Source organism: Gracilinanus agilis, chromosome 2 (assembly GCF_016433145.1).
Source record: "Gracilinanus agilis isolate LMUSP501 chromosome 2, AgileGrace, whole genome shotgun sequence".
Lineage (NCBI taxonomy): Eukaryota > Metazoa > Chordata > Mammalia > Didelphimorphia > Didelphidae > Gracilinanus > Gracilinanus agilis.
The window spans coordinates 154,391,998-154,464,086 of NC_058131.1; the positions used below are offsets into that span (position 1 = coordinate 154,391,998).

General features: G+C 36.8%; 1 protein-coding gene across 1 annotated transcript; it reads right to left on the bottom strand.

Annotated features, from left to right (window-relative positions):
• Positions 1-22,686: 22,686 nt before the first annotated feature.
• Positions 22,687-52,823, bottom strand: LOC123233405 (serine/threonine-protein kinase PDIK1L-like). Its single transcript, XM_044659520.1, has 3 exons — positions 52,278-52,823; positions 25,376-25,592; positions 22,687-22,928 (listed from the first exon to the last, which is right to left on the bottom strand). The coding sequence occupies exons 1-3, from the start codon at positions 52,821-52,823 to the stop codon at positions 22,687-22,689; spliced, it is 1,005 nt and encodes a 334-aa protein (XP_044515455.1).
• Between the last annotated feature and the right edge of the window lie 19,266 nt (positions 52,824-72,089).

Sequence of the window (72,089 nt, forward strand, 5' to 3'; positions counted from 1 at the left end):
ACTGTGCTGAAAAGAATAATGAACTGGAGGAATTCCATGTGAACTGGAAAGACCTCCAGGAATTGATGCAGAATGAAAGGAGCAGAGCAAGGAGAACGTTGTATATAGAGTTTGATACCCTGTGGCAGCACAATAGAACGTAGCAGACTTCTCTACTAGTAGCAATGCAATGATCCAGGGCAATTCTGAGAGACTTATAAGAAAGAATGCTATCTACACCCAGAGAAAGAAATGTAGGAGTAGAAATGCAGAAGAAAAACATATGATTAATCACATGGTTCAGTGGGGATATGATTGAGGATGTTGACTTTAAATGATAACCCTATTGCAAATATTAGTAAGATGGAAATAGGTTTTGAACCTATGTAAAACCCAGTGGAACTGCTCATTGGCTCAGGGAAGGGTTAGAGAGGAGGGAAGGGAAATAACATCAATCATGTAACCATGGAGAAATATTCTTAATTAATTAATTAAATTTTTTAAAAATTAAAATTTTTTTATAATTTAATAATGTATTTCAGTATAAGTGTAGCTAGGTGGCACAGTGGACAGAGCACTGCACTTGGAATTGAGAAGACTTACCTTCATGTGTTCAAATCCAGCCTCACACACTTACTAACTGTCATCCTGAGGCAAGTAACTTCACTCTATTTACCTCCATTTCCTAATCTATAAAATGAGCTGAAGAAGGAAATGACAAACCATTTTTTTCTTCCCCAAGGAAAACCCAAATGAGGTCATAAAGATTTGGACATGACTAAAATGACTCAAAATAATTTTTTAAAATTTTTTATTTTTTCCAGATTATTTATTGATACAAATCTTAATAATTGCTTTCTGACATTTTTTAATCTATGTTCTCTCCCTCTCTCCTGCCCTTTCTCTTCCTTGAGATGGCAGGTAATAAAATTTGTACATATGTTATCATGAAATACATTTCCACATTCATCATGTTGTGAAAGAAGACACATATCACTTAAACTAGAGAAAAATTCATGAAGGAAATAAAGTGAAACAGTAACAGCAATAATGTACAATGATCAACTGTGAATGACTTAACTATTTTTAGCAATGCAAGTGTTAAAAGGGAGAAAGGAACAACCCCTGAATGGTGGTATAATGCTTAGTTTTTGTGTTAGTGAACTAACCCCCAAGGGAGCTCTCTGTTTCTGAGCTAGAGGCATGAGTAAAGTAAAAGTCTGAAACAGTTTAAGAACATCACAGGAAGGAGAAATGATGGTTGATTAGGCAAATTTTGTGAGACCTAATCCCTGGATGTTCTTCTTGAGTCAAATTCCTTGCTTGAGGAATATCAAAGCCTTTCAACCTAGGACTTTGCTTAATGCCTGGATCTGATAGAGACCTTCCTCCCGCACCCACCAACCATCTTTCTTTCAACTCAAGATCTATCTGACTGCTAATTTGTAAACAACAACTATTTATTTGGGATAGGATATCAAGGGTAAGATTAGGGAAGAGGTCAAACAGGAGTTCCCTATGCTAAAATCACAGAGAGATAAAAGATCCTTTCAGCTTTGGCCAACAGCTGAGAGGACCAGCCTGGAAGCTGTCAGTCTTCTTGATTCCCTTATGCTGCCTAATGTAATCTAGTATTAAAGAAATACAAATGTCTTTAGGTATGGCTGGCACAGAGAGAGATGTTTCTGTCTTCAGGGCTGACACAGCCTGCCCTTCACAGTAAACCCTCTTAGGCAGCTGTATATTCTAGTCAGTTCACACAGTCTTCAGATACAGAGAAAAAGGATCAAATCACAGTCAATGTTGGCATTGGAAAAGATCGGGAAATCCTCGGGAAATGGTGGGTTTTCAATCCTGACGTGGGATTTGGAGCTGTGTTCAGTCCAAGGCTCAGAACTGAACTTCCAGTCAGAGACAGTTGCTCCTAGAATTCCCTGCCCCCAACCTTCCAACTGCCCCTGGCTATCACTCTTGCTTCATCAGCATTCCATTTCCACTCTGTGTCAAAACCTTTCTTTCACAAGGATCCAAAACAACTCCAAAAGACTCATGACCCAAAAAAAGCCATCTAAGAACAACAAATTTCTATTGTTTTTTTATTAATACTATGTATTTTATTTTTTGCATTTAAAAACATTCTACCTTCCCTATGATCCAGCCATATAATGGCTGGGTTTGTACTCCAAAGAGATAATAAGGAAAATAATTGTACCAAAATATTTATAGTCACACTCTTTGTGGTGACAAAATTGGAAAATAATGGGGTGTCCATCAATTGGAGAATGGCTGAACAAATTGTGGTATCTGATGGTGATGGAATACTATTGTGCTGAAAGGAATGATGAACTGGAAGATTTCTATGTGAACTGGAAAGATCTCCAGGAACTGATGCAGAGTAAATTGAGCAGAACCAGTAGAATATTGTACAGAAGAACTGAAACAGTGGGGCACAATCAAATGTAACAGACTTTTCTACTAGTAACAATGCAATGACCCAGGATGACATGGAGGATGACATGGAGAAAGAATGCTATCCACATCCAGAAAAATAACTGTGGGAGTAGAAATGCAGTAGAAAAACATATGATTGATCACATGGTTCAATGGGGATATGATTGGGGTTTTGGCTTTAAAAGATCACTCTATTGCAAATATGAATAATATGAAAATAGGTTTTGAACAATGATACATGTATAACCCAGTGGAATTGCTTGTCAGCTCAGGGAGAGGAGAGGGAAGGGGGTGGGAAAAATCATAAATCATATAACCATGGGAAATTTAATTACTTAATTTTGAAAAAACATTCTGAAAAGGGGTTCATTGACTTCAGACTGGAAAGTGATCCATGACACCCACCAAAAAGGATTAAGAACCCCTGATCTAAACAGAAAGCAGGAACAAAAATTCAGAAATTGACTCATGTCAGATTTCTGGTAATCTCTTGGAACAGAGAACAGACCGGAATAAATCTCATACCCAGATCAAGAAATTTTTACTCAAGTTGGAAAGATATGACACAATCATTAAAAGATAACTAACTACATAAGAAAGGACATATGAGATACGTACCAAAGGAGCAATACTGGTTCATAAGAGGAAATGATTACCATGAGCCATGATGGATGGATGAAAGTGATAGATAGATAGAATGTGAAAAGGAATGCAACAGCATTAAGTAGAAAATACTTGGATCCAGTAGGCGGAGAGAACAAGTAAGCTAGAACTGAAGATTCATGGAGAGGTATATGGCGAGAGTTAATATTGGAAATGAAAGTCCATTCAAACTTGATTTCAGTTAAGCAGCTATAAGTAATAGAAAGTTATTTAGAGTAAAAGTAGACCAAAATACTCAGAAGAGAGAGTTATTGCATATTATTCACCAAGAACTTCTGAAACTCTCTATCTTGATGATTTCAAGTTATATCAACTATAATTTGAATTAAGGGGAAAGAATTCATTCAGCCTGTAATCTAACTATATTTTTCCTATTTAAAAGATTAAGGATTAGTTTAGATTTAACTTTTTAAAACTTGATTAAATTAATAAGTCTTTTTCAATATCCTTACTATTTTTAGAACCATTACTAGCTTCTTATATTCTAATCAACTAATTTAAAAAATATGTCTTATTTTCTTCCTCTTTTTGTTTATGATAAAGGATGGCCTTCTAGGTGGAAGAAGAGAGAGGGGATATAGGGGGAAATGTAAATAATAACAAACAAAATAAATGAAAAAAATTGTTTAAAAAGATAACAACTGCTAAAACTGTGTATACCTATAAATAAGTTAACACAAGATCATAGATTTAGAGCTAAAAGTGACTTGAGAGGTTATCTAATTTAGAAATGAGGAAATTGATATCTAGAGATGTTAAATGTCTTGCCCAAGTGACCATAGATAATAAAGTAAAAGAACTGGAACCTAACTTCAAACTGAAAATTCAAGATTCTTTCTACTGTCCTTTGCTACCTGCCATGATGATCTAGCAAGGACCTCTTTATGTGCAGTATTTTCATGGATTAAAAATCTTCCCCTTCAGTTAACTGGAGACTCCCTTAGTCATAAGATCAGGTCCCTAGCTTTATAGCCTAACTAAAGTAGAATGGCTTTCATTTCATCATTTAAAATAACAAGTCACTAGAGAAAAATGTTAAGAAAAAAAAAGACCTAAAATGCCAATTTATTTTACACTTATTTCATGTTATTGTAACACTTCCAAGAAAGCATGGTTTACATAGCCAAGGCAAAATGACACAAACTGCGTGCAAAAATGTCTGGACAGGATGAAAAAACAGGTTTCTCAATTTTTTCCTTGCCTGTAATGAATCTACCCATGCATTGTAAATACTAAACAGGATGGAGACTCTCTAGAGACTTAGTCGCACTAACAGAAATAAAACCCTATTTCATTATTGAAGCAAGGAAAGATGCTTTGAGCTTTGGGAATAGTTGTTGATTACTGTTGGGAACTTTTGTTGCTCTTTGAGTTACTTCTAAGAGCCAAGAATTAACTAATTCAGGATCACAGTTGGTTTAGTGATAGCTGAAATATTTTTCCTACTACTAAAAACCAAGAACAAAATGGAATTGGATTTTGACAGTTTTAATGTAACTAGTAGTCTCATTTAGCTTGAATCATGAGTCATACCATTATGAAAACAGTACTCAGACTGAAGATAATGGGTACATTGGTACAACCTTCAGGTTATTTGAGTCTACAGCCCACAGCATTTTCCTCAAGTCCAACTTCTCATACAAAGGACTAATATTTCTAACACTAATATTAAAGAGGCTAGATAGGAGGGGCAGTGGATAGAGTGCAGGGTTTGGAGTCAAGAAGACTCATCTTTCTGAATTCAAATCTGGCCTAAAACATTCAGACATCCTGGGTAAGTCACTTCGTCCTGTTTGTCTCAGTTTCCTCATCTATAAAATGAACTGGAAAAGGAAGTAGCAAACCACTCTAGAATCTTTGCCAAGAAAATTGGATATGAGTAAAAACAACTGAGCAACTATAACAACAACAATATTAGAGATCAGAGATAGTGAAGTAGGATAACTTAATTTAGAGCTAAAAAAGATGATCTCCATTCTAATCCAGTTTTTGCCATTCAGGTATAAGGCTACCCGATTAGACCAATGCATTAAAAGAAAACGAATTCATTTGGATTGAGGTTGTGTATTAATTTCACAAACATTGAGAATAAACACACATTTTAAGGAAAAAAACCTAAATTCTCAAATTCCTGCTGAGTAGGCTAAATTCCTTTACTTGGGAAACATCCAGAAAATGATTACCAAATCTGTCCCAGCTTACTAGAACACTTAGCCTATTGTTTAGAAACAACAGAGCTGAACAATATTTGCTCACTATGAGAATATGCAGGAATGAGAAGAAAAAGAAAATGGGAAGATATTAATAAATTAATAAGTATAGATGTCCCTTCCACATCACAGCTTCCTCTACTATGGTTTCAATATATTGTGGGTCAGCATAAGAAATTAAATGGGATGGGGGGGGGGAGTTTTACAGAAGCTGCAGATGACACAAAGGCCAGCAGATAACACAGAAAAAGCTTAGAAACTCAGAAATGCATAAGATATAGGTATAGTATTTGTTTTATATTTTGCATTTCTTTTTCATACAGTATTTTTACTTAATAATGACTTACATATAGCCTATGACCAAATCCTTAAGCCAATTTCACAATAAGGTAAAATGTAAATACCCCATGAATGAAGAAGAAAAAATTCAGACTTCTTCTCTGATACAAAAGGAGGGTCAAAAAATTCTATGTGGATTTTCCAGACCATGGAGGCCCTGAGTCTCAATTTCCTCAATGGAGAAGGGATACCTATAATTGATGTAATTGATAACACATAAGCACATCATAACATTCCAGTGTAAAAACTTAAATATATATATATATATATATATACATATATATATATATGAGATGACACATAAGACATACACATTTACACAAACTGATATATAAATGAATAGTGATAGCTAGAGGCATCAGAGTCTTATTCTCTAAAAAGGCAAGAACAGCTGATCAAGTAGTAGGATTAAGAGTTTGTCAAAACACAGAATTTGATTTGCTATTTCAAATGAGGGGCCAAGAAATATACAGAGTAACATGGAATGGTAAAATGAGCTGAGATCTAGTCTCACAGTTTAGCGGATAGCTTGACTGTTGGTAAAGCACTCAATCTCTCTGAATCTTATTTTTCTCTACAAAACAGATGATAATACTGCTTGTCCCTACTATCTCACAGAATTGATGCAAAGATTGAAAGAATGGATATCAAAGCCCTTTGTGAACTGTGAAGTACCACAAACAGGAATTTTCTTTTAAAAGAAGTCCTTGGTAAGTTAGAACTCATAGTCAAATCTCCACTAAAGAGGCAGGAGAGACTCATCCAAACAGAAACATGCTTACTCATGTTAGATCAGACCAATCTACCTTAGGAAATGGAATAATGACTCTTGAGGTCCTTAGGACTAATGACCCCCTTAGAGCAGCTAATTTTAATTAGTGTTTTAATTAGCACATCAATTCAGAGAAATATCCAGTGGGACTAAAATGTAGCAATTCAGAACCAATGAAATCAGTATTCAGAAAAAATAAATATATTCAAGGCAACAGTTGCAATGCCAGACAGAAACCAGGTAAACCCTTACAAATACAGAATATCATTTCATATAATTTACAAAGTAGGGTATAATTTATTTTACTTAATGTGAATTCAGCTTTGAAGAATCTGTGGTCTGTTAAACTAAAATAATGTAACAATGTTACCCAGTTCAGATTAAAAACACTTTTACCTTCTATTCATATAATATTTCATACTTTTTAGAATCTTCACATCTGTAATATCCCATTTGATCTTTGTTTGACCTAAATAAGGTAAGTAATCCTCATTTTGCAAAGAAGGAAACAGCTCCCCAGAAAGTAACTTCTTGCTAATGTCGTTAAAATTTTAAAATGCCAGAGACAGAACTAGAACCAATGTTTCCTTACTTTATATAGTGTCCAGAGTCCTTTCTATTAAACCATGAAGAAAGAAGGCAAGTATAGTCCAGATTCAGGGGATGCCCAGGCATTTCAAAAATTCCTATGTCCCAAGAGTAGTTACAAACTAGGGATAAAAGGAAGGGTCAACAAGCAGGTAGATCATGGTATTCTGAAAGCTCTGCCAAAGTTTTCCCATCCGGAAAAATACTGCTATGATTTCGAAAAACATCTATTCGACACATACAGCTAGGTTGCACAGAGGATACCAAGCCTGTAGTTAAGAGGACCTGTGTTCAAATTTGGCCTCACACATTTTCCAGTTGTGTGACTCTGGGCAAGTCACTTAATCCTATTTGCCTGGCTTTTGCTCTTCTGTCTTAGAGTTGATACTAAGACAGAAAGCAAAAGTTTGTTTTGTTTTTTAAATACATAAGATTTCCTCAGGGTCCTATCTGACTGTGACATGGAGATGAATGTAGGTTCTTGAAGACTGGAGTAACAAAGCAAGAGGTAAGGCAGGTTCTACTTTGCTATAAAAAAGGTTCTGAGGATAACCCACCACAAAACACTGAGTCACCTGGGTCAAGAACCACTCTAGCAAGAACAGAGGCTCATCACCAGTATGTTGACAACTAACCAAGGAATTTTTTGTCCATGACAATTCATGAAAAAAAGAAAATTTGCAAATGGCTCAGCCCTGTGCAGTCAGTCTCCTTCTACTTCCACAGCAGGAGTAATAGAGTGGTAAAGGGAACAGAAGATGCTAAGATTTTTCAGTTCTTATACCATCTGTCAACCTTAACTTTCATACCAATAAATTCAAATACCATTCAAAGGACTGAAACACATATATGTTGATATTCTCTCAATAAACTCAGAAGAAAAGAAAAAATTACAATTGGATAGAGAGATGGCTCCCAGGTTCTGTGAAGAAGTAAAGAAGTTGGTGAAATTGATTTCATCATGCACTTATAGGCAATAAATACTATATCATGAAAACACTTGGTCTTCATATTTCATGATGCCCATGATGAGAGTAAATGTAAAGATCTCCTTCAAGATTGTTGCAGCTTATGCATCAACATATTACAGAGGAAGAAGAGTTAGAGAAAATTCTGTGAAGAACATCCAATCCAAATCAAAGGATGTTTGGCACCTCAGTGACTTCAAGAAAAAGGTGAGCATGGAAATGGATGATGAAAAAAAATTGGAAAAGAGAGACCAGATTTTGAAAACAAAAAGGTTTTGTAGATTACTACAGAGCCTCGTGCCTATATATCATTGATTATTTTCTTCCCAAATAATTTTGGAAAGCCCTAGTCATGGTAAGCACCAAATATCACTATAAAAAATTGAAATGGGTTGTACCATAATAGACAGGAAACTACTGATCATTGTTATGGAAATGATATCAGATTTAACTGTCTCTGTACAGTTGACCCATTAATGAGTTAGAGTAGACCATAGGTTAAAATAATCATCAAGTCAGAAAACTGAGAAGAGAATGTAAACAACTACAATAATTTCAATCTGAACTATTAAAATAAGCCACAGATACTCAAAGGAGGAAATAGAAATGAGCAAAGACAATGACTTTGATTAACATCACTTGCTGAAAAGTTTAACCTACATAAAACAGTCACTACAATGAAGCAGCCAAAAGAGTCTAAATCCCAGTATAGCCAGCAGACGCTTGATCTCCTTGCCAAGAAGAGATATAGCAGCCAAGAGAAACACTGGTTTAGAAAATGAATTCATTTTCATAACACTAGGAAGGAGGGTGGTAGACTCCCCACAGCAAGACTTCACAAACTAGAAAAAACAAGGTTAAAGAAAGATCATCATGAGACCCAAATGAACCACTTCACCTTAAAAACATTCTTAAATGGAACTGGAGTGAGAACAGCAAATAGACATAAATAGGAACCAATTTGTAGATGGTTATATGGATATCTATTTTCATTATCAGTGACAGAGCATTTGGATCATAATTCCTCAGACTCTGATGTACTATGGCACTTAGGATGATGTAGAAGTAGCACTCAGAAAGAATACTTGGCCAAATTGCTTATCAACCCTAAACCCTGAGAAGATCTGTGCTAGAGGCTATTCATCCTTCATTTTGGAAGAGAACCAATGACATCATGGGGGTGGTGTCTTGAAAGAACTGAGAAATCATTTGGTAGAATCTCTCAAGGAGGCAAAGATATCAAAAGAATGGGTAAAAAAAATCTGAGATTATACCAGTACCCAAAAAAGTCAACTGAAAGTTCATCAGTAACTGCCAACTCATATTGGGCTGGTTTCTAATATTTAAAATTTTTTTCTATATGAACACAACTACAAAACACTTTCCAAACAATTAAAACTAGATCTAAACAACTGGAAAAACACTGATTGCTCATGGGTAGGACAAGCTAACATGATAAAAATGACCATTCTACCCAAATTAATTTATCTTTTTAGTGCCATACCTATCAAACTACCAAAAAACTTTTTACTGAATTAGAAAAACTATAACAAAGTTCATTTGGAAGAACAAAAGATCAAGAATATCAAGGGAAATAATGAAAAAAAAAGTGAAGGAAGGTGGCCCAGCAGTACCAGATCTTAAACTGTACTATAAAGCAGAGGTCATCAAAACAATATGGTACTGGCTAAGAGACAGAAGGGTGGATCAGTGGAATAGACTTAGGGTAAGTGAAGTCAGCAAGACAGTGTACTATAAACCCAAAGAGCCCAACTTTTGGAACAAAAATCCACTATTTGACAAAAACTGTTGGGAAAATTGGAAAACAACATGGGAGAGATTAGGTTTAGATCAACATCTCACACCCTACACCAAGATAAATTCAGAATGGGTGAATGACTTGAATATAAAGAAGGAAACTACAAGAAAATTAGGTGAACATAGAATAGTATACCTGTCAGATCTATGGGAAAGGGAAAATGTTAAAACCAAGCAAGAGTTAGAAAAAAATTACAAAATGTAAAATAAATAATTTTGATTATATTACATTAAAAAGGTTTTGTACAAACAAAAACAATGCAACCAAAATCAGAAGGGAAACAACAGACTGGGAAAAAATCTTTATAACAAAAAATTCTGACAGAGGTTTAATTACTCAACTATACAAGGAGCTAAATCAATTGTATAAAAAAATCAAGCTATTCCCCAATTGATAAATGGGCAAGGGACTTGAATAGGCAATTTTCAGATAAAGAAATCAAAACTATCAATAAGCACATGAGAAAGTTTTCTAGATCTCTAATAATTAGAGAAATGCAAATCAAAACAACTCTGAGGTACCACCTCATACTAACAGACTGGCTAAAATGATAGCAGGGGAGTAATAAATGTTGGAGGGGATGTGTTAAAATTGGGACATTAATGCACTGCTGGTGGAGTTGTGAACTGATCCAACCATTCTGGATGGCAATTTGGAACTATACCCAAAGAGCTCTAAAAGACTCCCTGCCCTTTGATCCAGCCATAGCATTGCTGGGTTTGTACTCCAAAGAGATCATAGATAAACAGACTTGTACAAAAAATATTTATAGCTGCGCTTTTTGTAGTGGCAAAAAAACTGGAAAACGAAGGGATGCCCTTCAATTGGGGAGTGGCTGAACAAATTGTGGTATATGCTGGTGATGGAATACTATTGTGCTCAAAGGAATAATAAACTGGAGGAATTCCATGTGAACTGGAAAGACTTCCAGGAATTGATGCAGAGTGAAAGGAGCAGAACCAGGAGAACATTGTACACAGAGACCAATACACTGTGGTAAAATCGAATGTAATGAACTTCTGTACTAGCAGCAATGCAATGACCCAGGACAATTCTGAAGGATTTATGGAAAAGAATGCTACACACATTCAGAGAAAGAACTGCAAGAGTGCAAACACAGAAGAAAAACAACTGCTTGAACGCATGGGTTGATGTGGACATGGTTGGTGATGTGACACTAAACAACCACACAAATGCAACTATCAATAATATGTAAATAAGTCTTGATTGATCACACATGTTAAAACCAGTGGAAATGCGTGTTGGATATGGGGGGGTGGCAAAGGGGGGTGAAGGGGAAAGTAAAAACAAGCATCATGTAACCATGGAAAATTTTTCTAAAAAAATAAAATATTAAAAAATTTTTTTCTGAAGTGTTCAATGTTTGAAGATATCCTTGATAAAAATATGAGAAAGGTACTGGCAGGCAAATGATTCTCTACCACGAACTACTACATTACAGTAACGTAATTGGTGGAAAGGTTCAGAGAATCGAAATTATTTCTGTGTTTACTGTTTGTTGGTTACAAAAAAGCATATGAATTGGTAGAGACAAATGCAGCTTGAGAGGCTTTCCATCAATAAGAAGTCTTTCATGTGTATGTTAAGATCATACAATACTTGATAAATATAATCATAAAGGTAACTCTCTTCAATGACCCTCTAATTAATAATGTCAAGTGAAGCAAAGAGGTAAATGCTCATCAAAGGTATTTGCCATGCCCATGGATGGCATCTTGTACAAAGACTATGTGGAAAATGAATTCCTCATAGATGTTTATAATACTGTGATGAATACATTAAACACAAGAACATTACAAAGCCTTTTCAGTGGGACCCATGATTACTCAAAAAAAAGTCAATGTGATAATTCATATAGTAAAAACTAAGTTGATACAAAATGCCAATGATTCCTATTATGTTATACTATTGGATGGCCAATTCATCAAACCAGTATACTCATACATATATCTGGGACAGGTACAGCACACTAATGGACAATAAATTGGGCATGGAATTGAATAAGGAAGAAAACAGGCTAGACTGCATTTAAGAAACAGCACAGTGCTTTTTAGCAATCCCAGAGTAAAGATGTTTCTTCAACATAAATGATTTTCTATCTATTCGGTATGGTTATAAATCTTGGAACACAACTATCTTTAAAGAATCAAAGTTGTAGATGACTCCATCTTCAGGAATACCACTTAAAATAGATTGATTTGATGGCAATGCAGTGAAGTCAAAATTGTGAAGTTTTTCTTTTACTTCTAAATTCTTTATCAAGGAGAATAATCTTTGAACAAGAAAGGAAAAAACAAAAGATAACTGATGGAGATCTGAAACTCAAAATAAGTGAGAACATAACCTCAATGGGTTCTACTTATCAGGCCTACAAAGATTATACTTTAGGCTAGTGATGGGCAAACTATGGCCCACGGGTCAGATGCAGGGACCGCCTGAAATGTTCTATCTGGCCTCACAACATTATTCCTAATCTGGCAAATACAATGAGTAGGATACAATACAATGAAACTTCGAAAGAGTTGCCTTAGAAACAGAGTGACAGATGAGCATTTCCTTTTCTTTGGCCCCCTCTTTAAAAAATTTGCCCACCACTGCCTTAGGGTACTGAAAGAATTTGTGAACATGATTGCTAAGTCAGTAATTTTTAAAAAATTAGGAAAAACTGAGAATATTCTTCAGGATTACAGGTAAGCAAATATCCCAGTTTTCCAAAAAATGGTTGAGGTCCTCAAATAAGTTGGTTAGCTTAATTTCAATTCCTGGTAATATTCTATAATGTGTTTTTAAAGGAATGGTTTGTGAACATTTATGAAGAAAAACTTTGTTCAGTAACAGGTAGATTGGCTATCTTAGGAACATGTCACACTGATAATGAAGCATATCTCCTGCCCCTTTGACAGAGAAGTGGTAAAATAGTGGTGCGGAATGAAGCTTAAATTTTCAGAGTCTCACTGTGTTGATTTGTTCTATGTGACAATAGTCCAAGGGAGACCTTCAAAAGAAGAAATGAGTTAACGGATAGTAATAGAGATGTGAAAACATTTTCAAAGGAAAGAGAATCAGTAAGACATTTAAGAATACACAAAATATATAGCTGCGCTTTTTGTGGTGGCAAAAAACTGGAAAATGAGGGTATGCCCTTCAATCGGGGAATGGCTGAACAAATTGTAGTATATGCTGGTGATGGAATACTATTGTGCTAAAAGGAATAATAAACTGGAGGAATTCCATGTGAACTGGAAAGACCTCCAGGAATTGATGCAGAGCGAAAGGAGCAGAGCCAAAAGAACATTGTACACAGAGACCAATACACTGTGGTAAAATTGAATGTAATGGACTTCTGTACTGGCAGCAATGCAATGACCCAGGACAATTCTGAGGGACTTATGGAAAAGAATGCTACCCACATTCAGAGGAAGAACTACAGGAGTGGAAACACAGAAGAAAAATAACTGCTTGAACACATGGGTTGAGGCAGACAGGATTGGGGATGTAGACTCGAAACTATCACACCAATGCAACTATCAACCATTTGGAAATAGGTCTTGATCAATGACACATGTTAAAACCAGTGGAAATATGCCTTAGCCATGGAGGGGGGGAGCTCAGGGGGTGAAGGGGAAAGTAAGATCATGAATTATGTAACCATGTTAACGTTTCTAAAAAATAAAAATTAATAAATGTTTTAAAAAAGAATACACAAAAGATAAAGAAATCTGAAATAAACAGGACAATTCTGTTAACACTTTGTTAAATTTAATATATACTTTTAAAATGTACATAGCAAAGGTTCCCAATTTCATATACTATCTTTTTTTGTTCTTTGCATATTCAAATGTTTGCATCTGATGATGTATTAAATTCATAATTTAAAAGAAAAAATTAAAGAATATGTCATAGGCCAATATGATAGTAAAGGAAAATAATAAATGCTGTAGGGGATGTAGCAAAATTGAGACAGTAATACATTGCTGGTGGAGTTGTGAATTGATCCAACCATTCTGGAAGGTGAAATAGGTAACTGCCTTCACAGTATAACACAAGGGTCAGACACACAACCAGGACACACCCACACACTTACAAGTGACAGGATACACAGGATAACTGAGAACCTACCCAAGGGATGTGTAAGTTGAGTAAAACCACACTGGTTGGTGAATGACAGTTGGCAGTTTACTGGTCAGCCTAGCCAGGGGAAAGACAAGGGTTGAAGGTTATATTTCTGTGGGTGATCTTTTGGGTTTGGAGGAAGGCACAGGAAGTAAAGGAAAACTGTTTATTAAAGCTTAGGGGTTAGGTACTGAGGGAATGGACAGACTAAACTAATTTCTAATGGGTAAGCTCAGGGCTGCTGGGACAAAACTAAACTAGCTCTAAGTTCAGGCTGACAGGTCCAGCCTGTAAGGTCAGAAGGGAATGTGAGTCTCACTGCAGGAGTCCACTTCTGTTCCAGCAATGTTCACAGCTTTCCCGGATCCACAGCAATTAATCCACAAATAAATGAAGACGGGGAGCTGAACCAGCTTGAAGGTTCACCCTTCAGAGGTAAGATCAATGCTCAAGCCTGAACTTCCTCACAGGATAGATGACTTCTTGTAAGTGACAAATCCACTTTCCTGTGCTCTTCACTGGAGATAGTTAAACAAGCATCTAACTGCTTTTAGCCATATTGGAGTCTCTCTTCAGGATTAGTCTTCCTTCCTAGCCACTATTCCATCATTAGAACCTTCAGGTCTTGCCTGACAGCCTGGATGCTATCTTACTTAAATGTCTAAAATCTTAAGTTTATAAATTTGCCTACAACAAAGGTAATTTGGAATTATGCCCAAAGGGCTTTAAAAGAATGTATATCCTTTGATCTAGAAATATCACTACTGGGTTTGTATCCCAAAGAGAATTTTTTAAGTGGGAAAGGTTCTATTTGTACAAAAATATTCATAGTTGTGCTTTTTGTGGTGGCAAAAAAAATTGGAAAATGAGGGGATGTCCCTCAGTTGGGGAATGGCTTAACAAATTGTGGTATATGATGGTGATGGAATACTATTGTGATATAAAGAATGATGAACTGCTTAATTTCTATAAGACTTGGAAAGACCTACATGAACTGATGGGGAGCGAATATGAGCAGAACCAGGAGAACATTCGACACAGTAACTGAAACATTGTGGGACAATCAAATTTAGTTGACTTTGCCACTAAAAGCAATGCAATGATCCAGGACAACTCTGAGGGACTTATGAGAAAGAACACTATTCACATCTAGAGAAAGATTTGTGAGAGTAGAAATCCAGAAGAAAACATATGATTTATCACTTGTTTGTATGGGTATATGATTTGGGATTTTGGTTTTAAAAGATTACTCTATTACAAAAATGAATAATATGGAAATGGGATTTGAATGATAATATATATATATTCAGGGAGAGGGAAGGGAAGCAGGGAGGGAGACAACAAGAATCATGTAACCATGGGAAAAATATTTAAAATAAAATTTAAAAAATAAAGAATATGGCACAGCAGGCTAATTTTATTGCCCCTTTGACAGAGTTAGTAGACTAGTTAGAAGTAGCATAGTGTAACATAGCCAGGAAGAACAGATCCAAGTTGTGCCTTTTAAACATGCTAGCTGTCTGACCCTGGAGCACTCAACCTCTCAGTGTTCCAGGCAATTCTGTAAGATAACTATAAATGTCTTTAAATGCCAGTCTGCACTAATAGGATTTCCTCAGCAGGAAATCAATGAGATCAACAGTCCAATACAAAATACAAAATACAAACAAGATTAGTATATCAAAAGGATGCCATGCACAGGACACATATCTAAATCTCTCAAAGCACTACATTTCTGGTCAGCTAAAGACTGCTTCACATACCATCCAGGCATCCATGAGAACATTATAGTCTATATAGTGTGAGCATCTTGCTATCTTCTCTATGGTCTCATGTGTTCTCCCCTTCTTTCTACTTATTGCCTTTACTTTGGAAATGATAATCAAATCAATACCATCATGGCTACTTGAAAAGGCATAATTATTTATTGCCTTGTAGTTCCCCTAACAATCCCGTGACTTCCCAGTCCAAAACTTCCTTCCCTGGTTATCATTGGTCTATATGTAAGGATATATATATATATTTATCAAAACTTAAACTGCTCTCCAAAATTACCAATGATCTCTTAATTGCCAAATCCAACGGCCTTGTTTCAGTACTCATCCTTCTTCACATCTCTAGCATATGACACCCTCTCCTCTTGGGTGTTCATAACTCTACTTGCTCTTAGTTATTCTCCTTCCTGTCGGATCACTCCTTCTAAGATTCCTTAGCTAAATCAATATGCCTCCTGACTGTAGATATAACTCCAAAGCTCTGTCCTGGGTCTTTTTGTCTTCTCTCAGTGATTTCATCAGCTCTTTTGGATTTAATTATCATATCTATGCAGATGATTCCTAGATCTACATCTCCAGCCCTGATCTTTCTGCAGAACTACAGTACTGCACCACCAACTGCTATTAGACATTTCCAATTGAGTGTCTCACTCAACATATCCAAAACCAAACTCACCATCTTCCCCTGTCCCCAAACTTTCCTGATATTATCAAGGACACCTTCTAGTCACACAGGTTCTCAACTTCAGTGTCATTTTCAACTTCTTATTTATTACTCAACCCACATATCTGACCAGTTATCATCTTGTTTCTATCTCCACCAAATCTCTCCCATCCATTCCCATTTCTCCATTCCCATAGTTTCCACCTTATTTCAGGCCTTCATCACTTCTTGCCTAGACTACTATAACAATCTCCTATTTGATCTCTTTGCTTCAAATTTCTCTCTGTTTCAATCATTCACATAGGTTCCAAAGGGATTTTACTTAAAATTCTTCTTTTTTGTTATTCTGAACCTAACAAACATCAACACAAACATTTCTATACAAAAGAATTTAAAAAAGGATTATACATGAAACTATTCAACTATCTTTGTTACCTAAAATTTTTTAAATTCATTTCAAAGACATTCTGCTTGTCCCTGTCTCAGTGATTTTTCTAAAGCATAGTTCTGACTATGTTATTCCTTTGCTCAGTAAACTCCAGTAGCTGCCTATCACCACTAGAACCAAATACAAACCTATTTGCCATTCAAAGCTTTTTCACAACCCTATCCCAGTTTACTTTATTAGCCTTATTATTTATTATTCCCTTTCTAATTCTCTACAGTCTAGTGAAACCATTTTTTTACTGATTCTCATACATGACACTGTATCATTTGTCTCCATGTTTTTGCACTTTCCTGCCCTTCAGATCTCTAATATACTTACTCCCTACCTATCTCCATTTCTTAAAATATCTGGTTTCCTTCAAGTACCATCTTCTACTTGAAGACTTTTCTAAGCCCTATGTCTACACATCCTTATGTTTATATATGAGTGTATTTGCCCATTTTCTCCATCCATAGCATACAAGCTCCTTGAGGACAGAAGCTGTTTCACCTTATGGTTTTGTATCCCCATTTCCTAACACATATAGCCTGGCACATAATAAGCATTTAACAAATGTATGTTAATTGAATGATCTTCTAGTTAAAATGTAAGCAAAATACCTGAGAGTATGACTTATTCACTTCTGCATTTCTATTTTCAGTTCCTATCACAGTGCCTGGTACAACGTAGGTTCTTTATAAATGTTTGTTAAAGGAATTGCTCTGCTTGAATCAGAGGGCATAAATAGTATCAACAGGAAGAAAATGCAAGAGGCAAATTTCAGTTTCACATAAAAGAAAACTTCTCAATAGTCAAAGTTGTTCAAATCTGAGTAAGTCCCCTTAGGACAGAGTGGGGTTTTCAAATGAAGCTACTTGTTAGAGATGTAGAGGAGATTCTTATTTAGGGACAGATGAGGCTAGATGTCATTTGAGGTCCCTTCTAACTCTAATCCCATGATTCAGTGAACGAAAACTCTCAATCTAGAAAGAGAACCTCTAACTCCCATATGCATTAACCTTCTCTACAAACATGGTCTCAGAACTCAAGTTTACTCTTTCCAAGGGCAGCTGGAAAGTATTGATACAATGGGAAGCCTTGGGGAAGAAGGGGAGAGTTTTTCCTTGAGAGGAAAATAAGAAAGTTTGGTTTAAGAATATTTGTCATTTGCAGATGTAAAGGGATGCTGTCTGAGAGTGCTCTCATTTCAAGAATTCAGTCAATTTCTTCTTATGATGTGGTTCTTCTATTTTCACAGATTTAATTTAATCTTTAGTATGGCAACTCTCCTCTTTCCAAACTCACCCACTTCACATCCTTTCTCTTGTCTCTGCCCCCTCACCAAGAGAAAGCTGATGAAACATTGAAATAATTTCTCCATCATATACCAGGTTGTAAAGCTCTCTACCTCTTAGACTCTTAGAAAGATTGAGGGAACAGTCACAATTAGAAGTAGGAGGAATGAAAGGAAATACAGTGGGGGAGTTTAGAAAGAGGTGAATTTTTAGTACAGAAGATCACCATTTTCATCACAATTCATTTCTGGTAACTGTATCATAAAGCTTATCTTTTTAAGCAGACTGCCCCCCCCCTTCCTCTGGAGGAACAATGTTATGATTGAGAATTGTGTTTCCTTGTGTCTTTATTCCTCTTCAGGGTGAACTGCTGACTCATGCCCACAAGATTTTCACTACTGTGCCATAGAAATAGAAAACTCTTTAGTCCTGGGAGCTCACTTTATCTCTGGGCTACTGGCAGCTAGGAGGTACAGTGAACACTGGACCTGAAGTCAGGAAAGTTCAAATCTGACCTCAGACACTTGTTTTCACTATCTGTCCTTGAGCAAGTCATTTAACTTGTATCTGCCACAGTTTCCTCAACTGGGGATAATGGAGGAGAAAATAATAACACTTACCTTACCTCCCAGGGTTGTTGTGAAGATCCAAATGAGATAATAATTGTAAAGCATTTAGCACAGTTCCTAGCATATCTAGAGAAGCACTATATAAATGTTAGCTATTATTGTTACTTTTTCACATTGGAAGTACCCTCAGCCAATGAGGTCTCTCTAATTTGCTGGTTCTTCTCAGACTTCTGTTTTAAGAAGTGGGCCCAGGCCAGCCAAGTCTTCATTCTTCTCCAAGCTGCATAGCTGACCCATCTCCATAGGCCTTTCATTGTCAGGCCCCATCACCACCTTCCCTACCTTTATAGCCCTCCATTTATATATAGTTTTATAAAGTTAGAATATAAGCTTCTTGAGGGCAGGGATTGTCTTTCTTTCTGCTTATGTTTATGTTCTCATCACTTAACACAGTACTTAGCATATAATAAGCATTTAATAAATGGTTGGTGGCTCACTAACTGATTGAACTCATTGTCAATAAATGTTAGTTATGACCTGAGGGTTCTAAAAGCAAAGATGCACCTATAAATCTCTATAAATGATTTAAAATAGGAAAGTTTTCTCCTACAAAATAGGCATAAATGCACTGCAGAAATTGATTATACAAGGGGCTGCCTCTAATGTTCTATATAGCACATCAATCCTTTAATTCTTCTAGGAACTATGATTTTATTGGCATAGATACTCCCTTCCACAGAAAACAACTCTGTATGATTAGTAGATGGCCTAAGAGATTTCTGTGGCCAAGAAATTCATCATCCTGGTGAAGCGTCCTTGCTCACTTAGCCAGACAGGTTCTTGGATGACAAAAATATCATCTACCACTGGACACATTTGTTGTTATTCAGTCTCAGTTATGTCTGACTCCATTTGGGGCTTGTTTGTCTGCTAAAAATAATGAAATGGTTAGCCATTTCCTTCTCCAAGTTATTTTACAGATGAAGAAACTGAGGCAAACACGATTAAGTGTCTTGCCTAGGGTCGCACAACTAGTAAGTATCTGAGGCCAGATTTAAACCAAGGTTACCTCTCCACCACAATGAGACATCAGAGTAGGACTCGGTCAACATAATAACAATAGGAGGCATTCATACAGTGTTTTCAGGTTTGCAAGGTACTTCATATACTTTGTCTTACTTGATTTTCACTAATAACCACAGCCTTTTACAGATTTTTGAAAACTGAGGCTCATAGACAAAATTTAAACACAGGTCTCTTCTGATTTGAAAGCCAGTGTTCTTTCCATTCCCCTATGTGGCCTCTCTAACACAATCATATGGGACCTTTGCATGTGCTGGTGTGCTGTGCCTTTTACCACAGTCTATTCTCTGAGAGGAAACACAATAAACAACAACAAAATACACTTGTTAAATGCTTGCTGTATACATATTACAGTACTTGATGCTAAAGTTACGAAGATGAAAATAGAAGGTTCCCTGATCCCAAAGACCTTAACATCTAACAGTTAATTCTACAAATAAAAAGCATTCTTCCTAGTCCTATTGATTCACACTCAGGTGCAATGGTTTTCAGCCTTTTTGAAAGAAAGAGTTGTTTTTAATTTCTCTAAAAACCCAAGGTGCCTCAGTGAATATGGCAGGTGAGAGGACTGAAAATAACAAAGCCTCCAGGGAAATCAGAGCTACCAATGGCACCTCCAGAAATACTGGGAATCCTGGCAAATCTCAGAGTGGTTGGGGAAATTTTTCAGCAGAAACTGACTTGGAAATCAATTCAATAAGCACTTATTAAAAGCCTACTGTGTGTCAGAAAAAAGAGGCAGAAAGACAGAATAAAAACTAGTTCCTGCATTCCCTCTCTAGGTGAGTTTTTGAGCTTTCAAGGTTTCAGTTATCATCTCTATATCCATGACACTCAAATATATATAACTATTTCTTATTACCTTACTCAACTCCATTCTCATATAACCATCTATGTACAAAACATCTTCATAAGACGGTCTGTAAGTATCTCAAATTCAGCATGTCCAAAATAGAATTCTTTATATTTTTCCCAAAATGTATTCTTCCTCTAAACTTTCTTCTGTCTATTGATCCTTTCCATCCTTCCCATAAATCAGATTCACAGTCTGTGATTCAGATGAACAAGCTTGATTCTTCCTTCTCTCACTCTATCCAATCGATTGCCAAATCTTGTTAATGTTATTATCACAACTCTTGCATCTAATTCTTCTCTCTATGCCATCTTCACCTCTCAACTCGACTAATGCAATATCCTATTTGGCCTCCTTGCTTCCAACTTTCCTATTCTCTATTCTCTATCTCCCACACGACTCCCATATTGGATATTCCTAAAACATGTCTGTCCATGTCACTACTCTACTAAAAAATCTTCCATAGTTCCCTATTGCCTTTAAAATAAAATACAAAATCTTCATCCCAGCATTTAAAACTCTTTACCACTTGTTCCCACATAGCTCCCCAGGCTTAATACTCTTTACAGAGTTAGAGTCATGCTAACTGTTGCTTGTACATGACATTCCAACTCCTACCTATGTACCTTTATGTGGATTGTCTCTCTAAGTATTGAATATGCTTCTTTCTTATTTCTACTTCTTAGAATCTGTTTTCCTTTCAAGCTCAGGTCTTCCTACTGGAGGCCTTTCCACAACTCCACACTTATTAGTACTTCTTTCCTCTACAAGTTACTTTATTTTAATTCACTAGTATTCATATTGTAACCTTCAGGAGAATGTGAACTCCTTGAGAGTAGGGAGTATTTTATTTTTGTCTTTACATCCCCAGAAACTGCCATGATGACTTACATATAATAGGCAATTAATACATATTTGTTGAATTAAATTTAGATAGTATATTCTACTAGGGAAATATGATATGTACATAAATAAGGAAATACAAGATAATTTAGAGGGAAAGATTCCTAATACCTAGAGAAATCCAGAAAAACTTCCCATGGGTAAAGGTACCAGAGTTGAGCCATGAAAGAAGATAAAGTTTCTAAGAGGCAGATAGATGTAGAAAGGGAGTGTATTAGTGGCTTGTGGTTCAATGTGTGCAAAGGCATAAAGGTGAGAGGATAAGAAAAAACACCAGGTGTGGGCAGTAGTCAATGGGTGGGTATGACAGGATTGTAGAATACATGAAGGGGAATAATAAGCCTGGAAAGGCAGACTAGAAATAGATGATAAAAATCTTTAGATACAAGCTAAGGAGTTTGTGTTTTATCCTTGAAATAAAAAAGCATCATTGAGAAGCTTCTTAGGTAATAGTGAAACATGATTAGACCTACTTAAAAGAAATGATTTTGGCATGGAGAATTAATTAGAGAGGAGAGAAATAAAGAACAAGGAAAGCAGTTAAGAGGCTATTATAGGAGAGGTGAAAGTGATGTCCAGGAGAGAGGTGATGAAGATCTTGGCTAAGGCATTAGCCATGTTGATAGAAAGTTGAATGCACAAACAAGTGGTGATAAAATTTACAAGACTGGGCAAATGACTTCAAATGTTAAGAGTAACTCTAAAATTGCAAGCCTGAATAACAGAAACAAAGTCTGGAGGATTGATAGGTTTTGGTATTTTGCAGATTGTTAAAGGAAAGGAACACATCATGAATTCTGTTTTGAACATGTTGAGTTTGAAATGCCCATAATATATAAAGGTAAACATATCTAAAAGATAGTCAGTGACCAACCAAATAACTCCGAGATCTACTAGTAACCAATTTTAATCTTTTAACGGGAGAACCATATCTCAAAAGATGTAATCATTGAACTTAGAACTGAATGAGACCTTGGAAATCACAAAGTCCTTACTAATATGATGGGTGAGAAAATTGATGTTCACAGAGATTAAGTGATTTACCCAAGGTTGCACAGTAAGTACCAAGGTCATGATTCCAACCACAGTCCTTTAATGACAAGTCCAGTGATTTTTGTCCTATACTTCCCTCAGCCTCCTCCCCTAATAACCAAACATTTATGAGGACTTAAACTATACCAACCTGAATATACTTTACTTTGACGATCTAGAACATTGAATCTTTTCTCCATAGGAAGTCTGCTTAATACGACTTTCAAGCTGGAAGGCATCTAGTCGTTCCTTGGGGTTAAAAGCCAACATGTCATGAAGAAGTCTACAGAGATCATTTGGCATGCATCTCTTTTTTTTCAAGGGAATTTGCAGCTTCATGCTGGGGTTCTCTAGCATTGCTTCTCCGATTGGGATTATGTCCTTCCCTTGGCATATATAAGTTCCTAAGAACAAGGTTGGAGGAGGAAGGGATCAGAGACAAGAAAAAAAAGAGCTATTTCTAAATAATTCAAAGATCCTACATAAAAGAAAAAATGTAAGTGGCAAAACATAAAATCCAGCCCAAAGGTTATAATGGTGTCTAAGAACAGATGATAAGGAGTTGAATTATATTGAAAGATTAAAAGAAAATCAAATAAAGGTGACAGTATTTAAATAGCACATCTTCCTAATCTGATCAAATGGCCAAAAGTCAATGAGGAATACATCAAAAACAGATCTCCAAAAGTATATTAGGGATTGTTACATTCTTGAAATAAAGTGCCTTTGTATACCACTAAATACAAATTAATAGATAATTTAATCAACATAAGATAGTGACTCAAAATCCACATTAGGACACTGAAGATATGATAAGATTCTCTCACTGTATCAAAAGCCACAAAGATATGTGAAAATAGATATGACAGCTTAGAGAATGTTCCCAAAATATCAACAGTGCAAGGTATGTCTCTTAACAAGATGGCTTGATTTTTAACAGTTGTAAAATTAATTATGAATAAATTTTTACATTCATAAATTTATATTTGACTCTGTAAATTGTTTTTGCATAATGGAGCCAGTCACAACTAAGGACTTTCAGGTACTTTAAAAAAATAAAAGCATACTATGACAGACTACTCAATTCCCTGAGCAACTTTTCTTCAGAAGAACATGAAGGGTATAAAGCTACATTTGTTCCATAATGTTTTAATGTATTCGCTAGAAGGAAATTGGGTTGAGAGGGAAGTAACAGATGAAGAGGAAGAGTTACAATGAGGTGGGTTCAAGGTCTGCATTTGAAATACTCTGGCTTGGGAAAGCCAAGGCAAGTCAATCTCCCAATGACTTGGACAATTCTCAAGATTAGAAAATGCACAGCAATTATAGTCTGCATTGGCAAAGGGAGTTTGTTCAAAGGGGAGTTCTACTAATGAAGTCACAAGTTCAAATAAAAATTCACCAGTTTTCTGAAATCAACTAGAGCAGTACTTATCTACCATTTGAGAGACAAGATTGTTTGGCCAAGTTGCTAGACCATAAACTCATTGATAGCAGATACTATATTTCTTCTTCACAGTTTCCAAGTTCTTAGTACACTACTGGTTATACAGTCACTACTTAATTAACATCTGTTAAATCATATGCTTCTTAGGGCAGCTAGTTAGCGCAGTGGATAGAGTACCAGCAGTCTGGAGATGGGAGATCCAGGGTTTAAATGTGTGAGTGGCCTCGGACACTTTGAGCTGTGTGAGTTTGGGCAAGTCACTTAATTCAGACTGCCTAGCCCCTGCCACTCTTCTGTCTTAGAACTGATATTGAGACAGAAGATAAGGGTTAAAAAAAAAAAAAAGTCAAGTGCTTCTTAAAACAGGTCAGTATGCATGAATGCTAGTTGATACACTTGCTTTTTTGTTAAGATTGATCTAAACCTTTCTCTGAACCCAAAACTGAGTTAAATGCTCCCCACCCCTCCTTTGAAGTTTAGTGATTTCAAAGGCAAAGTAAATAGTTCGACAAACTTGGAAAGTCCCCAGACAGAACAAAAGTATTTACTTGTTTTTCTGCCATTTGTTATTAATTTGGTTCTACTCTGTTAAACGCTAATGGAATTATGTAGGATTTTGTATGTTTGATTGTTTTTGTTAAATGTTATTAAGTTTATAATAATACTTTAAAAAGTAAATAGTTCAAATTCCATTACTCTGATTCTCAAAGCAAAGATAAATTTAAGTTAAAACACTTGGGTTTTATCTTCAGTATCTTCCTCTTGGGCTTTTTCCCTGAGAGATTCTAATTTTCTTCTTTAAAAATATAATTAGCAAAGATTTTATTTATTTTAAAAATAATGTGAAGTTCAGACAGGCTTTTTTATTTGACTAATTATAAGTATCAGCTATTATCTCCCACTAAAGACTCACTTTGCTAGCTCATCAAGGCATGAAAGTAACCCTAGGTTCTCTGCTGTATCCCTCAAATAAGATAACTTTGAAAAGAAAAAAAGATCCATTCAGAAAAAATAATACAAATAGTACACTACTTTTGGGTTTCCTACAAGACAGATTATTACATTCAGACCAGTGCAATCTAGGACAGGGTTGCTTCCCTCATTGAGTTTATGATCTTTTTGTTGATATAAAACACACTGTTAAAAAGACACAGTGCCTAGAATTATCCATTTTGTGTGTCAAGTGAGTGGCAGAGAAAGTGATAAGTATTATATATTTCAAGGAGGAAGTGATCACCATTGACTGAAGCTGTCAGGAAAGGTTTCTTGAGGAGGGATTTTAGTGGATTGTAAGATCAATAGAAGTCAGCAGTGACATATGGTAATACAAAAAAGATAATGCAATTTTAGCCTATGTTTTAAAAAAAAAAACAGTGTAAGATTCATGTCTGAAAGGCAACTCACCAAGCAGTTCCTTCTCAGAATCTGCATCCCTGAAAGTAATCCTCTCAATCATGGCCCAGAAAATTATCCCAAGGGCAAAGATGTCTGCTTTAGCTGTATAGCTGCCTTCCCACACTTCAGGAGCCATATAGAAATCCGAACCACAGGCAGAAGAAAAACGATGTTGATTTATGTTCACACTCCCCTGGCATACTTTACTCAGGCCAAAATCTGTTATCTAAAAAACAAAGGGCAAGGGTAGCTAATTAGATCAAGTATGAAAATGTCCAATTCAACCTGGATAGATCCTCCTGGCTACCAAGTGAACAGTGAAGGCCTGAATGACTTAGACCTGGGGCTTCCAGCAGATTAATTAGGAAATTATGTAACTGATTATGGACAGATCTTCAAAAAGGATGCTCCTCATCACATCCCCTTTCCATAACTGACCTAGATTATTTTTTAATAAGATTTTGTTTTTCTCCTATGACATGTAAAAATTTTTAACATTCGCTTTTTAAAGTTTTGAGTTCCAAATTCTGTCCCTTCTTTTGAACCTCCCTCCCTGCTATCCTCCATCCCTGAGATGGTAAGTAATCTAATATATATGTTCCACTTGCAACCATGCAAAACATCTTTCTCTATTAGTCATTTTATGAAAGATCTCAAATTTTAAAAAAAGAAGAAAAAGTTAAATATATATTTCAGTCTGCATTCAGATTCTCATCAGTTCTTTCTCAGAGGGCAGATGGCATTTCTCATCATGAGTCTCTGGAATTGTCTTAGATCACTGCATTGCTGAGAATAACTAGGTCACTCACAGATGTTCCTCAAGAAATATTGCTCACTGTGTACAATATATTCTTCTGGTTCTGCTTACTTTACTTTGCATCAGTTCATTTAAGAACTGACTTAGACTCTTAAGGAAAAAAGGAGAGTATGAGCAAAAGTAATCTACTTGAGAATTCTGCTATCTTACCCCTATCTCTCCTCTCTCCCACAGAATCTCAAGTCTTTGAGAAAATGATGCTTCTCCTCATGAAAAGATTGGGGAGCAATGAGCTAGCAGCTCACTCTGAAGGGTACTCAAGTTCAAAGTGAGCACAGAGAGAGCTAATAAATGATGATCAGTAGATATAAACTAAATATGTATATCTTTCTCCTGCCAGCCACATAGTGAAGCATACCTTTGGCCATGGAAGACCAGTACAAAGGTATAAGGATTAAATTCCACTCAATAAACATTTATCAAACATATACTATGTGTAATGTACAGTGCTTGGAGAGATAGAGATTATCATCATTATTTATGAAAATAATGAGATCTAGTCAAGGAAATCAAAATCATATGGAAATAGGCTGAAGTGCCTAGCACCTTTGTTGTCCTATCTGCTACTAGAATTATATCAAGGATGATTTTTAATAATCCTACTACAGAGGATGAGATTACATCATAATATTTTCATTCAAATACAAAAAGGTTTTTATCCACTCATGCCATAGTCCAAAGGACACTGAATTAGGTAGCTAGGTGACAAAGTAGATAAAGTTTGGGGCCTGGAGTCAGGAAGACTTATCTTCCTGAGTTCAAATCTGGCCTCAGGCATTTCCTAGCTGTGTGACTCTGGGCAATTCACTTGACCCTGTTTACCTCAGTTTTTTCATCTGTAATGAGCTAGAGAAATGGAACATGGCAGACAACTCTGGTATCTTTACCAAGAAAACTCCAAAAAGTCATGACTGAAAATTACTAAATAACAACAAAAATAACAGGATGATAACTTGTCCCAAGAATTTTTTCTATCTGAACCCCAAAGATGAGAGAAAGATGATGACGTATATGATAACGATAATAACAGCTCAATTCATATATGTCATTAAAGTTTTAAAAAAACTTTACATACATTATTTCATTTGATCCTAACAAACCTGGGAACAGAGGTACTTTTATCAGTTTATAGATGAGGAAACAGGTTGAAAGGTTAAGTAACTTGTCCAGGGTTACAAAGTAAATATGTACCTGAGTTAGGATTTGAACCTAAGTCTTACTGAAAATCAAATATGTCCTGCTGTCTGGTAAAGTACTCTATTCAACTAATGAAAGAATAAAATGTATATATAAATAATTATAAAGTGAAACAGAACATGACAAGTGCTATGGAAGATGCAAGGAAGAAAGAATAATTGCTGCTTTGAGAATGGGGTGGTAGAAATAAAGAAAGACTTCATGGAGGAGGAGGCCTCTGATTTGGATCTTGAAGGATAAGATTTCATTACAATCCATTACTCTTAATAGAAAAATACTCCCCCTGACCTTCTGCAGATAAAGTACTTCAAAAACAAAATGGTCTATGATAGTATACCATATTAGTGTAATTATGAACTACACTTTCCCTACTTAGACCCCACCCAAAATATGGACAATTTAAAACCAAGGTGTAGTCAATCGGTGCTATTTTTCAGTAAGTACTTATGTTTTATTTCCTTTTTTTAAAAAAATCTCCTTTTAGTAGTGCGAACTACATTCAGAGTACAGTATATTGATTTTGAGGGGTGAAATATTATATTTTATTTTTTAGAAAAATTTTCCATGGTTACATGATTCATGTTTTTACTCTCCCCTTCACCCTTCTTTACCCCCTCCCCCCCATAGCTGATGCGCATTTCCACTGGTTTTAACATGTGTCATCAATCAAGACCTATTTCCATATTGTTTGATAGTTGCATTGGTGTGGTTCTTTTGAGTCTACATCCCCAATCATGTCCGCATCAACCCTTGTATTCAAGCAGTTGTTTTTCTTCTGTTTCCACTCCTGTAGTTCTTCCTCTGAATGTGGGTAGCATTCTTTTCCATAAGTCCCTCAGAATTGCCCTGGGTCATTGCATTGCTGCTAGTACAGGAGTCCATTACATTCAATTTTACCATAGTATATCAGTCTCTGTGTACAATGTTCTTCTGGCTCTGCCCCTTTCACTCTGCATCAAGTCCTGGAGGTCTTTCCAGTTCACATGGGATTCCCCCAGTTCATTATTCCTTTTAGCACAATAGTATTCCATCACCAGCATATACCACAAGTTGTTCAGCCATTCCCCAACTGAAGGGCGTACCCTTGTTTTCCAGTTTTTTGCCACCACAAAGAACACAGTTATAAATATTTTTGTACAAGTCTTTTTTTATCTATGATCTCTTTGGAGTACAAACCCAGCAATGCTATGGCTGGATCAAAGGGCAGGGAGTCTTTTAGGAGGGGTGAAATATTAGCAGTACCATGGACCTGCTACACCCAAGTAAAGGGACCAACAACTCTATTTGTCTCCTGGACAGCTGAGGCTTTGGAGGGACAGCCCTGAAGGTAACATTCAGGACACTTGTGACTGGTGATGACATTGGACTGATTGTATTTGGACTGGGAATTTGTGGACTTATATTTTACATTTGTAATTTGTTATGTGTTTTACGTGTTTTACATAGAAGGGGAAACTGAGGCAAGTGAGAATAGCACATCTTTGAAAATAAAAAAGGGAGGCCTGAGTGGGACAGAATTGAGTGTGCTATTCTCAAATTGAGCACTTAGCTCACAAAAGCTAGTTTGTTACCTTTTTGTTGGTTGAGGACTCTGGGATAGGCTTGGGAGGGAGACTGATGAAGGTTGCTTCCCTTGCCTCATCTGAGTTGGGTTGGAAGAACAGGTGTTTTGATTCGTGGGTCAAAGCAGGGGAGAAGACTTTTGTATATATTGACAGGCTTGCTGCCTAGACAATTTTTTCCTTTAATATTGCTTTAAAAACAAAACTAAGTTTACAAGATACATTTCTAGCACATGATGCCCAGTACAATAATACAATCACTATGCTTTTCATGTGACACTTTGTAGGACCCTGTAAAATGGATCAGCTGTGTACCCTCTATGCTGTTATTAAATAGTTAAATATGAAAATGTTTCCAATGCAGAAATTTAACTCCTATTTATTGAAGTTATGGAAATATGATCATTTACGCTGCCAAAGAGGACCTCATTTAAAACCCTAAGCTATTTCATTTATTACCTGTGTGACCCTGGGTAACTCACTAAAACCTCTCTAGATTTCATTCTTCTCATTTGTAAAATGAAGGGGGTTGGGATCATATGGTTTCTGAGCTCCCTTCTAACTGTGTAAGGGAACCCCTTCCTCCCAGGATCCTGAACTTTCTACTTGTCTGAGCAAACCCTAGGAGCACGAACCAGAACATAGTGTTACAAGTCTGGGTCAGAGAGACTTTGGTTCCTGAGATGTGTTAGAGCAGCCCACATATGTGGAGAAAAGGGGCTTGTGGGGCTGGAATTCTTGGTTGCACTTCCTCTCTCTGGAGGTTGGTGGCTAAGGTGGAAGACACTCTCATGGGCTGGTAGGCTAGGAAATATTTTTTTTTATTCTTTCCCTCTATTTCTTTTTTAGACTATATAATAAAATTAAATTATTAAAAGCTACTATCATCCTTGTGACTTAAGGGTTAATTCTTTTTTTATAAACAGTGACCACAATGATCTTTTTTTAAACTAATATTTCCAAACAAATTTCTAAATTACATTTAGCATATTACATAGCTGTACATCAATAACTCCTGTATTTTATTTATTTATTTTTAATCCTGTATTCTTTTTTTTAATCCTTACCTTCATTGATACTAAGAATCAGTAAGAGCTAGACAATTGGGGTTAAGTGACTTGCTCAAGGTCACAGAGCTAGGAAGTGTCTGAGGCTACCAGTGAGCCACCTAGCTGCCCTTTGAAGAACATCTTTTAAATTTGTTTTGAACAGTAATAATACTATGGGCAACGGTACTAATGAGAAGCAGATTAAAAAGGGGGCCTTAAATCTCATCAATCTCAGACAAACCACCACAATATCTGACTTGATTGATGTAGTACTGAAACCTCAAAGGTGCCCTAAACTAAGAATATAACCAATTAAAAAAAACATTTTTGTTTTTTTCTATCAGGGTTGACTTACAGATGCAAAGAACAATTTAAAAGATCAATGTAATTGAGTTGTAGAAAATGTAGAAAAAAATAAAGTGTAATTAGATTGAAAAGGTATAAAAGGCTCTAAAAGCCAAAAGGAGAATTTCATATTTGATCCTGGAGGTAACAGAACCACGGATGGTATGATCAGACCTGCATTTTAGGAATATCACTTTGGCTGCTGAGTGGAGGATGAAAGGCACAGGGAAACCAATTGGGAAGAGATCTGAACTGGCTCCTAATTTTGCATTTGCTTTGCATATATTTGCGTTTGTTGTTTCCTCTGATAGAATGTTAACTTCTTAAAGGCAAGGGCTGTTTCATTTTTGTCACTGTACTCCCAACATCCAGAATAGTGCTTAGCACAAAAATGGAGTAATACGCTTGAAATGATAGTTTAGAGTCTATATTAGATGAGAGAGCTAAGGCAGGAAGATCAATTTAAGGGCTATTGCAAAATTTAGGGCAAAAGGTGGTGCCCATGTGAGTGAGTAGAGCAAAGAGAACAGATGTAAGAAATGTGGAAATAGAATCAATAAGACAGGACAACCAATTGACCATAAGGAGTTTAGAAGAGTGAAGAGTTTAAGATTATGTCACTGGGTAACTGAAAGAATGGTGATACCGGTGGTCTTTGTGTTACAGATGAGAAAACAGACTCCATTCCCTCTATTTAACTGAGTTAGACACAGTTGGCAGAGTAGGTGAGTAGGTTACTACTCAAGAAGAGGAAAGAGAATAGGAAAGTATCAGGGTCCTGGATACAGAGTGGCAAATGAAGGAAATCCTCCCTCATTTTGCTCCTGAGGAATGTCAATGGAGAGAGAACCCAACATCTACTAGGAATACAGACATATGACTGGATTATTGATGTACAGTTAGAAGGGAGCTTAGGAACCATCTGGTTCTAATCCCCTTCATTTTACAAATGAGGAAAGTGAAATCTAGAGAGATTTTAGTGAGTTGCCCAAGGTCATACAGGTAATAAATGAAAGAGCTTAGAATTTTAAATGAGGTCCTCTTTGGCAGAGTAGAAGATCACATGAGCAGAACTTAGAATGGAAATGGAAAATGAAAAAGTCAGAATTTGAACCCAGTCCTGTGATACTGGCTCCTGTATGAAAAATAGTTTAGAGTCTATATTAAATGAGAGAGCTGAGACAAAAGAAAATTTAATAGGGACAAAGGTACAGTAAGTCCTCCCCTTTTCTGAAAAATTGACACATTATTTTAAATATTCAAATAGTTATTAAAACAATTTATCATGCTTTTATATATAGTAATCCAGGCTTTACCCAACATAAAATTATATTTTAAGTTTTTTAATTATGTAAAACTATAAGTTTCTGTACACTGAGGAGAAACAAAATGCAATTCTGGTTCCAAACGAAACTAATACTATTTGGATACCATTTTGCAGTAAATTCCTCTTCCTCTCATGAAAATTTTAGTGTCTTTGGAATAAAAGGGTCTATCCAGCAAGGCTGACCTCAGTTGCTTTCACTTTTAAAAGCCTTACAGTAAAACTGTAGGAAGTCTAAGGTTACCCATTCACAAAATCATTATTCTTTCTGACCTGGAATTCTTTCCAGCATGTATAATTAGATTGAACTATCTCTCTAAGCAGTTCTTGAAGAGATGGTAAAAGATGTGTTATCCTTCACGTCACCAATAGAAATAAATAGGACATGTCTGAGAATATCCTCACATAAATGTTCAGTTTAATGACTAAATCATCAACTACAAAGTTGTTCCATCATTTCAATCACATACAACTGATTCTTCATGGCCCCATTTGAAGTTTTCTTAGCAAAGACACTGGAGTGGATTGCCATTGCCTTCTCTAGCTCATTTTACAGATAAGGAACTGAGGCAGCAGACAGGGTGAAGTGACTTGCCCAGGGTCACAGAGCAAACAAGTGTCTGAATCTGGATTTGAACTCAGAAAGAGGAGTCTTTTTTAACTTTAGACCTAGTACTTTATCTGCTGTGCCACCTAGCTGTCCCTAATACTAACTGTCTGTTGTGGCAATTTATATATTTTCAATCAGAAGGAAGGACTAGTCCAAACTGCTTTTGAACAAGAATCTCTTATATAAACCCATCCAGTCTTTGCTTAAAAATACCAAGAGAAGGAACCCATTATTCAACCTATGTACCGAATAACTATAACCGATTTCTTAATACCAACAACATATGAATGAACAAATGTGAATGAACGAATGAAACAGGAAATCACTGTAAGTTTAACATTTGGGGGCATTATGAAATTGGTGTTTTTGGAAAACCAGTGTGAAGGATAGATTGAAAGCAAATGGAGGACTTTCCTTTGAATCAAAGCCTAATTATTAAAAGAGCACTTTCAAACTTTTCCATAATATGGCATAGCATTCCACTCTTATGGAATAATTCTGAATGCCTTTTACATAGTAGGTACTCAATCAGTATTTACTGATTTGATTTGATTTACTGAGAATTTTAAAATGAATTTACATTCCCTTCTACCCAACCCAAATCCTCCCCATCCCCAAAGCCTACTCAGGTTTCCCAACTTGCCAAACAAAACTTTACTGTGTTATTATTCAGTCTACCTTCTCCTGTAGAAATTAGTCAGGCTCCACTTCAAATCTCCTGCTTCATGTGGCTTTCAAAAGCTTAATTTCTAGAGCTCTTCCCAGATTTCTTCCCACTGAGAATGATCATGACTATAACAACTTCCACTGAGATCTAATTATGAAGATAGCAACACAAGGACCACATAGGCACAATCTCATTAATCTGATCACTTGAGATAAAAACCTGATGAGAATTAGTGAGGGTTACAACCTTCTAAGAGATTGGCACATAGAAGAAATAGTAAGGAATTGCCACATCACTCTGCTCCCAACCTCTGATGCTCAAACCTCAAACCTAGGGGGTAAAAATGATCATTCTACCCATCTCTTTGGCTATTGAAAAGTGTTAGAATATAAATGAAACCAGTCTTTCAAATATATATATATATATACATATATATGTACATACATATATGTATATATATACACACACACACACACACATATGTTGATATATATAATATCGACAATACATTGTTATTGTTCAGTCGTTTCAGTTGTGTCCATTTCTTCATGACTGCATTTGCATCTTCTTGGAAAAAATACTGAAGTGGTTTTCCATTTTCTTCTCTCTCATTTTATAGATGAGGAAATTGAGGCAAATAAGTTGAATTGACTTACTTGGGCCATCCAGCTACTAAGTGTCTGAGGCTAGATTAGATATCACAAAGGTGATTCTTTCTGACTCCAAGCCCAGCACTCTACTGCACCACCTAGCTGCCCTAGATAATACATAGTACATCAATAAATGTGTATGATATACCATGTGTATTCATGTGTACATTTGTGTAAGTCAGTGATTCCCAAAGTGGGCACCATTGCCCCCTGGTGCGATTCAGGGGAGGCGGTGATGGCCACAGGTGCATTTGGGGGTGGTGAATAACTGTAAGGGGGCGGTGATAGTATGTGATAGGGGGTGCTAAGTAATATTTTTCTGGAAAGGGGGCAGAAGGCCAAAAAAGTTTGGGAACCACTGGTGTAAGTGGTGTATATATGTGTGTGTATGTGTGTGTGGACAAGTCGGGAAAAATGACATCCTGGTACCAGGGAAATAACATGGTGTAATGAAAAATGAATTGGATCTGGAATCCAAAGATCTAGGTTCAAGTCCAAATTCAACCATTTATTGGCTGCTTAAACTACATCGATTTACTTAATTTTTCTGAGTCTCCCTGTTGTCATGTGTGAAATGGGAAAATGCTTGTATTTTCTTCCTCATAGGGTTTTTGTGAAAAGCAAGTGAGATTCTAGGTATAGAAGCTATATGCATATGCTTTGTAAGTACAATGCCCTATGAATCAAAATTAGCTTTATAGTTTTCATCAACAATACAGAGCTTAGCTACTTACCACCAAATTCTCTGAGGTAGTACACAGCCCAACACATGATTAATCAAGAAGTCAATATCTATTAAATGCCTACCAGAAGCCCAAATTAAAAAAGGGCAGCAAGTCCTTTGGAGATTTGGCAAAGGATGGTGTCAAAATGAAGGTCCCCAAAGGAGTCCAATCTTAATTCTGGCATATAAAGAAATCCAAATGTAAAACTCATTACCAACACAGATGTCAGATCCTGCTTCTGGAGCCAGTATCATTGATGAGCCATGATGAATATTCATTGAAATACAAATACCTACTACAAGATCATTGACTAGAACTAGCCTACCAGTGTTCAAGTGATGATCATAATACAGCTCATATAAGTTAAACAAATTCACTGGGTCTCCAGGTTCCTCATATTTGTGAAAAGAGAGGAGCTAACTCTAGAAAAATCAACTTGATACAGTACAACTGGAGCCAGAAAACCTAGGTTTAATTCCAAGCTTCATTTCTTACTACTTGTGTAACAAAAGGCAAGTTACAACTCTAAGAGTCTTGATTTCCTCTAAGCAAAAAGAAAGGTAGCAAAGCTCTTCTTAACAGAATTAATGTGAGGAAAACGCACTGTAAACCATAAAGCACTATTATAAGTAATAATAATAATAAATTTCTGTTATTACTATCATCTGGAAGCTCTATCAGGACAACAGTAAACTGATGAGGGCTGAGGAACTTTTGTTTCAGTTGTTTTTCAGGTGTACCTGCTTCATAACCCCATTTGAGATTTTCTTGATAAAGATTCTGAAATGGCTTGCCATTTCTTTCTCCAGCTCATTTTGGAGATGAGGAAACTGAGGCAAACAGGGTTAAGCTATTTATCCAGGGTTACATAGCTTGTAAGAATCTGAGGTCAAATTTGAGCTAAGGAAAATGAGTATTCCTGAATCCAGGCTCAGCATTTTATCCAATGGGCTGCCTGTTCAAAAGTTTCATTCATGAACTTCTGGGCTAAAATGGCTGCAAATAGTACCAGGACTCTTATTCTCCTCACCACTAACCAATATATGATACCTCAAAAGGACAAAAAAAGGACAAAAAAAATCCAGATGAATGAAGGGACTCCAAAATAGGGCACAGCTTTGAAGGTATGTGGGATTTGAGCATTTCCACACTATGAGGGGGTGAAATAGCTCCCATCAAAACTCTAGCTGATCAACCCTCCCCCACTTCACCTATGGTGCCAGAGTCAGAGCCGGCACACCAGAAATAGAGGGAGCATGGGATATTCTCTAAGTTCTTGGCAGCTGACTAAGAGCACCAGGTACTTACCTCTGAGAGCAGCTAGACTTGAGACCCCAGGAGGCTAAAGAGCACAGACCTTGGGCATAGAGATAGAGCTGGGAGGGTTGGCAGACAGTAGAAGCCTCACAGACAATAGAAGCTGCACTGAGACTTGAAAAGTAGCCTCAGGCAAAAACTGCTCCATAGCTCCATACACAAAGAGCCTGTCCTCCTCACTCAGACTTCTGGCTGGGAAGGAAAAACAAGCATAGTGATGGCAAGCAATGCCCAAGAAATACAACCTTCAACCACCAGAAAGAACAAGAGAAAGGCACTGACCCTGGATAATTTTTATGGAAAAAAAATTCTGACCACAGAGGAGACAGCAGAGGAGGACAAACAAGCAAACACATCCAAACCTTCCCCAAAACCGGAAATTGGTCACAAGCTCTTAAAGAGTTCAAATCTGATATCATGAGAAAGGTAGAAGAGATTTGGCATGAAACGTAGGAAATAACTCAAAAAGAAACTAACAGTTTAAAAGACAGAAACTCCCAATTGGAGAAAGAAGCCCCAAAATCAAATGAAATGATAAGCAAGTTGGAAACCAAGATTAAACAACTGGAAACCATGAAAAACAGGATAGATAAAACCAAAAAGGAAAACCAAAAGATTATAGCATAAAACCAGTCTTTAATGACCAGAATTGGGCAAGTAGAAGCCAATGATCTCACAAGACAGCAAGAACTACTAAAGCAAAGTCAAACGAGTGATAAAATAGAAGGAAACATGAAATATCTCACTGAGATAAGTAATGACCTTGAAAACAGATCTAGAAGAGAAAATCTAAGAATCATTGGTCTACTGAAAAAAAAACAGAAATAAGCAGGAATCTTGGCATCATACAAGAAATTATCCAAGAAAACTGCCCTAATGTTCTTCAACAAGAAAGCAAAATAGACATTGAAAGAATCCATAGATCACCATTTACATTAAATCCTCAAAAGACAACCTCCAGGAATATAACTGCCAAATTCAAGAGCTTCCAAACTAAGGAGAAATTTTTACAAGAAGTCAGAAAGAGACAATTCAGATATCAAGAAGCATCAATCAGGATTATAAAGGATCTGGCAGCCTCCACACTAATAGAACACGAGGCTTGGAAAATGATATTCAGAAAGGCAAAATAATTGGGTCTACAACCAAGGATCACCTACCTATCAAAACTGACTATATACATCAAGGGGAAAGTATGGGAATTCAACAAAATAGAATATTTCCAAGTATTTGTAAAGAAAAGACTAGAATTAAGCTGAAAGTTTGATATCCAACCACAAAAAACAAGAGAAACATGAAAAGGTAAATGAGAGAGGAAAGAAAAAAAATTTTAAGTTCTTTAAGGGCTTCAATAAGATAAAAATTATTTGTATTCCTATATGGAAAAATGTTATGTGTAACTCTCAAAAATTGTATTCAATGTTATAGTAATTAGAAGAATTATTCATTGGGAGAGGTTGGAGCACTAAATAGTATAAGTCAATATGCAAAAAAAGAAAAGAGGGGGCAGACTAGAAGATGGCACTAAGAGAAACTTGAAGAACATGAAACATGTAACTATGGGAAAATATTCAAAATTTTAAATTTTAAAATTAAAAAAAGAGAGAAACTTGAAGGAATAAGAAAAATAGGATAATCTATACCACACAAAGAGGCACTTGGGAAGGGGAGGGGATGTATACTATTATAAGAAGGAGAGAAAGAGAGTGTTAATAGGTAATACTTAAACCTTACTCTTGGTGGAATCAATTCTGAGAGGGAAGAGCAGCTAGATCCATTGGGATATCGAATTCTATCTTACTCTACAGGGAAAGTCAGAAAGGAAAAATCAGTGGGGGAAAGGGGCAGGGAGTTCAAAAATGGAGAGAAAGAGAGAGAGGAGGAAATTTAATAGACCTTAAAAAATAATAAGAGGAGAATAAAAAGGGAGAGGGTGGAAAGGGAAGTAAATTAAGAGTGGGGATAAGGGAAACGGATTAAAACCAAACCACTAGTTTAAAGGGAAATAGTGAGAGAAGAAAGGGCAAAACTAAGAGAAGATATCAAAATGTTGGGGAATACACAGCTGACAATCATAACTTTGAATGTGAATAGGACGAACTCACCCATAAAATGGAAGCAAATAGCAGAGTGGATTAGAAACCAAAATCCTACCATATGTTGTCTACAATAAACACACGAGGCAGGTAGATACATACAGGGTAAAAGTAAGAGGCTGGAGCAAAATCTAGTGGGAATAAAAGGAGAAAAAGAAGGGAAGAGTTGCAATCATGATGTCTGACAAAGCCATAGTAAAAATAGATCTGATTAAAAGAGATAGGGAAGGTAATTACATCCTGATAAACAATGAGGAAATGTCAGTACTTACCATGTATGCACCAAATGGTATAGCATTCAAATTTCTAAAGGAGAAACTGGCAGAGCTCAAGGAGGAAATAGATAGTAAAACCATACTAGTGGAAGACCTGGGCCTTCCTCTATCATATCTAGATCAATTACACCAAAAAATAAATAACAAAGAGGTAAGAAAGGTGAATGAAATCTTAGAACAATTAGAGTTAATAGATATGTGGAGAAAAATAATTAAGGACAAAAAGGAATACACCTTCTTTTCAGCAGCACATGGTACATTCACAAAGATTGACCATATACTAGGGCATAGAAATATGGCAAACAAATGCAAAAGAGCAAAAATAAGAAATGTAACCTTTTCAGATCATAATGCAATAAAAATAATAATTAGGAAGGGTACATGGATAGGCAAATCAAAAATTAATTGGAAATTAAATAATATGACTCTCCAAAATCAGTTAAAGAACAAATCATAGAAACAATTAATAATTTCATTGAAGAGAATGACAATGATGAGACATTCTACCAAAATCTGTGGGATGTAGCCAAGCAGTACTCAGGGGGAAATTTATATCCTTGTGTGCATATATTTTTACAAATTTGGGAGGGCAGAGATCAATGAATTGGGCATGCAAATAAAAAACCAGAAAGTAAACAAATTAAAGACCCCCAGATAAAAGCTAAATTAGAAATCCTAAAAATTAAAGGAAAAATTAATAAGAGTGAAAGTGAAATAACTATTGAATTGATAAATAAGACTAGAAGCTGGTACTTTGAAAAAACAAATAAAATTGAAAAATTACTGGCAAATCTAATGAAAAAAGGAAAAAAGAAAACCAAATTAACAGTATCAAAGATGAAAAAGGAGACCTCACCTCTAATGAAGAAAAAATTAAGGCAATCATTAAAAACTATTTTGCCCAATTACATGGCAATAAATATAGCAATCTAGGTGATATGGATGAATATTTACTAAACTATAAATTGCCTAGATTAACAGGCAATATAATACCTAAATAACCTCATATCAGAAAAAGACATTGAACAAGCCATCAAAGAACTCCCTAAGAAAAAATCCCCAGGGCTAGATGGATTCACAAGTGAATTCTATCAAACTTTCATAGAAAAACTAATCCCAATACTATAAAAACTATTTGACATAATAAGCAAAGAAGGAGTTCTACCAAATTCCTTTTATGACACAAATATGATGATACTGATCCCAAAGCCAGGTAGATCAAAAACAGAGAAAGAGAACTACAGATCAATCTCCTTAATGAACATAGATGCAAAAATCTTAAATAGAATACTAGCAAAAAGACTACAGCAAGGGATCACGAGGGTTATTCATTATGATCAGGTGGGATTTATACCAGGAATGCAAGGATGGTTCAATATTAGGAAAACCATTCACATAATTGACCATATCAACAAGCAAACCAAAAAAAATTACATGATTATCTCAATAGATGCAGAAAAATCCTTTGACAAAATACAACACTCATTCCTATTTAAAACACTGGAAAGTATAGGAATAGAAGGTCCTTTCCTAAAAATAATAAACAGTATATATCTAAAACCATCAACTAGCATCATATACAATGGGGATAACTTAGAAGCATTCCCAATAAGATCAGAAGTGAAACAAAGATGCCCATTACCACTTCTATTATTTAACATTGTACCAAAAACACTAGCAGTAGCAATTAGAGAAGAAAAAGAAATTGAATTATTAAAATAGGCAATGAAGAGACCAAGCTATCACCCTTTGCAAATGATATGATGGTCTACTTAAAAAATCCTAGAGAATCAACTAAAAAGCTAGTGGAAATAATCAACAACTTTAACAAAGGATACAAAATAAACCCATATAAATCATCAGCATTTCTATACATTTCCAACACAACTCAGCAGCAAGAGGTAGAAAGAGAAATTCCATTTTAAATCACCCTAGCAAACTATGGCAGTGGGCTAGATGCAGCCCCCTGAAATGGTCTATCTGGTCCCACCTGACAATTTTCCTAATCTGACAAATACAATGTATAGGATATAATACAATGAAACTTAGTTACCTTAGAATCAGACTGACAGATGAGCATTTCCTTTCCTTTGACTCCCTCTTTAAAAAGTTTGCCCATCACTGCCCCAAACAATATAAAATACTTAGGAATCTATCTGCCAAGAGAAACAGAGAAATTATATCAACACAACTACAAAACACTTTCCACACAATTAAAACTAGATCTAAACAACTGGAAAAAAATTAATTGCTTGTGGGTAGGATGGGCTAACATTATAAAAGTGACAATCCTTCCCAAATTAATTTACTTATTCAGTACCATACCTATCAAACCACCAAGAAACTTTTTTACTGAATTAGAAAAAAACTATAACAAAGTTCATTTGGAAGAACAAACGATCAAGAATATCAAGAGAAATAATGGGGAAAAAAGTGAAGCAAGGTGACCTAGTAGTACCAGATCTTAAACTATACTATAAAGCAGTGGTCATCAAAACAAAATGGTACTGGCTAAGAGACAGAAGGGAGGATCAGTGGAATAGACTTGGGGTAAGTGAAGTCAGCAAGACTGTCTATGATAAATCCAAAGAGCCCAGCTTTTGGTACAAAAATCCACTATTTGACAAAAATTGCTGGGAAAATTGGAAAACAGTATGGGAGAGATTGGGTCTAGATCAACATCCCACACCCTACACCAAGATAAATTCAGAATGGGTGAATGACTTGAATATAAAGAAGGAAACTCTAAGTAAATTAGGTGAACACAAAATAGTATACTTGTCAGCTCTTTGGGAAAGGAAATATTTTAAAACTAAGCAAGAGTTAGAAAAAATTACAAAATATAAAATAAATAATTTAGATTACATAAAATTAAAAAGTTTTTGTACAAACAAAACCAATGCAACCAAAATTAGAATGGAATCAACAAATTGGGAAAAAATCTTTATAACAAAAAACTCTGACAAAGATCTAATTACTCAATTATATAAGAAGCTAAATCAATTGTACAAAAAATCAAGCCATTCCCCAATTGATAAATGGCTAAGGGACATGAATAGGCAATTTTCAGGTAAAGAAATCAAAACTATCAATAAACATGAAAAAGTGTTCTAAGTCTCTTATAATTAGAGAAATACAAATAAAAACGACTCTGAGGTACCACCTTACACGTAGCAGATTAGCTAATGTGGCAGCAAAGGAAAGTAATAAATGTTGGAGGGTATGTGGCAAAATTGGGACATTAATGCATTGCTGCTGGAATTGTGAATTGATCCAACTATTCTGGATGGAAATTTGGAACTATGCCCAAAGGGTTATAAAAGACTGCCCTTTGAGCCAGTCATAGCACTGCTAGGTTTATACCCCAAAGAGATCATAAGGAAAAAGACTTGTACAAAAATATTTATAGCTGCACTCCTTTTGGTGGCAAAAAATTGGAAAATGAGGGAATGTCCTTTAATTGGGGAATGGCTGAACAAATTATGGTATCTGTTGGTAATGGAATACTATTGTGCTCAAAGGAATCATGAACTGGAGGAATTTCATGTGACCTGGGAAGACCTCCAGGAATTGATGCAGAGTGAAAGGATCAAAATCAGGAGAACCTTATACACAGAGACAGATACACTGTGGCACAATTGAATATCATGGACTTCTCTGCTAGCAGCAATGTAATGATCCAGAACACATCTCAGGGACTTATGAGAAAGAACACTATCCACACTCAGAAGAAGAACTGTTGGAGTAAAAACACAGAAGAAAAACAACTGCTTGTACACATGGATTGATGGGGATATGATTTGGGATGTAGATTCTAAACAACCACTCCAATGCAACTATCAATAATATAGAAATAGGTCTTGATCAATGACACATGTAAAACCCAGTGGAATTGTTTGTTGGCTACAGGGTGGTGGTGGTGGTTTGGGGTCGAGGGAAAGAACATGAATCATGTAACCATGGAAAAATATTCTAAAAAAATTAAAATTAAAAAAAAGTTTCACTCATATACCTCCATCACCTCAAATCCTATATAAAATCTAGAGAGCAGAAATTATTGGGGAATCTTTTCTTTGTAACCACAGGGCCTACTACAGAGCCTAACAACACATAGTAGGAGCTTAATGTATGTTGAATTGATTCATTCCACATATACTTATTGGAATACTCAATAAGTCAAAGAAATTGTTCTAGGACAGTGATAGCATAAGTGCCAAAGATGGCACATAGAAGTGTTTTCTGTGAGCCCAAAGAATTCATTATTAGGAAGGCAGAGGGCCTCAGGTGAAGGTGCTCTCTTCTCCCTCTCCATTGTGCCTAATGACATTTTTCACATCATCCATCCCTCTGCCCAGCAGCCAGTGGGAGCACACAGCAGGTAAGGTAGGTGGCTCACAGGTGGCAGAGCTGGAGGGGAGCAGAATGCTTAGGCCACTCTCCCCCCATCTCTCTACACTGGCTAAGGACATTTCCCATTTCACCCACCCTTCCACCCAGCAGCCCTATGGGAGCCCTTTCTTCCTCTCCCATGTGGGGGTAAGAGAGGGCAGGGCATAGGGTGGCATGTGGTCTCTGGGGCAGGACAGGCATGGCACTCAGTATGGGGGGTGGGGACAGGGCCTGGCACTCCATCTCTAAAAGGTTTGTCATCACTGTTCTAGGGCATTGTGCAAGATATAATTGTATAAGGCACGGTCCATGAAAAGAAATGACAGAGAGACTAAAATGTCATCATTAAGAGCAAGAGTATAAAAATTTAGAAAACAGAATTATAAAAGTGATTGAACATGTAAACAACAGCTCCCTCTGCTACCTATCTTCATTGTTTACTGCAGTCTGAAAAGGATTAAAAGACCATTCATTTTTGGAATTTAGTATTGGAAGGGACCTCAGAGATCATCTAGTTTAACTGCTTCATGTTCATTTATCCTCTCTAAGAAAAATCTCTCTTTATTCCTTAGTACAAAGCTTTCCTGATTCCTAAGGGAAGTGATCACCATGTCCATGCCCTTCCTCTCAAGCATCTTCTTTTTCCTAGACCAGTGATGAGCAAACTACTACCTAAGGGCCAGATGTGGCCCCCTGAAATGTTCTAGCCTGGGACATTATTCCTAATCTGATGAATACAATGAATAGAATACAATACAATGAAACTTCAAAAGAGTTGCCTTAGAAACAGACTGACAGATGAGCATTTCCTTTCCTTTGGCCCCCTCTTTAAAAGTTTGCCCATCACTGTCCTAGACCAGGGTCCTTTCCCTCTGCCATTAACACACTCAAGCCTCACCTGTCTTTTATGAAGAACTTCAATTTGATCCTATTACTCCAGCCCAGTTGCCATACCATTTATTTCTCTACTCCCTGTATTTTACTGTTCATTATTAGGAAGACAGAGGGCCTCGGGTGAAGCTGCTCCCTTCCCCCTCTCCATTGTGCCTAATGACATTTTTCACATCATCCATCCCTATGCCCAGCAGCCAATGGGAGCACACAGCAGGTAAGGTAGGTGGCTCACAGGTGGCAGAGTTGTGTCCAACTCTTTATGACCTTGTGTACCATAGCATACCAACACTACAAAATCATAGAAGAGAACCAGTTTACCAGTGTTCAAGCAATGCTCATAATAAAGCTAATATGATTTAGACAACTTCTCTCGGTCTCCTCATCTGTTTCCTCATCTGTAAAAAGAAGGGACCTGAATCTAGAAAAAGCAACTTGATACTATAGAACTGAAGCCAGAAAGTCCCAGCTTCACTTCTTACTACTTGAGCTTTTTTGGCAAAGATGTTGGAATGTTTTGACATTTTCTTTATTACTAAATTTCAAGCAAGTTTAAAATTCAAACAAATTCAAAACAAATATTCTATACTCACTGCCTCTTCTTAATCATTGCCCATCTCCCTAAACCTCACGAAATGTAGCTGTTGTATCCATTCTATTGATAGTGCTGTTTTCTTAGGATCCATAGAGCTGGTGGGGCCCTTAAAGGTCACCTTGTCCAGACTGTCAGACTCAAAGAGAAATGGAGTTCATTAATCTATATATGAGGATCCTTGTCAGCAGCATATTGATTTGGTTTTAAAATCTGCTATTATCTGTTTTATTGTATTTTTTGTTAACTATTTCCCAATTACATTTTAATCTGATTTGAGCAGCACTTTGGAGGGTTATGGTTTGCATGGCTGTGTTTGACCTCTGACTTAGTCCACACTTAAGAGTATCTCAACCCAGATCTTCTGCCTTCCAGCGAGTAATCTTTCTCTTGTATCACATTACCTCTACTCACCAGATACATCCCTTCTCAACAAATCTCAAGTCTTTTTCTCAGTTTCCATACTTCCTGTCCATGAAATTAGTCCCTGATAATCAATTCCTCTCTCTTCTTTGAAACTCTCACCTTCCTTGACTTCTTTTATATTACGCAACACTGGTTCTCTTTTTTTCCTGAATATTCCTCTATCTCCTTTTCAAATGAGATAACATTTGTAAAGCAGAGTGTCTGGCACATAGTAAATGCTTATACAAATGCTTGTTCCCTTCTCTACTTGTCCTCTAATTGATACTCCTTCAGAGCTCAGACTTCAGATCTCTTTTTGAACATTCTGTTTTGGAAAACACATTTATTCTCATGATTTCAGCACTACACATTTATCCCCAGGTACAATCTCTCAGTTGAGCTCCAGTCCCATATGATCACCTATTTACTGGACCTTTCCACATTGGTCCTTAGGATTTAGAAGAGGCTTTAAATGCCATCTATTACAGCCTTTTTATTTTATAAATGAAGAAACTGAAACCATAAAGGTGAAATTAATTGAGATGGGGAGAGAAGCATTTATGAGCACTTACTATGTGCTAAGCACTTTACAAATATTTCATTTGATTCTTAAAATTCTGTGAGGGAGGTACTGTTATAACATTTTATAGTTGAGGAAACCAATGTAGAAACTAAGGAAATCAAGTTAAGTGACTTTCCCAAGGTTGCATAGCAAGAGTCTGAGGTCAAATTTGAACTCAGGTCTTTAGCATTCTATGCACTACAGCACCACTTACTTGCCTGGTAAATAACAGGTAGGATTTAAACTCAAATTTGCTGTTTCAAAATGGAGGACTCTTTCCACTGTCACACTTCCTTCATGAATATTTCATTGTCACCTTAAGTTCATATATTCAAAACCGAACTTAATCATCTTCCATTCCATATTAATTCCCCTACTACTAGCAATGGTGCCATCATACAGAGAACAATGTGGTATAGTGGAAAGAGCACTTGCTAAGGAGCCAAAAAACCTGGGATCAAATCCCACCTCTGACACCTACTACCTGTATGACACTGAAAAAGTCACCCAAGCTCTCTTGGTCTCAGTTTTGTCATCTGGAAATCAGGAAGACTTGACTAGATGACCTTTGAGCTCCTTCCAGCTCTACATCTATGATCCTATCATGATTACTTTTTGACAGAGGTATTAAATGGAAAACATCATTAATAAATAAGTTTACCTAGACGTTAGGAAAGAATTTGACCAAGCATTTCATACTAATTTTGTGTAAAAGGTAGAGATATGTGGGCTGAGTGATGCTATAACCAGCTGGGTTTAAAAATGGTTCAATGGCCACATTCAAAAAGTAGTCAATAATTCTTTGATGTTATCTTGGCAGTCCTGTACCATTTCCCATTTTTTACTGATGACTTGGACAAAGGTATAGGTGCCACACTTATCACACTAGCCAATGACACAAAACTGGGAGAGATAGTTAACACACTGGATGAGAAAGTCCAGATCCAAAAAGGTTTTGACAAGCTATAACATTGAGCCAAATCTAGTAAAATAAAATTCAGTAGGCATACATATAAAGCCTTACATTTGAGTTCTAATAAATCAATTTCACAAATATTAAATGGAGGAGACATGATCAGGTAGCAATTTATCTGGAAGGTTTATTGAAACTCAAACTGGATATGAGTCAACAGTGTGACGTGGCAGCCCAAAAAGGTAATATGATCTTAAACTTCATTAAAAGGGAAATAGCTTCCAGAAATGAATGCCAGTTATATTTGGAGTGCTGTGTTCAGTTTTGGACTTTTTAGTTAGGGGAGAATACTGACAAGCTAGAGAATGTCCAGGAAAGGGTAAAGGGGGTTAAGAAGGGCATTGAATCCATGTCATAGCAAGATGGTTTGAAAAAACTAGACTAAAGAAGAAAAGACTTAGGGTTCATATAATGACTGATACAGTATTTTTGGAGTTGTCATGTATGTGTTTTCTTTAGGTTCAATGGGCAGAACTAGAAGAAATAGATAAAAGTTGCAATGAGGTCAGTTTAGACTTTAAAAAACATGTAGGATGGGACTTCTTTGGAAAGTGGTTGGTTTCCCCTTCATGACAAGTCTTCAAGCAGACCTCATTTGGAAAATGTGTCTACTGAGGATTCAGGCTATGATGGTTCTGTGATTCTCTTCATCTAAAATTTTGGAATTATTTTTTATTCTTTCCTCTTTTCATATCTCAACAGTGGCTAACATTTATAGAGTATTTTAAAGTTTGCAAAGTGTAAGTGTTTTACATATTACTTCATTTAATGACTTCATTCACAATAGTCCTGTGAGGTAGATGCTATTATTATAATGCCCATTTTATATCTGAGGAACTGACCTCAAGAGAGACTGTATCTTGCTCAAGGTCAAATAGACGGCTGTGCCAGGATATGAACTAAGGTTCCCAGCCTCCAAAGTCAGTGTTCTTTGCACTGAACTGGAGTGTCTTTGAATCCTTTCAACCTCTTCCTAAATTCTGTCCTTTATAACTTGAAAATATCTCTATATCTGTCCTTATTTTCCATTCTCACTGCTACTACTCTAATCCACAATATTGTAAAAGCTTCCTAAGTCATCTCCAAGCGGCTAGTCTCTCCTTCCTCCAGCCTGTACTATATGGCACAGATCACTCTTAAAGCACTAAAGGCAGCTAGGTGACAAGTGCAACGAATAATGCACTAGACCTGTAGTCAGAGATAGGATAAGTCAGAGAAGTAGAAAGAGAACCAGAATAAAGCAATATCAATACAATACAAAAAAGGGACAAAAAATGGTCTCTGCCTTAAAGGAACTCACAATCCTATGGGGAAGAAAACAAACAAAATATGTACAAATGGGCTATATATAAGATAAATAGAAATATTTAACAGAGAGAAGGCATTAGAATGATGAGGAATTGGTAAAGTCTTCCTGTAGAAAACGGGGTTTTAGTTGAAAATTAAAGGAAGCCAGGAAGCAGAGTTGAGAAAGGAGAACATTCCAGGAATAGAAGATAAATATCTTTATGGGAGAAAAATACCTTTTGAGAAGGCAGAGATGGTCAACAACCTGGAGCAGTTAAAAGTATCCTTATGGGAAGCCAATAGGAGAAACAGAGTCTTAAATAGATAAAAATCTGAGACTCCTCTTTTGACCCCTTTTGCGATCCTTGTGATTTCTTGTTGAAAAGTATTGTGGCCTTATTGAAGAGCTTTAGGTTCCTAGTGGGCCAGTATTTAAAAGGTTAACACTCTTCCCCCTTTGGCCAGGAATGCAGCTGCCTGGTATAGCCAAGGCCAAAAGCTTTGCAGGGGCAATTCAACCCTGAGAAAAATATTCCCCAACTTGGCTTTCTGATAAGAACCCAGTCAAAATTCAGCCTTAGCCTTGGTCTGTTCTGAAGCCTATGAGACCTTTTGTGTTTTGATATGACATAATTTATAACTTCTGTGCATCTGCAAAGTTTCGGGGGCGGGTTCTTTTGTGTGAAATGAGTCTTGAAATATATAATAAACTCCATGCTCCTAGAGCCAGAGCTGGAAGCATGAGCTAAAAGATGTCCTTTATTTCCTTATCAACTAAACTGTCCTTATCAGATTATCAGAGATGATAAAGAGATCTCGAGATATCCTGGATTTAATAACAGAGGATCTGGGTTCAGGTCTTGACTTGTTCCCTTTCTACCTGTATGGCTTTGAAAAGAGATAATTTGATTTTCTAGGTTTCAGTTTCCTTACCTGTAAAATGAAGGAGTGAAAGGAACTAGATTGGCTTCTACGATCCTTGCAGGCTTGATATCTGTGACCTTATAAAGTGATGAGTGTTTAATCTCAAATGTTACTACAAAAGGATAATCAACCAATAAGCATTTAATACATGTCTGCTATGTGCCCAGCAGTGTAGCTAGCTAGGTGGTGCAGTAGATAGAGTTGGAGCTTGGAATCAGGAAGACTCAAATATGGCCTCAGATATTTACTATCTGTATGACCTTGAGCAAGTCACTTAACCCTGTTTACCTCAGTTTCCTTATCTATAAAATGAGCTGAAGAAGGAAATGGCAAATCAGTATCATTTCCATGAAAATTCTAAATGGGGGAAAACAACTAAAAAATAACAATAAATGTGTCTGGCACTATCTATAGTAGCCACTACAGGTAAAATAACAAGATGAAACACTCCCTATCCTCAAAGAATTTACATTTCTATCAAGGGAGACATGTATGTAAATAAGTATATAAGACATAAAATACAAGGTAAGAGGAAGGCAAGATGATAGATAGCTGGGGTAGATCAGGAAAGATCTCTTTGAGGAGATGACATTTGACTCAACCTTTAAAGGATGATAGGAATTCAAAGAGGCAGAGATGAGGAGAGAGCACATTATGAGCACAGGAAACAGCTTGGGCAAAGACGCCAACAAAAGAAATAGAATGCTGAATAGGAGAAACAGCAAGACCAGTTTTGCTGAAGCAGAGAGGACAAGAAGGAAAGTATTATTATAAGAATTGAAAGGTTGTTGTGAAGGTCTTAAAAGCCAAAAACAGAAGTTTGAATTTGATCCTAGAGATAATAGAGAACCATTAGGATTTAATGTGCACATAGTGTCTGATAAATAAATGTTTCTTGGTTGTATGATGGATGAAAGATGGAAAGATTGAGGAAACAAAGCTTTGATCTTCCAAGTATATTGATTTATCAAGCAATGCATGCCAATTGCCTAACAAATTGGGACCAGGCCCTTTCCTCAGTTTGGAGGTAGACCCCAAATATAGGGAGATACAGACTTTTATGCACTAAATCAATTACTCAAATAAAGCCAATTACTTAAAAGGAATCAATAAAACACCAGGTAATCTGATTTCTAATTAGATGAAAGATTAGGGACTTCCAAGTTGAGAGGGAGAAAGTGAACATGTGTAATTCCATGAATTCAGAAAAAGAGATGTCCAAGGCCCCCACGAAATGTCTATAAATAATCAAAGGAACATGGAAACAATAACTGTTTAGTATGGAGCTAGTTTTCAGAGAAATCATATGAGTTGCTTGAGATGTAAAATTGTGAGAAAACATCTTTCATCAATCTTTGGGTCTGACCAAGTTTCTGGTCAATATAACCTAAGTCTTTAGTTAAGGATCTCTAAGCAGCAGGCAGAGGTTTTCCAGCTTCCCAGGTATTTGGGGTTGGGTTCAAACAATTTAATAAGGTTTTCTATCAGTTCCCACAATTGAACAAAGTTTTCTCACAAGATAGAATGTGTACTAGATCCATAATTGAAGAGAAAGGGTACTGAACTAGTTCTAGAACTGAGTCACAAGATGGAGTCAGTATGGTTCACGCAATACCCACAATTAACTACTTGATATTCCAGTTCTCTCAGTTCCCTCAGTTGATTATTGGGGTCATACTGTAGTTTTGGACTACCGCCTTGATAACTATGTGGATGACAGATCAGAGGAAAGAGACTTGAGGCAAGGCCAAAAATTAATAAATATTGCAATAGACCAAGTAAAAAGCTAAACTGAAGTGGCGGCCATGTGAATAGAGAGAAGAGGTCAGATTTGAGGGATGCTGTGGAGGTAGAATAAACAAGCCTTGGCAATTGATTAGATATATGGAGTGAAGGTGAGTGAAGAATTCAGGATGATATCCATCTTATCTATCTAACATGAGTGACTGGAGGGATGGTAGTTCCTTGACAAAAATAGGAAAGTTTGGAAGAGAGGTGGGCTTGGAGGGAAAGAGGAAGATTTGTTTTTTGAATATGTCAAGTTTGAGATACCTATAGGATACCTAGTTCAAAATGTCCAAGAGGCAGTTAAGTTAGTAGTATGGTATATGGGCTCAGAAAAGAAATGAAGGCTGGTGGTCATATAGATGTGAGAGGCATCTTTTTCAATAAGATAACATTTAAAAGAATGACATCAGGGTAGGGAGAGAGAGAAAGACAGAGAGACACAGAGAGACAGAGAGAGAATGTGTCCACATTTTGAAATATACTCATAGTTAAGGGATATTTGGGTGGTGACCTAACAAAGAAGACTTAGGACAATAAGGACAAGTCTGAGAGAATATCCGAGAGTAAGCAGTCAAACATGTCAACTGCTAGAGGTCAAGAAAGATAAAAACTGAGAAAAGACTATTGTATTTAGCCTGGTCTGGTAAAACATTACTGGTAACTTTGCAGAGAGTGGTTTCAAATGAGTGATGAGGTCAGAAGCCAAATTTCAAGAGATGAAAAAGTGAGAGAGAGGAGTGAAAGTTAAAAAATCTCCAGGAGTTTGCCTGTCAAACGGACACAGAACAACAGCTTAGGAGAATGGTAGAGTCAAGTGAAGATTTTTTAAGAATGGGTTAGACACAGGAGCATGTCTGTAGGCAGCAGGGAATCAGCCAAGTAAAACTGACAGATTGAGAGACATGATTATGGGGTGAATTTGTTTTAGGGGATAGGAAAGAATGGGATCGAGGACACAAGTCAAAGAATTAGCCTTGGCAAAGGCAGTTGGTGGCTTAGCAGATAGAGGCAGGTCTGGAGATGGGAGGTCCTGAGTTCAAATTTGACCTCAGACAGTTCCCCTGGGCAAGTCACTTAACCTCAATTGCCTAGTCTTTACCATTCTTCTGCCTTGGAACCAATTCATAGTATTAATTCAAAAATGGAAGGTAAGAGTTTTAAAAAAATTAACCTTGACAGGAAGAAGCACCTCTAAATCAGAAACTTGAGTTTCTAAGTAAAAGAAGAGAAAATAGAGAATGAAGTCAAAGGCTTTTGAGATGTAGAAAAGGGGAAGGGAGAGGACTTGTGATAATCAACTCATATTTTCTTAGTAAAGTCTAAGGCACAATCTTATGCTGAGAGGAAAGGATGAGGGAGGGTTGTGAAAGATTTGAAGAGAAAAGAAGGCTGGGTCAGTCACTAGGGTGAATGTGGTTGAGAATTAGGCAGGATTAAAAGAATGACCATTAAAAGAATGGTCTTACTATTCAGTAGAAGAGGCCCAGCTGAATTTAAATGGCATAAATTTATAATGGACTGAGTTAGCACAGTTGGATGACTTCCTCCAGCCACATTCAGCAGCACATGAGTAAGACCAGAGAAGGAGAATGATGGGAGTAATCCAAGAATGCAGTTTGGCAAGGTAGGAGAGAGTGAAGATAACCGTTTAAGGTATAATCCACCTTCCTAAAGTAGTTAAATTTTTAAAGGCAAACTTTAAAATATAAAGAAATGAAGTATCATGTTGGAATGAGAGGTGACAGAGAAATCTATATTTGGGCACAGGCTCAGATGGCAGCCCTAAACAATGGTGAAGGTTGTGGAGAGTATTATGTATCCCAGTGATTAATTTACTCCCATTCCCCATGTTCAAGGATTAGGGGACCATCCCCATTAACTATCTCTTACCCACACTGCCTCAAACTACAGTTCACAAGGGACAGCTACCATCTCTCTCTATTTCCATTCCCTGGCAGTCTGGCTTTCAAAATATTCTGTAAACATTACCTCCCACTACTCTCTTCCCTGTCCCTTGAACATGCCATAGCAATCACTCCCTTGGTGATTTTGCTTGTACATTCCAATTTGAATGCTATGTCCAATCCTCTCTCTCTATCTAATTCCTACTCTTTCTTTGCTCTTGTATATCTGGTATCATGTCCTCCTCAAAATCTTCCCTGACCTCTCCATTCCTCAATGATACCCACCTTTTTTGAATTCCTATCACACTTATTTTATTTGTATTACTCTTTTTGGCTTATACTCTGTTTTATATTCTTGCCTGTATCCTGGATATATAGTCTTGTCTCCCCAACTAGAGTAAGCTCCTTGAGAGCAGATTTTATTTCCTCTGTAACCTCCTCACTGATGAATACAATGTAAACCTCATGATATATAAGGGTTATAAACTCTTATTGAAGTAGACATTTCAAGATGTTAACCATCGATCCAAGAAGGCAATAAAGAGTTCATGATCTTTTTTACCTTTAACACCGGCCCTCCACAGCTATTTGAGATAAGGATGTTATCTGGCTTCAAGTCTCTGTGCACAATATGATTTCTATGCAAGAAAGCCACTGCCCGACTCATTTGCTGCATGAAACTCTTGTTCAACTGGGCATCTGGACTTCGGGCCAGCAAGAACTCATTCATGTTGCCACTGTCACAAAACTCCATCACAAACCACAGGTAACAGGCTGACTTGGGATCCACACATCTACGACCTTTGAGACAGGTTTCTATCAGCAGCAACTGATCATCTGACTTATTGCAGTGGTGGCTCATTGGCTGGAAAACCTGGCCGTTTTGCAAGATACACTCTTTCAACCAGATCACATTTTCGTGTTGACTTTGAATGCTCTGAAGAGCCCAGAACTCTTGAAGAGCTAATTCCACATTTTCAGGTCCATTACAATGCATTCTTTTGACTGCCACCTTTTTTCCTGTCTGATTGACAACTGCCTCATATACCACCCCATAGCTGCCACGGCCCACTTCTCGCAGGATGTTGTATTTGGCATTTGTAGTCATGGCTCACTTCTAGGCCCAAGTGGGAAAGGAACAGAAATCTCTGAAAAGGGCACCTGATTTTTAAATAACCCTGAAATAAAGAAGAAAAGACACATCAAGTTGTATAATGAACATATAATGTAAAATAATATTCCAGATAGACAAATGAACTGAACAAAGATCATCCTCTTCAGTTTTACTTATTCTCTAATAAGCCCAAAGCACTGATCTACATGGCACCCTTGTTCTTGGTTGCCATCATTCCCTCTCTAGCATTTAGGCTGTGTAAAGAGAATTTTTCCTAATTTCTCCCTTTTTCTCTTTAACAGGCAAGGGAGCAAAAAGATTTCTGAATAAGAGCCCCCCATGTTGTGCAGGCTGGCAGTTGATGACAGGAGGGTGTGGCTGACAGTTGGGAGGTGAGTGGCAGGCAGTTGAAAAGGGTATTTTTGTTTTCTGGGTCCCCTGGGGAGAAGAGCAGCAGTTTCTGGCTCTCTCTTTGAGACTGGTGTTATACATAAATAGGAGGCAGATCTGGTAATATGAAAGGGCTACTAAGCCTCACTTGGGCCTGATAGGCTCTATTAAGCTGAACCTGCCAAGTTGGCTCAAAGATCCTCAAGCGGTAGATGGATCAAGGCTAAGTGGGAGAGGAGGTTGCCTAAGTGATCACCAAATGCGCTAGTAATCCCCTGGGCCTCTAAAGTTCAGCTAAGCCAAGCCTATGCCTCTTCAACAGTGCTCAAGCCAAAGTATCTAGTGGGAGTTGTGTGTGTGTTTAACAACTCCTTTAGCACCTTGGCTTGGGGTTGGATTTGATGGTAAAAGGTTGACTTGAGCTGGTGTTGATGTGCTAAATAGATAATGCAATTTTCTGACTTTGGTTTGACAAATTCCCTTCCCTACAGCTGTAGATATTTACTGATCAGGAAAGGAATATCAATCTTCTTTTGGACTGAACTGCAAAAGGATATAAGGACAAGGGAATAAGGATAGAAGCTTGGGGAATGCTAAACTAATTTAATTGAATTAAAGCAATCTAAATCTGAAGGTGATGAGTTAATAACAGGCTGGAGATTCTTCTCCCTCTCTCAATCCCTGGCTTGACCTGGCCATGGTACAAACCAAAGGATAGGGAAGGTTAATGGTATTCTTCTTAATAGCTGTGGTGTTATTCTCTCTCAGCTCTATTAGTAGCAGGTAGAATAACTTCCTATGGCACTCAGGTATGGATGCTGGATTGCAGGTCTATGGCCTCCCCTCCCTTCAACCACCCTCCTCCCAGGATTCTCAAAACTGAGACTAGGTGTGCCATAGTCCCAGGGTATTTCTAGGGGTGGTTCTAACTGTCTTTTGGCCCTGGCTCACACCTCCTGGGCACATTCCAAAGACCAACATTCCTGTCACTCAAGATGTTCTCCATTTTGTCCCAGAAGTTCCTTATTACACTGGCAGTTTTTCTGACAGTTGTGGATAGAGAAAATGGATTTAAGGACTTAACGGTCTTATTGATTATTGATCAGCTTAGGTAGGTATAAGAATAAAGAGTGCCAGCTACCAATGTTATGATAGAGGGTTGGAGAGGAGATAGAGAGTCTATGAGGGGGACTCTCTTCAAGTTCTCCCCTCCCACCAAATATGCACTGGCTAGACTTTGAGGGGGTGTCACCCCAAAACTGGGTGACCTGGATGGTCGTGCCACCCCACAGGAGTTGGGGGCGAGACTTCCCTATAAGATAAGGAAAGGGGACCCCAATCTGATTCTGAATGAGGACGGGGTTCATGCAAGCCTCCCCCAAGGTCAGTCAAGTCCAAGATGGAGGCAGCCAGACCAAGCTGTGATTTCCCTCCCCCTCGTTGTCTCTCAGGCACTTTGGAACACTATCTAATGAATGGCTTTTATTACTCGCAATTTAGGGGTTGAGGAAAGGGTTGAAGGGCAGAGGGATTTGGGGGTGCTCTCTTCTCTATTTCTATGAGGTCCGTCACATGGGTGGGAACCTTTGGGGTTCCCACTCCTAAGCATCTCCCGCCCCTTCTCCTTCTGTTGCTATTTCTATCCTTCTCTATAATTGCAAGTTATACTGGAAAGGGTCTCTCAGGAAGGTTGGGTAATGGGAGAAGGAACCTAAGAGATCGCTCCCAAAATGGAGTCCCAAAACTTAGCTGACTTGTTTGTTGAAGTCTTGATGGGTGAGAAGCAATGGGATGCCTTTGACCAGGGAATTGGGATATCAATGTCCAAAGAAAGATCCTCAGGCAGACTGGATTCGAGCTGAGATGTTCTTCTTCTCCCTCTCAGTCTTCTGCTGGAACTCCTTCCTTCTCCTTCCTCCTCCGGAGAATTCCAAGAATTCCCCCAGGTCTCAAATGTCACCAAATGTCACCCACAGTCAGTCACTCCTTCTCTGGCTCCTTCTGTCCCACCCCCTTTGCACAAATCCCATTCTTACAGTATCCTGGTTTTTAATTCATGCATCACTATTTCCTATTCCTATCTTATGTTCCCCCTCCCTCCAAAATAATAAATCCTTATCTTATCTTATCTTATCTTACCATTATACTAATTATCTATCTATTGCTCTTCTAAGATGGATTTTGGAGAGGTTGGTAGGGGGAAGAGGGTTGCAATTTATATAACAATATTTACAGGGTACAAAACAATTTTGTAACACGAAAAATTTTCCATTGAACGCAGTGTCTAAGCTTATAGTTAAACAATTTTCTTACCCTTAAACTCTTCTAAGTTATTATTCAACCCATCTATGATTTTAACAGAATTTTAACTTGTTTTTACTTTTAATATGTCTATCAAGTAATGCAATACAATTATCTTATTATTCTTAGCTATTATCAAATTATGTTTAAACTACCTAAGTTTTAAATGCAATGTTAGTTTTTATATTGAGAATCTGTTTTAGTATGTTAGGATTCTTAGTTACCTATCCAACAATACTTAGATATTTTATTCTTATGTTTTCCCTGCACTAGTTTGCTAAAAATTTTTTGAACTTCCTCAGTCCTTTCTGTACTTTCCCTATGTCTAATGTCCAAATTATCTGCTAAATTGTTAGTATGCTACAGTATCTACATGGTTAGGGACTATTACTTACAATTCTACTCTACTTTTCAAACCTATGTAACATGTATATATAATATTTACATTATTTACACTATTTTACATTTGTACAAGCATTAGTTCTGCATATTGATGTTAACCAGACAAGAAAATCTCTTGATTTTCTTATGTGGTTAAAATCTTATGGGGGTCAGCTGGGTAGCTCAGTGGATTGAGAGTCAGGCCTAGAGATGGGAGGTCCTAAGTTCAAATCCGGCTTTAGACACTTCCCAGCTGTGTGGCCCTGGACAAGTCACTTGACCCCCATTGCCCACCCTTACCACTCTTCCACAGAAGTTAAGGGTTTAAAAAAATCTTATGGAATTTGCAACTATTTACATTATAGACATATATACATTTTGTATTTTCACAATCTTCAGACACTCGCTTATTTACGTGGGGTCTCGGCTAGATATCAGTTTTGTGTTGTGTTTTGTGTTCTCTTTATGTACTGTGCATGCAAAATACTCACTCTTGTTTTCAAAGTTGTCAATTTTCTTCAGGTTGCCTGTAGATTTCTCTTGTAACTTGATGCTATGTATTGTGGTTGCATTTTCCCTAAAGTGTGAAGTTAATTTGTATTATCACCGCACCATAGTCTTACATAAACCTTTTCTTTCTGTCCTCTTCTTTGTGCAATTATCCATTTTTTGGCAAAGTTCAAAGTTAAAAAGTTTTTTTTCACAATGTCTTTTCAAGTACTCCTTCCCTGCATCTTTAATTTTGGTTATTTTCTCAATTTCCTTTTCTTCTCTTGATGCTTTTCCCCTTCTCTGTTTCTCTGTCACATGTTGTCTGTTGTCATACATGTTGTCAGATGGTCTCTCTTGTCCAGACACAGGAACAGTGTGGATTGTGATGCTTTGTCAGTAATGTCAATCAATTGTTTGTTTGTTTGTGTGTGTGTGTTATATGCACTTTCAGATGTTTTGCAAAGATTTTGTGTTTTGCAATGATTTTGAATTTCAATTCTCAGTCCTCAGCACTTTCTGTAATTTGTCTATCTTGAACTATTTCTGGGTGTTCTGCATTTGTATGTTTCTTTTCGGGTTTCACGAGAGTCACGTGGAACCATGAATCTTTTCCTTCTACTTTTATACTTGTATGGGTAGTGAGCAAAATTTGATAAGGTCCTAACCATTTGGGGCCTGTTACTGATTTTCTTGTGAAGTTTCTTATGTACACTTTGTCTCCTGGTTTTAAATTATGCAAGTTGTAATCAAGGGGTACTCTCTGTTGGCCATATAGCATTTCAAATGGGGAAAGATGTAAGTCCCCCCTAGGTTTGCTTCTCAGATACCATAACACAATTGGCAAAGCATTTGTCCACTTTAGATGAGTTTCTGTACAGACTTTGCTAATGAGTGTCTTTATTTCTCTTTTGAATCACTGTCTTTTATCCCGTAAATTCTGTTTTTGATTTCTATTACATCCCTGATCATTTGATTTTCTTCTTCTATCTGATCCTTAGATTTAATCTTTGCTTTTCCATTTCCATGCCCAAGTCTCTTGTATCATGGTTTTTATGCCTTTTCGCATTGTCACAGCCCTTGGCCTTTCCCTTATGTTCCCGGGCTGTTTCCTGGCATCATAAGGTATCATGTTTTTCTGTCAGCACTTGGGAATAATGTGTTTTTTTTGCCCTGTGCTATGTACTTTTGCATAGTCTGTAGGTCAGGAGCATGCTGACTAGATGATTCACAATTGTGATCACAACATTTGTTTTCTCTCTTGTGAGTGTTGTATCTAGATTTTGTGTATTATTGTAATTGCTTCTTTTGTTGTTGTTACTCTTAAGTTGGGCTTTGAGGTGACAATTTTTCACTATATGCCCTAATTTCCCACAAAGAAAACACTTTATATTATTATTAAACCAATTATTAGTTTGTCTGGGTTGTTGGTCCTGAGGTCTGGCTTTATATGTGTGTAGGGCTGCCAATTTTTTCATTTCCTCTAATTCTTTTTGTTTGATGGTAGATTTAGCCTTTTTAAATTGCTGCTTTAAATCTTTTATGATTTCATCCTTTTCTCTAATGTATTCTTTGGATTCTTTTGCTTCCTGATTTCCTGAGTGAACATATGCAGCAGTTTTATGTAGATCTTCCAAACTTAATGATTCCCATCCTGGACAATGGAAATTAAAGTATGTCCTAATTGATAGGGAATTGCCCTTAATAAACTGTCTCCTTATGTGCTGCAAGTGGGGTTCATTTAAGTCTTGGAACCCCAAAATCGTTTCCCCAGCTTCTACAAGCCTATCTAAATATGTTGAGGGGTGCTCATTTATCTCTTTCCTTAATTTTTTGAATTTTCCCCAGGAATTAGCAAAGGATTTCATAGCTTCTACAAGATCTTCCCTAGCTCTTCTTAGGTATTCTAGGTTTTGATGACTGTTTAATTCTAGATCTTCATAATATTGTGGCCAAGATGCTAAGTTTGTGTTCCTATGGGTCTTCTCAATAAATTGTGCTTTTTCTGCTGGTGTAAATAATTCAGAAAGAAGAATTTCAATGTCTGAAATGTGGGATCAAAAGTCTTAATGCTCTCTTAAATTCTTTTATGGCCTTGAAGGGATTTTTAAAAAAAGACAGGCATTCATTGTTTTATGGTGTCTAGATCTGCAGCAATGAATGACTTACGTCTTTTTATATGATGAAGAAATCCAGAATCTGGATGCAAAATTGTGTGATCAATAATTGGTAATATTGGCATTGTTGTTGCCCCTTCTTTTATTTTCTTTGCTGTGCCTGTATGTGCCTCAGTTATTTGCATTGCTATTTCTATTTTGTCTCCTGCTGTGATCCCTTTTCCCCCTTTCTTTTTTTTTAAACTCTTATCATCCATCTTGGAGTCAATACTATGTATTGGCTCCAAGGCAGAAGAGTAGTAAGGGCAGGCAATAGGGGTGAAGTGACTTGCCCAGGGTCACACAGCTGGGAAGTGTCTGAGGTCAGATTTCAACCTAGGACTTCCCATCTCTAGGCCTGGCTCTCAATCCACTGAGCTACCCAGCTGCCCCACCTTTCCCCCCTTTCAATTGAGCATTCCCTTCAAGTAACTTTGCTATTTCCTTTCTTAATGTCATTATCAATACAGTGCTATCATCCTTGTGTCCTAGCAATTTCTTCACTAAATTCTTTAAGGACCAATAGAAATAGAGGAATGAGATGATTACTGCAATTGTGGTTGGCATGAAAGCAAAGATCCAACATATTTCTAGCTTCAACCATTGGCAGGAATCATATATTTCTATGATTCCCATTACATAGCCTGGGATCACTATGATCCAGAAGTTATAAATCATAGTCGAAAAGTTATATAGTAACATAAGGATTCCCATCATGATACAATTTGTTTTCCCCAGTGATGGATCTATTGTACTAGTTTGAATGTAAAATGTCTATGGTACTGTGCCTTTAAATTTTCTTTGCTTGCTAAGTTTGCCCCCTTTGCTATGCTGTAGACATTCTTACATAGGTAGTTAGATAGTGGATAAATTCTTAGTCAGAGTAGGAGAGTAGGCTGGGCTTGGCCTGGCAGAAGACATAGCCTTTGAAGGCAGATAGATTTAAGGTTTTTAGAAATTTTAGTTAGGATTGTGATCTTAGGTATAAGTATAAGAGTTCTCTCACTTTCCTCCTTTCTATTTCCTATCCAAACTTTCCTCAAAATAAACTATTTTATGTTCTAAACAAACTGCTCTCCTGACTTTTGTTCGAACTCCTACCCCAAAATTTTAATCCTTCACAGTTGCCCATGTTACTCCCTTACTTTGTCAACTATAGGGGCTCCCTATTACCTTTTGTATCAAATATTAAATTCCTGCTTAGTTTTCAAAGAGCTAAACAACCTGGCCCCCTTCTTTCTTTTCCAAAATTCTGACACTTTACTCCCTCTATATAGTCTACGATCCAGTGACATTGGTATTTTTGTTCTTCCTCACATATAACACTCCATCTCCCATCACCATCCCTTTTTTACTAGCTGTACCTCATCTGTAGAATCCTCTTCCTCCTTCTCCCTGCCTTATGGATTTCTTAAATACTTAGCTCAAATCCCACAGTTTGCTAGTGGCTTTTTCAGTCCTGACAGTTAGAGTTATCCAAAAACAAAATGGGCTCCCTCAGGAGATAGTCTCACTGTAAGCCTTCAAGCAGATCGGATTACAACTTTTCAGTAGTGCTAAGTGAATTTCTATTTAGGTATAATCTCTGATGTCAGGCATTGCTAGTGACTTCTCTTAGATATAACTTGTACATACATAATTTTTCATGTGTTGGCTCCTTGATTAGAATGTGGGATGCTTGAAGGCAAGAACTATATTATTTTCTTTCTTTGTATGTCTATCACTTAACACAGTGATGGCACATCATCAGTGCTTAAAAAATACCTCTTGGTTGACTAAAGTCTGCTTATTACCTCTAAGATCAAATAAAAAATACTTTGATAGATTATAAAATCCTCTTTAACCTGGCTTAATAAATATTTGTTGACTAATCATCCAGGTGACCTTAGACAAGTCAATTAATCTTTTTCAGCCTCAGTTTTCTCACCATAAAATGGGGTTGATAACAGTTCCTACCTCCTAAGGTTGTTGTGAGGATCAAATGAGATGACATCTGTAATGGGTTTTGCAAACCTTAATGAACTATATAAATGCTAACTATTAGTAGGGGCAAAGAGGTGCCTCAGTGGATTGAGAGCCAGGCCCAGAAGGAGGTCCTGGGTTCAAATCTGAACTCCTATACTTTCTACCTACGTGACCCCGGGCAAGTCACTTTACCCTGACCCTTACCATTCTTCTGTCTTAGAACCAATCCACATTGCCTGACCCTTACCATTCTTCTGTCTTAGAACCAATCCACAGTATTGATTCTAAGATGGAAGGTAAGGGCTTAAAAATGCTAGCTATTATTTTTATTATTGTTGCAAAGAAGGTCCCTAAGTACACTCAGTTCTGCTGTCTGGTGAACTATGCACTCCTAAAAATCGCCCCAATGTGCAAAATTATGCAATAAAAACCATAGGGTTTTTTAACAGGGAAAATAGGGTTAGAAGCACAAAACTATAAGACTTCATCAGTGAGACACAAAAAAATAAGAACCTAATAAAAATAGGAGCACAGTTTTATATAGGTTAAATGTTTAAGAAATATGTAGCTACCACAATTACATCAACATTTATGAGTGTGAGGACAGCCTCAATCAAGGCAGAAGATGAGGGGAGAAGGAGTGCCCACAGCTTCTACTGCACCAGAAAATATATACTTTACCTTGAAAAAAGACCTAAAGTTTCCTTGTGGAAGGGTTGCAGCTTGTGAGTTATTGTGAAATAGAAGGAGTATTATCTGAAATCAGATGGAAAGTTGCAATCCCAGAAAAGGATAGATATGGCTTGTTACATCGTATTGTCTCTGGATGACAAAATCACTCATAAGCAAACTCAAAATTCCTGTTATGCTCAAATTGGTCCCTAATATGTCAATCAAATTGGAACAAATTCAGGTTGTCAAACATATTATAGCAGAACCATCTGTACCAAAAGCACTCTTTCAAATTCTGGGTTCACTGTGATCTTGATCTATGTTTTGCTATCCTCCTTGACTTTCTAAATAAGAGTTAGAGAGAGAAAAAAGACCCATGAAATTCCACTAGCCATAAGACCTTGTACAAACAAATTGCTTACTTTCTTGGGGCAAGTAAAATTAGGAAATTGGTCTCTAAGAGCCATTCCTTTTTGAAAACTCTGATTCTGAAATTGAAGTAGTAACAGAACGATGAATTAAACTACCACTAAGGTTTAAAATCCAGCAATGATATTGTATGTAACTTAACATCCCCTTTTCCCAGTAGCTTCTCAGAGTATTATCTTGCATGTAGCCAATACTTTATGATTATTTGATTTTTGATTCATTGATTTTTATATACTCTCCAAGTGCTATATTTAAATTTACTAAGAAGATCCTTGATGACAAAAAGCATAATACAAATATCAATAGTTTAAATAAGCTTAGAAAATAGGATTCTGGTCATCTAATACTTCCACAGTAGATTCCACAAAGGAGAATATAAAAGAGAATGTAGCATCCAATTCAAAAGCATGTGAACTTCGGACTTTCCCGATATAGGTACCTATTTATAGACTGTGTCTTGGACACATCAAATTGTCTAAGTGATTCCTCTAATTAATCAAAGTAACAATACTAGCTGGAATGTAAGAGGAGACTTGAAGTCCATCTCAGTGGCTCTCATTAAATTCAAGTTATTTCTTGCATATCCATTAAATTATGGGGAATAAAAACAATTATATAAGGAAGGATGAACTTCAGGCCTCCTTCATTCCCCCTGCTTGGCCATATTATCCACTCCTATACTTTCAACTTTCATCTCTATGCATATGATTCCCAAATCTTCTGTCCCAATCTCTTTCCCAAGTTCCAGTCCTCCATTTTAACTGCCTACTAGACATCTCCACCTAGAGGAAAGGAAGTGGCATTGTAGACGGAGAATTAAACAGAGTTAGGAAAACCCGAGTTTGAATTCTGCCTTACTAGTTACAGAGACTTACTAGTTGCATGAACCTGAGCAAATGACTAACCTCTCTCAGTCTCAGTTTCTTCATCTGTAAAAATTAGACATTAATAGTATCTACCTCCAAGAGTTGTTGTATGGATCAAATGATATAATACTCATAAAATGTTTTGCAGACTAAGAACTACATAAATGTCATTATTATAATTATTATATTTCCCACTAGTATCACAGCCTGTTGAAAATGTCTCCCTTGACTTCCTTATGCTTGTTAATGGCACCATCATTTCACCCTGACACTTGCAGTCACTTCTGACTACTTTCCCTTAAGTCCTCACCCCACAAACATCTAACCCATTGCTAAGTCATATTGGCTTCTCTCTCAAAAGGTCTCTCAAATCTAAATCCAGTCTTTTCTTTATATTACAACTCCTCCCCACTCACTTTAAGCTCTTATTCTCTTCTCCACAATATTAAAGTGGCTAAATTCTTCTGCAGTTCTCCCTTCTTCAATCCATATAGATGCCAAGTTAATCTTCTTAAAGAAGAGCTCCAACCATATCAATTCTCTTGCTCAAAAACTTTCCATGGCTTCCCCAAGACCCAATGAGCAAAGTTCAGACCCTTCAGTCTGCCATGTGTGATGGCTCCAACTTTATCTCTCACAGTTCCTGTAGCACTATTTTATACTATAGCCAAACTGAAGCACTCAAGTGTTTCTGAAGACAACCTGCTCCTCCTGCCTCTGCACCTTTTACTCCAGCCTTTTCTTCTGACTGGATTGCTTTCTTTCTCTTCCTATCAAATTCCTACCCATCCAACTCAATCCAATTCAAATGTCATCTCCTTCATGAAGCTTTCCTTCATGCCTGTAGATATCTCACCTTCCTCCAAGCCACTAAATCACTTTATTGGTACTTCTGTAGTGATACATCACATTATACTTTGTACTGTAATTATTTAAATACCTTTCCCTATTATTAAGTTCTCAAGAGAAAAGATTATGTATTACTCATCATTGTAGCCCCCACAGCCCTTATAGTATCTTGGACATAATAGGCACTCAATAAATAGTGAGCTAAAAGGGCCTTTAGTCTCAGGAATCAATACATACGATGTATATGATATAGTACAATGGAAAGAAGGTCAGATTTTAAGTCATTTGAATCTCAGCACCTCAGTTTACTATTTGTCTCTGTGCAACTGGGCAGTTCACTTAACTTCTCTAGACCTCAATCTCCTCACCTGCAAAACGAGAGGAAAGGAAACCCATTTAATCAGATTCCTATAAAATGATAGCACTGAACTAAATAATCTTTAAGGGTTTTTTTCAACCCTAAATCTTCTGAGTAGTTCTCTTAATGTTTATTCCAACTTTAAAACCAGGAAACATTATGTGAGGTGAGAAATTCAAATACTGTGATCCCTATTTTACAAATGTGAAAAGTGAGATTTAGAGATATTAAGTAATTTGAATAGGTGCATTAGCAGTTAGCAAGTATCTAAGCCAAGACATGAAGATTCAGCTCTCCTAACACCAAATCCAATGCTCTTTCCAATATATATTCCTGTCCCTTCCCAAGCCCTCAATATGACTTCCTACTGGTCTCCACTAAGATCGATTTCCAAAATTTATCTTTTCACACTAGGAATTTAAAATATTCCCTAGGGTCATGTTGGCAAACCCATGGCACATGTGCCTCTGTGTGCAGGAGGGAGCTGCTCCATTCCTCCTCTCCACAGTGCCTAAGGACATTTTTACATGTCCTGCCCCTCTGCCCAGCAGCACAATGCCAATACTTCCTACCTCCCCTATCTGGGGTAATGTGGGTGGCTCACAGGTGGCTTGAGGGTGCAGTTTGGGCATGCCCTCTCTAAAAGATTCACCATCACTGCCCTAGAGCAATAATTCTGTAGAATCTGTGCAATCATAAGTCCTGAAGGGAGATTTGACAATTCAACACATTGATGAAGTGTTATAGGAGCTTAGAGAAAGGAGAAACTAATGTGGGTAGGAACAATAAAAGAGAGATTCAAAGGAGATAGAACTTAAGGTGGACCTTGAAAGAGGGAAAGGTAATATCTAGATAGAGGGACCATAGAAGGTACATATTACAGGCTGGGGAAATTGTATTGCCAAAAATTCAGAAGCATTATATACAAAGAGAGAATGTGAAAAGTTGGGAGGAAATGGGGAATACAGGCTAAGTTAGATAGGGTAGCAACAGGTTGTGGAGAACTTTGGACATGAAGTGAAGTCTGCACTTTATCCTGTAAGCAAGGGAACTAACTGGAAAGTCCTGATGGAAATATTCTATTTTTAATAGAAAGATTATTCTGGTAGTAATATACAAAATAGATAAGAAGAAAGCCTAAGAGCAGGGAAATCAGTTAGGACTACTTCAACAATCTAGTCATGAAGTGATAAGGATTTGGATCAGAGCAGTTTCAGCAAAGTTATTAAGATATAAAACCAGATTTCAGGGACTGAAGTATTAAACAGGACTTAAAAAAGAAGAAATATCTTGTTCTAGAATTTTGGCTAAGAGAAATTGGATGATTACTAGAGAAGTAAGCAACAACAAGATATGATTTTTTTTCTCTAGCTAAGGGAGACCTTTGCATGTCTTAAGGCAGAGGGGAAGCTAGCATAAAAGAAATAGAAAATATTAGAAAAGAGAAATATAATGTGGGAAAAAAGCTTAGGAGGTATGCTCAGAGATTCTTACTGGATTATAATCTTCCCATTTTGAGGGAGTTCTTTCCCCTCTCAATAAATAAACAACAAATGTTTACATTCTGCACTCCACTAAGAATTTGTTTCTCGATCTTAAAGGCTTCTCTGCCAAAATATGTAGATTAATTCTTGTTTTTCTTCTTAAATATTAAACATGGCAGACTACCAATAGCTTCAGCTTGGAAATTTAGGATGGCAGAAAGGATAGGCTTTATTGGCCAATAAATAGAGTCAAAAGACTCTCCAAATGAGCTCTCAACTTACCAGTGAAGCATCTGTGGTCAGAATCTCAAAAATATCTGTGAAAAGGAAGGTCTATTGGATTGAAACACAATACTAAAGTTTTCCTAAGAGTGATAAGCCTGTTCCTGGTACCAGTATTATTGGGTTTCTCCCACTTAAGCAAAATAACATTAGCTGGGGTTGTCATAAGTTCTTACAATATGAAGAAATTCATTCACATCATGACACTGACTTGCTTATATATTTTATACAGATGAAGTAGGTTGGAAGATTTTTATCTGAATATTTAAAGTGCTCTCTATAAAGTCTACTTGTTGAGCCAAGATAATTTTGTGTTTGTCAAGATTGAGTTCAAGACCCTAACTCAGTAACAGTGTAATAAATGATACAAAAGGATGTGATGACATTAATCAAATAGTTCAATCAGATAATTAGTAAGCATAGAGTATCTAAGACAGGGCCAAAAAGAAATTTTAAGAATTTTAAGAGACCTGAACACATCTGTATTTCTAGTTGCAGATCAACTGGGACAAAAAAGTAAAACTTTCACATCTAAATGTAACCAATCCATCCTACTCAGGAAAACTTAATTTTTAATATATCACAAGCTTAGTTCTCTGAAATGCAGAATAAGGCATATGCCTCCAAATGTCTAGAGGATTATAAACGAAAATGTTAAATTTATTGCCCTTTTGATCTGGAATTATGCCCAGAGTTATAAAATTGATTACCTCCTGATCTATAACTCTATCAGGTTTGTTTCCTAAGGTGATCAGGGAAAAAGAAAGAGAGCCTATATATTTTAAAATACTTATAGCAGCTCTCTTTATGGTGACAAAGAACTAAAAATTAAGATGTCCATCAATTGGGGAATGGCTAAATAAGATGTGGCACATGATTTTAATGGAATAGTACTCTGCCATAAGAAATGATAAGATTAATTTGAAAAAATAAGAAAATTTGAAAAAAAATGGAAAGACCAACATGAAATTATGAGGACTGAAATGAGCAGAACTGAGAGCATTATATATAGCAACCAATTTTATTTGAAGAATAACTTGTATACAACTAACTTCAGAAAAAGAACTGATAAACAGAAACATAGTGTATATATATTTTATATACATATATATACACGTGTGACACACACACGTTTATCTTTTTGTCAAATGATGTCTTCTCTTGTACTCTGAAGGGAGGGAGGGAAATATCTGGGAATTTTAATGTAATAAATAAATTTAAAAATAAAAAAATGTAGCTTACAGTCTTCAAAGGACTGTTTCTCTGTCCTTCTCCCCATCCCCACCCTGATTTGTTTCTATATATGTCCTGACTTGATAGGGGAAGGACTTATGCTCTAAGAATTTTGGCAGGTGAATAGGGAATACCTTGGCATGGTATCTTTCTTTGACTTTTGTATAATCCCAGTGGTAATGTGAATATGTCTTATTTGTGAACATGTCTCTTCTGTGCAGAATGCAAGGTATTTGAAGGCAAAGAGGGTGTCCCTTTTGCACTTGTATCTCCAGCACCTAGTACAGTGCCTAGCATGTAACAGAAAATGTTGACTGGCATGACCAAGGTTAGGAAGAGTGCTATAGACAAGATCACATCAAAGATGACACAAGTAGGCAAGAGAGAACTGAGGAATTTTGTTCATCATTTCAGACATTAGCATTCATGGAATTCAAGGAGGTTATGTTCTGGTCTGGCATGTTAATATCCTATTTTTTTAGATTTTTTAGGTGTTCCTTCCAAAACGGGAAAAATTCCAGATTAGAATATTTAACTGCTGGTTTGTAAGGATTTTAAAAAGAATGCAGTAATAGGATGAGTTCATTAAGAGGTCATGCTAAATAAACCTCATTTTTTGATAGTGCTATTAAGATGGTAGGCTTAAGAAATGTCATAGATATTCCACAATATCTTTATGATTAAAAATGTCAAAAAGTAGGTAGACACCAGTTTGGTAAGGTGTATTCACAGCTAGGAAAACAACTATGCTCAATCAGTGGTGATTAATGTTTCCACATCAGCCTGGTAGGAGTGCTTGAGGATTTTTTTATTAGCTTTGACTGCTTCAACATTTTTACCAATGACTTGCATACTTGCCAAATATAGAGAAAACAAAAAGTTGAGACAATTAATCCCATAGATACTAAAAATTAAGATTCAAAACTATCGTGATAGTTTGGAGTGCTAGATTGAAAACTACAAGCTAGATTGAAAACTACAAGATAAAATAGAAAAAATATATAAAGTACTACAACTGACTTCCAAAAATATCCTGTAATTTCTTCTGCTTCTATTTAGGTTCACTAAGATCTTTCCCATTTTATGTTTCTATAATGAGATATAAGATAGGTAATACCTGCCTTGGCAACAACAGAATAAATGAAAAATTCAGAGTCTACATGGATCACAAGCTAAATACGAGCTAACAATGTGTTCAGCTGCTAAAAAATAAAAATAAAAAAGCTAACATAGTCTGCATAATGCATAACATTAATCTGCATTAGGTCCAGACATGTAATGCTTAAACTATGTCTAGTTTATCCTATGCTATTCAGACTACATCTGGAATATTGTGCTTAGTGTTGAATACTTAATCATAAAAAAATTAAAAAACTGTGGCCCTTTGAGGGGTTAAGTAGGATAAGAAGGTCTAAACATCTTTGCCCTAATAAAGGAAAATGAAATTTTTTTGAATATTCAAATCACATGAGTTAACTCTGTAGGTCATAAGCATATAAGAGGAGAATAGAATCTGGTTGCCCTTTTTGGACCAGTTTTGTAGCCATTCTCTGCTTTGAGACTAAGTGGAATTAAATATTTAGTTGCTTTAGAGCCAAGATCAGTAAAGAGCAAAGGAAGTGGTTTTTTCTGGATCTCCAGTAATGATGCTTCCAATTCTTGTCAATTCTATTGAATTCTAGCAACTCTTTGGCACCAGCAGACAGGTAAAGATAACTTATTCGGAAAAAAGAGCTAAGGAGGCTTTTGCATTTGTTTCATTGTTGTTGATATCAACAAAAAGGGCATTAAAGATTGACAACTTTAGGCCCAGAAAAAAGCAAACTACTTCCTGTATGTACAGTCTAGTTTCTGAGGTTAAGAAACAAATAGATTAACAAGTCTGTAGGTGTTAAAGAACAAGAATGAGCATTTTAAATAATTACTCCAATAAACCGATAGAGAAAATCAGGCAAAAGACTATTACTCAATATTTTTCAGAAGTTATTAAATTGCCAGGCTAAAACATAGATGGTTACAGAGAAGCTGCCTTAGACTTCCATGTATCACTCAGGGACTAGAAACTAAATGTGAAATAATATAATGTTTCCTTATAGAAAGAAGATGGTAAGCTGATTCAATTCAACAACTTTTTAAAGCACATACTACATACTGGGTCCTGGTGATAAAAAGATAAATATGATACAAACCTTGTTCCAAAGGAACCTACAATGTAACTGTGAGGTGCCAAGGGGTATGAAAACAAATATTCTACAAGACAGTATGAGATATGTACAAAGGAGAGGTCTAGAAAAAATCATATCAGAAATTCGGGGAGGAAGAAATCATTTTTTAAACCTTTATCTTGACTGCAAGGTTAAGATGGGCCACCCCCCCCCCAAAATAGAGGAAAGACTCTTCCTCTCTTCTCCACTGACTGAGATACAGTGCCTCAAAAGGACAAAATCAAAGTCAGATGAGCGAAAGATCTCCACTGTAGGGCATAGCATAGAAGGTAGGAAATGTTTGGGCATTTCCACACAAAAAGGGGGCAAAATTACTCCCACCAAGGGGCGAGTTCATCACCCCTCCCCCACTCCACCTAAAGTGCCAGAGTCGAAGTGAGAGCAGGGCAACCTCTAGGTTGGGGGCGGAGGGGAGGCTGCCTGAGGTTACCACAGACTTACCCCTAAAAGCAGCTAGACTTGGGACCACAGAAGGATGAGGAAATGTGGAGATATGGTGCAGAGATTGGGTAGAGAGGGGCAGCTCATAGCAGACACCAAGGAGACTTGAAAAATAGCCTCAGGGCAAAAACCTCCAGAGCTCAATACAGAGACTTGCCTACACTCCCCACTCAGATCTCTGTGGGGCAATCTCTAGGTTCTCAGGGGCTGACTGAGGCCACCACAGACTTACCCCTAAGAGGAGCAAGCCTTGGGTCCCCAGGAGGCTGAGGAGCACAAAGCTTGGGCAAAGAGACAGTGCAGGGCTGCACACAGCAGACGCTGCCACAGAGACTTGAAAAAGAGTATCAGGGCAAAAACCTCTCTAGAGTTCAATAAAAAGATTGCCCATCTTCCTCACTCAGACTTCTGATCAGAAAGGAACAAAGCAATGGACAACACCCAAGAACTACAATCCACAACCACAAAAAAAAAAACAAAGAAAACCTTAACCTTCAATAATTTTTATGCAGAAAAATCCCAGACAAAAGAAGAGGCAACAGAAGACAATAAACAAGTAAACACAGCCAAACCTTCCCCCCAAAAAGGGAAATTGGTCATAAGCTTTTGTGGAGTTCAAATCTGAGATTATGAGAAATAGAGAAGAGACTTGGAAAGAAAAGTGGGAAATAATTTAAAAAGAAAATAACAGTTTAAAAGACAGAACCATTTCGAAAAAGAAGTCCAGAAATCAAATGAAATCATAAACAAGTTGAAGACCAGAAATGACCTCCTGAAAGCAATGGAAAGCAGGATAGATCAAAATGAAAAGGAAAATCAAAAGATCTTAGCTGAACATCAGTCAATAAAAACTAGAATAGGGCAAGTAGAAGCCAATGACCTCACAAGAGAGCAAGAATTAATAAAGCAAAGCCAAAAGAATGACAGACAAGAAGGAAACATGAAATATCTAATCTAGAGGATGGAAATCAGGTCTAGGAGAGACAATTTAAGAATCACAGGCCTACCTGAAAACCTAGAAATAAACAGGAACCTTGACATCATACTACAAGAAATTATCCAAGAAAACTGTCCTAATGTTCTTCAACAAGAGGGCAAAATAGACATTGAAAGAATCCATAGATCACCATCTATATTAAATCCTCAAAAGACAACCCCCAGGAATATGATTGGCAAATTCAAGAGCTTCCTAGCCAAGGAAAAAATATTACAAGAAGCCAGAAAGAAACAATTCAAATATCAAGGAGCACCAATCAGGATCACACAGGATCTGGCAGCATCCACGCTAAAAGATCGCAAGGCTTGGAATACGATATTCAGAAAGGCAAGAGAGCTGGGCCTGCAACCACGGATCAACTACCCATCAAAATTGACTATATATTTCCAGGGGAAAGTATGGGCATTCAACAAAATTGAAGAATTCCAGGTATTTGCACAGAAAAGACCAGGGCTAAATGGAAAGTTTGATATCCAACCACAAAAATCAAGAGAAACATGAAAAGGTAAATAAGATACAGAGGGGAAAGAAAGAAAACTTATAATTTTTAAATTTGCCTTTTTAAGGGCCTCAGTGAGATCTAATTATCTGTATTCCTATGTAGAGAAACGTTATGTATAATTCTCTGTAGTGAACTCTAATAACTATTATAATATTCACTATTATAGTAATAAGAAGAATAATTCACAGGGTGAGGGTGGAACACAGAATAATCTAAGATGGCATGGGGGATGGGAAAGAGGGGGTGAATAGCAGGGGACACCAAGAGAAATAAGAAAGAGGTAAGAGAGGTGAATGAAGTCCTAGAAAAATTAGATCTAATTGATATGTGGAGAAAAATAAATAGGGACAAAAAGGAATACACCTTCTTCTCAGCTGCACATGGCACATTCACAAAGATTGACCATGTTATAGGGCATAGAATCATTGCAAACAAATGCAAAAGAGCAGAAATAATAAAAGTAACCTTCTCAGATCATAATGCAATAAAAATAATAATTAGTAAGGGCACCTGGACAGGAAAATCAAAAACTAATTGGGAATTAAATAATATGATTCTTCAAAACCAATTTGTCAAAGAAGGAATCATAGAAACAATCAACAATTTCATTGAAGAAAATGACAATGATGAGACATCCTACCAAACTATGTGGGATGCGGCCAAGGCAGTACTCAGGGGGAAATTTATATCTTTGAGTGCATATATTAACAAATTAAGGAGGGCAGAGATCAATGAATTGGGCATGCAACTCAAAAAATTAGAAAGCGAGCAAATTAAAAATCCCCAGATGAAAACTAAATTAGAAATACTAAAAACCAAGGGAGAAATTAATAAAATCGAAAGTAAAAGAACTATTGAATTAATAAATAAGACTAGAAGCTGGTACTTTGAAAAAACAGATAAAATAGACAAAGTACTGGTCAATCTAATAAAAAAAAGGAAAGAAGAAAACCAAATTGACAGTATCAAAGATGAAAAGGGAGACCTCACCTCTAATGAAGGGGAAATTAAGGCAATCATTAAAAACTATTTTGCCCAATTATATGGCAATAAATATAACAATTTAGGAGATATGGACGAATATTTACAAAAATATAAACTGCCTAGATTAACAGCAGAAGAAATAGAATACCTAAATAATCCCATATCAGAAAAAGAAATCGAACAAGCCATCAAAGAACTCCCTAAGAAAATATCGCCAGGGCCTGATGGATTCACAAGTGAATTCTATCAGACATTC

Coding starts and splice junctions, on each gene's coding strand:
- LOC123233405 (XM_044659520.1), bottom strand. CDS start 52,823: ATGACTACAAATGCCAAATACAACATCCTGCGAGAAGTGGGCCGTGGC. Junction 25,593..52,277: donor GTGGAGGGCCGGTGTTAAAG/GTAAAAAAGATC, acceptor TTTGTTTTTTAG/ATAACAGATTTTGGCCTGAG. Junction 22,929..25,375: donor TTCTGAGAAGGAACTGCTTG/GTGAGTTGCCTT, acceptor CCTTGTTCTTAG/GAACTTATATATGCCAAGGG.